Source organism: Onychomys torridus, chromosome 3 (assembly GCF_903995425.1).
Source record: "Onychomys torridus chromosome 3, mOncTor1.1, whole genome shotgun sequence".
In the NCBI taxonomy this organism is placed as follows: domain Eukaryota; kingdom Metazoa; phylum Chordata; class Mammalia; order Rodentia; family Cricetidae; genus Onychomys; species Onychomys torridus.
The window spans coordinates 138122198-138194286 of NC_050445.1; the positions used below are offsets into that span (position 1 = coordinate 138122198).

At 41.1% G+C, this 72089-nt stretch overlaps 2 protein-coding genes across 2 annotated transcripts; both read left to right on the plus strand.

The window, feature by feature from the left end:
- The first annotated feature begins 8587 nt into the window (after positions 1–8587).
- On the plus strand, positions 8588–24681 carry LOC118580551 (C-type lectin domain family 4 member A-like). The gene is made up of 6 exons (XM_036182348.1): positions 8588–8669; positions 9902–10018; positions 13079–13180; positions 22137–22288; positions 23173–23285; positions 24430–24681. The coding sequence occupies exons 1-6, from the start codon at positions 8588–8590 to the stop codon at positions 24500–24502; spliced, it is 639 nt and encodes a 212-aa protein (XP_036038241.1). The 3' UTR covers positions 24503–24681.
- Positions 24682–42145: 17464 nt separating this feature from the next.
- Positions 42146–56052, plus strand: LOC118580665 (C-type lectin domain family 4 member A-like). The gene is made up of 6 exons (XM_036182571.1): positions 42146–42227; positions 43366–43482; positions 46563–46664; positions 53124–53275; positions 54636–54748; positions 55911–56052. Exons 1-6 carry the CDS (start codon positions 42146–42148, stop codon positions 56050–56052), a joined length of 708 nt encoding a protein of 235 aa, XP_036038464.1.
- Positions 56053–72089: the final 16037 nt, after the last annotated feature.

A 72089-nucleotide genomic window follows, 5' to 3' on the forward strand; every position in this document is an offset into this window, starting at 1 on the left:
CCATTCCCTTTTTGTCTCATTAGAAAAAAACTGGTATCTAAGAGAGAAACCAAATATGACAAAATAAACTATGATAAGATAACACAAAAATCATCACACTGGAGTTGGGCAATTTAGCAGGAGGAAAAGAGCCCCAAGAGCAGGCAGAAGAGTCAAAGACCCACCCATTCTCGCATTCAGGAGTGCCATACTAACTCACACTAAGCTGAAACCTGTAATAGCCATGCAGAGGACCCAGTGCAGAACTTTGTTGGCCCTATGCTTTTTGCTTCAGTCTCTGCCTTCTTTGTGCCGGACTCAGTTGATTCAGAGGGCCTCGATCTCCTGCTGTTCCCAACCCCTCAGGTGCTTACACTCTTTCTGCCTCTTCCTCTATGGGGTTCCCTGAGGAAATGAGTATTCTTAATATCAGGAATGAGGGGTTTTATATATATTGTAATGTTTCTCTAACTAGCATGATTATTTGCTATTATTTCCAACATCATGTTATTAGTGGTTATCATGCACAGAAGGAGAAAAATTAGGAGAAAGAAGAGGAAATAGAAACAGAGCTCAAGACATGAATTTGGTTTGTCTTTCAGCTCTTCTAAAGAATATTATGAGTCATGAAAGTTGTCATAGATTCTCCAAGGTCCACCTCACCTCATTCACAATATATTTCCTGCTGTTGACAAACTTATTCTCCATTGTTCTGATCCGTAAGTATGACAGTGGGACAAGTAAACACAGAGAAGGAAAGAGACCCATTAGACAGACGGCAACCCAGGAATCTGAGACAGAACTCTGGAGAAATAGATTGTGGTGATATATTGTGTACCCCAATAAAGCTTGCCTAGGGATCAGATGACAAAGCCAGCCACTATATTAAACATAGAGGTCAGGCAGTGGTAGCACTTGGCCTTTAACCCGAGCGTTCTGGAGGCAGATCCATGGAGATCTCTGAGTTCAAGACCACACTGGGAACAGAGCCAGGCATAATGACACATGCCTTGATCCCAGCACTAGGAAGGAAGGAAGATGGCAGAGCACAGAAAGGTGTATAAGGCGTGAGTAAACGGGAAGTCTCTCTTATGAGGCTGAGGATATCATAGAGGGAAGAACATGCTTGACTTGTTCTGTTTCTCTGATCTTTCAATTTTTCACCCAAATATTTGGCTCTGGGTGGTTTTAATAAGATATTTTAAGATTCATGTTTTATTAGATGACATTGGGGATTTTTCTCTGTTTCAGAATAACTCTTTTGTAAAAGTCCTTCATTCTCAGTAGAGAAGTAAGTATGAGTTTGTTGGCATCACAGAGTAAAATCCTGGGGCTTCTGTGTTAGGCTCCAGTAATGAGGACAAACCTGTATTTCCTCATCAGCAGGATTTGGATGCATAGACATCTATATTTTGGCATGAGAAGACATGGCCAGAGATATTCTAGGGACAGTGCTCTGCTGGAGCTCCTTCTAATCATTTATTTCTGTTCCTGATCATGTGAAATCTGAAAGCTAATTTAGAAAACAATAGATTTCTCTACAAATTTGGCTTCAAATTTATCAAAAATTGAAAAGTATAAACAGTATATTTTATGTAGTTATTCTATTCATTCATTCAATATGTAGTAATAACCATTTACTATACATTGAGCTGCATGTAAGAGAGTCCAGAAAGATCTACAGTACCTGTCTCAGGAAATTAGAGAATAGTTAAGTGAACCAGTGCTTTAAAAAATTGCATGGGAAATGCTCTGCAGGTGAGAAGTAAGGAATAAGCACAAGGGGCTAAGAAAAGCTTGGAACCAATGACGTCTAGACCTTTGTGTGCCAGCAATGTCATAGGCATGTCGGTGAATGGAAAATATGGGAAAATATTGGTGCACATAAAAAACTGTCATGTATAGTGATACATGGAGAACTAAGTATGAAACTGTAGGGGCAGACAAAACTGGACTCAGATCACAAAATAATCCATATTACATATGCATCCCTCTAAATGTTATTTATCTTGGTAGTTTTGGCTGAACCATTAACCAACTTAAAACTTAGTAGGTTAATTGAACTAAGTAAATCTTTCTTTGTGGCTTCACAAAGACTGGGTTCAACTGGGAGATTCCCATGGTCCTAAGTGAACTTACTCATTCTCATTGAGTCATACATCAATAACAGACAACCAAGCTTCCCATGGCAACTTCAATCTTGCAAGACAGATGGAGGCAGTAAGCCAAGCCCCACGTGGAGTGAATACAACTTTGCCTTTGTGTATTTTAGTGGCCAAAGCACTCTTAAAGACAGGCAGATGAGGTGAAGTAGACATAGACTAGTCTCTTGAGTAGGGAATTGCAAAGGCATAGTCTAAGTGGATATTTCACATAGGGAAGGATAAGAAGTGTGTCCAGTTTTTCAGTGTGCCACACCATTTGGAGATCCCCTATGAATTTGAAGCAGGACATGATAAAATTAAACTTAGACAAGTGTGCTTTTACAGAGGTGTGAAAATGAAGGGAAGTAGAGATTAGGAAGCTTCAGAATCCATATGAGCACTACTAGGGGTTTGATGCAAGGATCATGCTAGTGATGCACAGGAGAGGAGATAACTTGGACAAAAGGAGGTGACGTTTTGATCAAAATTGATAGCTGAGAATAGGAGACACAGAGGAGTGAGGTATGACTTTAATATTCTGGTTTCATAAAGTTATCAGTTATGGATATATTTGAAGAGGAAGAAGATGAGTAGCAGGTTTGGGTTGGAATATGAAGATTTAAGTTTTGTTTATGTTCACCTAAATCTCAGATGCACAAATTTGGTTGGATGCATACTCACATGTTTTAGGATAGAGTTGAACATTTTGGAAGACCTTTGCAGCAGATAACAAAACCAGACTAAAACACAAACCAAATACCTCCAACCCCAACAACCCAGGACAATGAATATCCCCAAGGAAGAGGAACTGGAGGAGAAAGAGGAGTCCAGACGGAAGTGGGTGCAGTGTTCCATTTTGAGAGAGGTGAGTGTGGAAGGAAACATGAAGGAGGGAGCACAGGAAACACAGGAAGCAGGACCAGGCAACAGGGAGGAGCCACTGTCTCCCAACAGTCAGGAGGAGGAGAAGCAGCAGGCTTTGTAATGTGCCAAGTCTCATGGAAGAGGACTGCTCAGTGGACGGGAGGAGCTGCTGTTGGTCCATTTCTAACAGTTTGGTAAATGAGCAGAAGGAAAGCCGGATCTAGTGACTAAGGACAGTGGGAGATGAGGAAGAGAAGAAAGAAATTCAATTTCTAGAGGAATGGTGAGTTAGATTTAAGTTAGGAACTCTGTGAAAGTGTGGGGACACTGAGAAGTCAGAGCCAGCGGGGGAGGAGGGAGATACTGGAAAGAAGAGGACGGAAACAAAGTCCTTTTGATCAGTGTTGGGCTTTTATAACTTCCCTGCTCAGGTAAGCTGGAACTGCTCTGGGTTAGCTCATTTCTCCCTCACCTTTCCTGGGGTGTGTACATACTTAGTAGACCTTACCACATAAGATGTAGTCTTCAGTGTGTCCTCCATGAAATGTTGAAGAGTCCCCAGGGTCATGGTTCTGTCCTGTCTTTCCAGCTCTTCCTGAAGATAGCTGTGGTCATAAACCACTAGGGGCAGGGAAATACTGACTGAAGGTGATTTTTTTTGTGTGTGTGTTAGGTTCTCATGTAGCTCAGGCTAGCCATGAGCTAACCAACAAACCAGCTACACTAACTTTTATAGTTAAAAACGACCGGAAATTTCATTCTTCCTCATTCTAATTCCCATGTTCTAGGGCCACAGCCACCACAACCAATATATGGTAATAAGGAGTCTTTTTAAGGCAGGCTCTAACTGTTCAGGTAATTGGACATTTATAGGTTTGGTTTCTACAAAGGATAGAAGATAAAAATTTTAAAAAATGAGTTTTATTACCAACACGAAACTGAATGGTTTTTTTTTCTGTTTTACAACTTTGTTTAAAATATATTTTCAGTTTCTTGAAGAAAAAGCAATTATAAAAGAACTGAATTACACCAAGTTAGAGTGTACAAAACATCATTCATTCTTGGAATGTAGTACTCCATGTGCCTAGAATCAGCATTTCCAACAAGATTCTCAGGTAGATCGATCAGCAATGGGCACTATGGGGACATGACTGATACCACACACTCAGATCCAGCTGCCTGTGGAGTCCTTTTGAGATGTCTCCAATCAGGCATAATTGAGATGTGTGGCAGCATAGTGTCAATAAAGCAGAGTTTCTGGGAGGGAGAGGCAATACTGGGCTGAACAGAATTTTATTAGAAACAGAACGGAGCTTCAGAAAGAATAAAGTAAATCTAATGATGTGAATGTGAGCATCTCCAGGGAGTCATGCTAAAGGGTGTGTGTTTAAGATTTTATTTTTCCTTCTGAGTCTGGGTTACCTCACTCAGGATGATTTTTTCTAGATCCATCCATTTGCCTGAAAACCTCATGATGTCATTGTTTTTCTCTGCAGAGTAGTACTCCATTGTGTAAATGTACCATATTTTCTTTATTTTTAATAAAAATACATATATATGCAAGTGCCTGTGTGTGGGCTTGGTGTACGTGAATGCAGTGCCTGCAGAGGCAAAGAGGGTGTCAGATCTCTGAAGCTGGAGTTAGATGTGGCTGTGAGCCACAGGCCAAGTGTGTTGGGAACTGAACTCCAGTCCTATGGGAAAGCAGTACTCATTTTTTAACCACTGAGGCATTTCTATAGTTCCTTAAGTGTTGTCATGTGTGTGTGTGTGTGTGTGTGTGTGTGTGTGTGTGTGTGTGTGCGCGCGCACGAATATATTCTTGCTCATGCACCTGTGTGTGTGTGTGATCTTTCTCAGTTACAATGTTCACAAAATGTAGTTTACTCAAGATTTTTGTTTGTTTTTAAAGACAGGGTTTCACTGTGTAACAGCCATGGTTGTCCTGGAACTAGTGCTGTAGACCAGGCTGTTCTAGAACTCACAGAGATCTGCCTGCCTCTGCCTCCCTGGTGCTGGGATTAAAGCCTGCACCACCACTGTTCAGCAATACATAAAGTATGTTTGAACCACAATTAGCAGATTTGTTAAGGTGATTTTCATTGGCCAAAACATGAAAATGAATGTGATTTGCTAAATACAGGAGTGAACTAAATGTTCAGCTTACAATGAACCATTGTTCTCTATGATCTGTCTCCTAAATGATAAATGTGGAAAGAAGCTGAACAGAATTTCTGTGAACCAGAACCAGACCCTAAGAACATACATAAATGACAAATATTTGTTATTGTAAGCCACCTGAATATTTGTATTGTCTATGTCTTATTCTAGTATATGTAAGATATGATAACTTAGAAATATATTTTTGCCTACAGGGTAAAATCCCTGAGCATCTGTGTCTGGAGTGAAGTGGTGTATAGGCATATTGATTACCAGGTAAATAATCAACAGTTTTAATAAGCACACAGGACTTTATATTTATCATATCTGGTTTCTTTCCTTGCAGCACATCAGTTACTTAGCAACTTACTAAATAAAGAATGGTGTATGAAGGACAAGGCAGAGGTCTGTGGAAGGGTAAGGTTGGGGCAGCAATGGTCTGGTCCAGGGTCTGGGTGACCGTGCTGAGTGAGGGTTGGCTTGACAGCAGAACTGGAGCCCAAGCATTGAGGGGATGTCAGCATGCTGGTGAGAAAGTGTCTGGATTCAGGAGAGAGTCTCCAAGCAGCAGTCTGGTGTGAGACATCAGAACCTGAGAGGTGAGGAGGGCGGCTATGCTATGGAATCCTCACTTGTAGGGAGTCTGTGCTCCAGCATGGTGAGGAGAGTGTCAACTAATTAGGTCACTTCCTGTGGGGAGTCAGAACTGCAAAAGGAGAGGAGAGGGTACTGGTGGAGGAACTGGGAATTTGGAGAGGTGAGAAGTGCACCTGTGTATAGTGAGGAGTGCACCTGTGTATAGTGAGGAGTGCACCTGTGTATAGTGAGGAGTGCACCTGTGTATGGTGAGGAGTGCACCTGTGTATAGTGAGGAGTGCAGCTGTGTATAGTGAGGAGTGCACCTGTGTATAGTGAGGAGTGCATCTGTGTATAGTGATGAGTGCACCTGTGTATAGTGAGGAGTGCACCTGTGTATAGTGAGGAAGTCACCTGTGTATAGTGAGGAGTGCACCTGTGTATAGTGAGGAGTGTACATGTGTATAGTGAGGAGTGCACCTGTGTATAGTGAGGAGTGCACCTGTGTATAGTGAGGAGTGCAGCTGTGTATAGTGAAGAGTGCACCTGTGTATAGTGAAGAGTGCACCTGTGTATAGTGAGGAGTGCACCTGTGTATAGTGAGGAGTGCAGCTGTGTATAGTGAGGAGTGCACCTGTGTATAGTGAGGAGTGCAGCTGTGTATGGTGAGGAGTGCACCTGTGTGTAGTGAGGAGTGCACCTGTGTATAGTGAGGAGTGCACCTGTGTATAGTGAGGAGTGCACCTGTGTATAGTGAGGAGTGCAGCTGTGTATAGTGAGGAGTGTACATGTGTATAGTGAGGAGTGCAGCTGTGTATAGTGAGGAGTGCAGCTGTGTATAGTGAGGAGTGCAGCTGTGTATAGTGAGGAGTGCAGCTGTGTATAGTGAGGAGTGCACCTGTGTATAGTGAGGAGTGCAGCTGTGTATAGTGAGGAGTGCACCTGTGTATAGTGAGGAGTGCAGCTGTGTATAGTGAGGAGTGCACCTGTGTATAGTAAGGAAGTCACCTGTGCAGAGTGAGGAGGAAACCCTTGCAGTGTTGGCTCCATACTGGGTTGGAATTCAGAGACAAGGTAGGTTGTTTGGATCTTCCTTGCAGAGACTAGACCAGGCATGGCTAAAGAATGTCTCTGTTATGGAGATCAGTGTGGCACCTTAGTGTCTAGTATGGTAAGGAGAGCATCCTTGTCTGGTCGTGGATGTCCTGGCATTGTTTGTAGTGGTCCAGTAGGCCAAAGAGATTGTCTGTGCAGTAAGCAGAGCTGGTACGGGTTTCAGAGACTGCCAAGCTAAGGATGCTGCCTACCTGCTGGGATAGTTCTGTGTGACCACTAAATGCATTCCAGGGTGATGAGGGCTTCTGCACATGGAGTTGACCTTGGTTCGGTTTGGAGTGCCAAAGCCTCAGGGGTAAGTGGAGACTCCTCAAAGATAGCACCAGGAGTCAGTGCACAAGCTTGGTGAAGGAGGCTTCCTCAGTCTTGATGTGAGAACTTCAGCACAGAGTCTGACCCTGAGATGGAACATCCTGCTAAAGGGAGGAGGGCATCAGTGCAGGAGACACAAGCTAGACTTGAGGGCTGCAGTCCATCCTGGAGAGATAAGCAGCTAAGTAGAGAATGTGGGAAGGTGATGGGCAGCATCCAAGAGATTATCACTTGAGATCCTACAATAGATATAATGAACATAGTTGTTTTTTTTTTTTTCCAGTCACATATGTAGGTTAGAAATGCTGAAATTTGGGAAATAAAAGGAAACCTGCTCAAACATTACTCTAAAATGGGACTAATAGTGTGCACCCATGGATTTTAGTATGTTTGGATACAAACTGGAGAGAAAACCTAGAAACACAAACTAAGTGTGCGTGTGTGTGTGTGTGTGTGTGTGTGTGTGTGTGTATGGGCTTGTGTTCGTGTGTGTTTGTGTGTGTGTTCCTGCATGTGCTTTTGTTTGTTATTTGTTGGCACAAGAGGAGATTTCAAGAAGGGAAATATTTGGAAGAGCTGAAGGCCACGCATGGGGATATGAGCTGGAAGATGTCTGTGGGAGGAACTCAAATGATCCCATTTTTAGAAACTAGTTTAAGTTCCCCTGTGGTATATTGTGATCCATTAATTGCCCCACCTGTTCCCAACAGTGCTGTGAACTCGAGAGGCTGGTGCTGAGCAGTGCAGGGATCAAGGGAAGACAGGCAGGAGGAGAGAGACAGCCTCCTCCCACAGCTGCTAACCAGAGCTGTGTCAGGATGTGACCAGTGGCTCAGTGAGTGGAGAGTGCCCAAGAGTGAGTGATGAAGACAGTGGGAAGCAGAGAGCTCAGAGGAGCAGCTTCAGAAGGACCAGGATGTGAGCTTTGCCTTCCCCCTGCAGGAGGCAGCTGAGTGGGAAGTGGGAGCCCACACAATATTGAGGGGCCAATGGTCCTCTAGAATGTGGTCTCAGAACTTGCCTGTTCAGTCTGGTTTTCCTGAAACCTTGTTGCATACAGAAGCACATGAATTTATGTTTGCTGCAGGGTATCTTAGGACAGAGTTTTCTCACAGCATGGTTCCTCTTTCCCCTCCTTCCTATTTCTTTCCTTCCCCCTTTGAGTGCCCACTTTAGAGTATTTGCATATCGTGCTGAGTAGGTTCAGATGCTACAATTCTTATCTTCTGTTTGAAGATGTTGCATCTCTGTATGTGGCCTGAGTGATTCCGTGTTGTGGTTTCTCATTCTCATGTGCTATTTCCCATCTGGAAATCCCTCTTCTCATATATAATTGTGTGATAAGACAGTTTATCGCCGTGTTTGATTCTCACATACTATGAGTTTTAGGCAGGAGACAGGGTGTGCTTTCTGAGGGAGGCAGGTCTCTTCTTGAGATGGCTTCAGAGATCATCTATGAAGAAGTGAAGTTCAAGAATGAATCCAACTCCTCATGCACCTACTCAGATTCTGCTACAGGTAAAAAAAAATCTGGGCTTAATCTTGGGGGAAGGAAAAAGGAAGAGTCATTAATAAACTTTGGGTGATGTTGGTTACTAATTATCTCAGCATTCATGTCTAGGATTTTACTGGAGTCACAGGGGATTGAATTGTTTGTGGTGTGACTTTAAGGGCTGTAGAGTTTTCTAGTGGGAAATAAAAGCTTGCTTGGCATGGTTATTGCTCTTGCCATTTACAGAAACAATACCTTTTATCTTGTATTCTTATATATATATATATATATATATATATATATATCTTTCATATAGCATTTCCCGGTGTAGAAAAATGAACATAAAATGAAATCATACTTTTCAGTATTGAGCCTTTTCCCTCTATGTTTGACAGTCTATTGCAACTTTATGAAAACTGTTTCTGTGTGGAGCTCTTATCTTGAAGTAACTTTTTCTTTTATACTATAGATCAAAGCAGAGCCTCTCCCTCGGTAGGCAGTTGCTCTCCACTACATTGTACCTTCATCTAGCAAACGGTTTCTGACCATGATACAGTGACTATCAGACTGATCATATGCTAAAGAAGTGGAATATGACTAGAAACATTTACTTTTGTTGTATATGTGTCTCTAATGTTTGGACAGTCTAGACGGTATTAGAATATATCCTGCTGCAACCACAGTAAAGAACACCAAGAAAACATGGTGATATGAAAATGTACCTACTGTACAGTGTAAAAGGAAAGTCATAGGCAGATGGCAGTACTTACATTTTGTCACTGTGTGGGAAAACATACTATATATATATCCTTTAAAATTTGCTGAAAGGGCCAATGTGGTGCAATTCCAGCACTTGGAGGCAGATGCAGGAGGATCACTGAGGATTAAGGCCAGCCTGCTCTACATAACAAGTTGCAGAACAGCCTGGTCTACATAGTGAGTCCCTAGTTCATTACACCTCCCACCACCAAAAGAAGAACTTCCTGAAAGGATATGATTGAAGTTTTTTTGTGAAATATATATATATATTTCCAAATCATTTTTCAGATCTCAAAATAATATTACCAGTTATTTCAATAGTGTGTGAACTTCTAAGCGTTTTGTAATGGTTTTTACACGGACATCATTTTTTTATTATTTCCAATGAACACACTATTGGTAATTATGTGACATGGAAAAGAAGGGAGTTGGGGCAGGAGGAAAAGCAGAAACAAGGGTGAAACTTATCACTCATGAGATGAATGTGTACTCCTTCCAGCTCCCAAAGTGAAGCCCACCCCTCGTCTAAGTAAGCTTGGTTGCCCCTCGCTGCTCTTTACATCACTGATGGCACTTTTCCTGTTGTTGACCATCTCATTCTTGGTTGCTTTTATCTGTAAGTATCCCCGATGAATCATTAGACTATGTATGCATTAGGTGAAGAGAGGTTCCGCTGTAGTACCTGGCATTTAATAGAATATGGAGAAGAAATATTGTTTTGGGGAAAAACAATTCAAGGGGTTACATTGTGGCTCTTACTCTGTCCTTGGATTTAGCTATTGTCTTGGGAAAAACGGAATTCATTCTCATTAGAGAAACTTAAGTTTATTTACGAATGTATGTGGGTGTGTGGATGAACTCTCTGGAGTGTTGTCTTTGTCAGACTAGAAGATCAAACAGTTTTCTCATTGGTGTTTAGAAGTTGAGCTGTATGTGTATACAAGCTGTATGTATATAGGACTCCCTCATCTTGGGATAAGCTTGTGGACAAGAAGGAGTTAGGAAGAAATTCTCCAAGAGTTTTCTTCAGCTAATTTATAATTGCTCTGTCCTGCCCAGGATTATGTGAAATCTAGAAGCCAACTGAGCAAGTGGGTGGATTTGTGTTCATCAAAGTTTCAAGAATTTCTCAATAATTTAAAATGCATGCAAACTAGTATATTTACGTTGTTTTACTCATTCACATGAACCAAGTAGCAGCAATGTACAGTATGTCACACATTGTGTCAGACAGAGTCCATGAAGAACATGGACTCTGTTCTCCAGAATCTTAGAGGAGAGTGAACAAATCAGTGCCGGCCAGTACAGTGGCTACTCAGGACATTGAGACAGGAGGACAGCAAGTGTGGAGCTGGCCTGGACTATGTAAAAAAGTCTGTGTCTAAAGAAACAATGAAGAAAAATGGACAAGTTTTCCAACATTGTTCAGGAAGTCTTGTGCTGACAGAGATTTCCTAGAAGAGGCTGTGTCTACAACTGTGTGTGCCAAGAATGTCACAGAGGTGTGAGACAGAAGTGTGAATGACTGAAGTACATAGTTCTAAGTGAAGAAGAAATGACATTTCCCTAGGTAAACAAAGCAGCATGCAGAGCTTGTGTTGTGCCCCATTATGAAAAACTTAGTTTTTCTCCTAAATTTATATTTTTATCAAGTATGGTTTTCTGCTTAACAAATCAGCATTAACTTAATGAGGTAAGACAATGATTTATTTATCTTTTGCTTCTGTGGTTTGTCAGTTTTAGGCTGATCTCCACTGAGTGGCTTCTCTGGTCCTAGCATGTGTAGGTTCCTTAGGATGTTTTGGCTTTTATACATAGTGGCTTGCAGACTTCTGAGACTGAGGGTGACCATGAGCCAGGTCTCTGGAAAAAATTAACAAGAGGGTTGGAGAGATGACTCAAAGGTTAAGAGCACTGGCTACTCTTCCAGAGGCCCTGAGTTCAATTCCTATAAACCACATAGTGACTCACAACCATCTGCAATGAGATCTGGTGCCCTCCTCTGTCATGCAGGCATACTCACAGACAGAACACTGTATATATAATAAAGAAACAAATCTTTTAAAACATTTAACTTAATAGTACATCAGAGTTGATTTTGCACATTCTCTTGGCCAAAGAAAGTCTAGAAGGCAGTTCAAACATAAGACTTCATGTTTTCCTTTCCTCTTTTTTCCTTCCTTCCTTCCTTCCTTCCTTCCTTCCTTCCTTCCTTCCTTCCTTCCTTCTTTCCTATCTTTCTTTTTTTTTTCTTAACAGGGAACATTTAAAAATCACATTGCAATAGTGCATGGATACAGAAGTTAAAAGTTGTGGTCATTTTTTGCAAAGCATCACAGCCATGGAAAACCAATGCAACATTTCGAATAGAGAATTGATGTAGCTTACTTAGGTTATAGATGGTGCTTTTGTATGAATCTGAAAACAGAGTCATTAGGGCAAAAAGAGAAATGAAAAGGCCTGTGTCAAACCTGATAATGAGATAAGTGTCTGAAGAACATAAGAAGAGGCGACTTTGAATGGTAAAGAGCACAACACCAAGGAAGTAGATGTTGATGAATATCAAGATCCAGGGATTAAGGGGTCCAAGAAGTACTATGTGATTTAATCTTCTGATGATGTAAAGTCAGCAACCATGAAGTTATTCAAAGCGGTAGACAATCTAGGATAAGTTATAGGTTTAACTTGGTAGGTATTGATTTCAGTTTTAGGCGTACTGAGCTGAAGCTAATTGGTTTATGTTTAGTGAACACAAAATCCCACACATATGGGCAGCAGGCAAGACCACAGCAGTACATGGCATCACTCGGGAAGATTTTGTATGAGGAGGAAGAATCATGACAAGACTGTAGCAAGTGTTACATTTGAATGGGTGGATGGAGGGAGAAGAGATTATAAAAAACAACAAGAAGTGATGGCAATAAAGAGTGGTGCAAACCCAGGTCAGAGCAATGTGTTAAGAGCTGAGGAGGAGGAAAAATGGGTTGAATCCAATAGCAAGACGGCTATGTAATTACCCTGGGGTATTACTGATGACCCATTTCAAACCTGGTGTGAGTGAAATTGAGGAAGACAAAGTGGTGGGGTAAGGAGGAAATGACCCTGGGAGGAAGATGAAGAACTTCACTTCTGGAGAGAAGCCAGTCAGCTGTAAGAGAGTGAGAGAGAGAGAGCATGTGTGTGGAGGAGTAACCTGTTGAAATGAGGAGAGTTGAAGGAAGAAAACAGTGCTCCATAGACATGTATTGAGTTCTTTTTATTTCCTATTCTAAAATAACCTAGAGCTACTGAGAGTTAGCTAACCCCCTTTCCTCCCAAAGCCAAGGCTGTTTACGTTCTCGAATACTAATATCTATGTTTGCTTCATCTCCCCCAAGAGCCTGTGTTTTCATCTTATGTAACATGGAAGGGTATGGTTCACTCCCTTTAGTGTCATCACTGGGCCTGTCCTGCCTCTCAAATCACTGGTCTTCCTATGAGTCCTGGAAGTACCCATGGTTTCAAAATAGGAGCTTTGACTGTGGGGTTATGGGAATTGTAGTCAGGCTTTGTCCACTTAAGTATCAGGACTTAGTAGATCTGTGTACCAGTAAGCAGAAAGTAGAAAGCCACAATTCCTTCATGAAAATGAGTGGTTGGGGTTCTGTTTTTCATTTGTTTCTTGTTTGTTTTACAGTGTATTATCAAAAGTACTCTCAACTTCTTGAAGAAAAACAAGTTATAAAAGATCTAACTCACAAAGAATTGAACTGCAAAAAAGACTATCCACCCACGGCTGGTAAGAATTCAAGTTTGCTTGATGTAGAGCGTAGTGGTTTCACATGAATCTTTCCTTCCTTCCTTCCTTCCTTCCTTCCTTCCTTCATTTTATATTTATTCTTCTCTCATACATTGCATCCCAGCCACAGTCCCTCCCTCTACTCCTTCCAGTTCTCTTCCCCATCTCCTCTCTCCCCTGGATCCACTCCTCCTCTGTTTCCCTTCCTAAGAGAGCAGGTCTCCAAAGGGATGTCAACCAAACACAGCATAACAAGTTATGACAAGAGTAGGCACAAACCCTCATATCAAGGCTGACCAAGGCAACCCAGTGGGAGGAAAACATCCCAAGAGCAGGTAAGAGTCAGAGACACCCCCACTCCCACTCTAAGGAATCCCACAAGAATACCACGCTAACAGCCATAACAGATATGCAGCCTGGTATCCTCAACCTCTTTGGCTCCTAAAATCCTTTCCCCCTTCTTCTGCAGGGTTCCGCAAGCTCTGTGTAATGTTTGATTGTAGGTCTCTGCCTTTGCTCCCATCAGCTTCTGGATAAAGCCTCTCTGATGAGAAATTGGCTAGCCACTAGTCTATGAGTATAGTGGAATGTTGATAGAAATCAGTTCATTGACATTTGTTTGTTTGTTTTTTTCTTTATTATTATGTGTTTTAAATTTTATTCGTCAGCCACGGGTTCCCCTGTCCTCCCCACTCCTGCCCCCAGCCCCACCCTCCCCCCAGCTCCTCCCCTCCATTCCCATGTCCTCCAGGATCAAGGCACCCCTGGGGATTCATTTAAACCTGGTGGATTCAGTACAGGCAGGTCCTGTCACCTCCTTCCAGACTGAGCAAAGTGTCCCTGTGTAAGCCCAAGGTTTCAAACTGCCAGCTCATGCACTCAGGACAGATCCTGGTCCCGCAGACTGGTTCCTCCCAAGCAGATCTAGCTATTCAATTGTCTCACTGATCCAGAGGGCTGATCCAGCTGGGAGCTCCACAGCCTTTGGTTCATAATTCATGTGCTTCCATTCATTTGGCTATTTGTCCCTGTGCTTTTTGGAATCTTAGATTCAACAATTCATGCTCTTGCAGACCTTCCTCTTTCTTGACAGTTGGACACCTGGAGCTCCCCTTGGGGCCTAGCTGAGGATCTCTGCATCCACTTCCATCAGTTATTGGATGAGAGTTCCAGCAGGACAGTTAGGGTGTTTAGCCATCTGATCACCGGACTAGGTCAGATCAGGCTTTCCCTCCACCATTGCCAGCTGTCTACAGAAGATGTATCATTTGGATTTTTGGGGACCTCTCCAGCACTCTGCCTATTCCTGTTCTCATGTGGTCTTCATTTATCATGATCTGTTATTCCTCCTTCTCCCTTTCTGTTCTTGATCCAGCTGCAATCTCCTGCTCCCCTAAGCTTTCTTTCCTTCAAAGCTTGCACTTCATTACTCCCACTCTCGTCCAGGTTTTTCATGTAGATCTCATCCATTTCTCCGCCATTGGGTGATCCCTGTGTCTTTCCTAGGGTCTTGTTTTCTAGGTAGCCTCCCTGGAGTTGTGTAGCAGTCTAGTCATCTTTGTTTTACATCTAGTATCCTCCTATGAGTGAGTACACACCATGTTTGTCCTTCTGAGTCTGGGTTACCTTACTCAGGATGATTTTTCTAGATCCATCCATTTGCCTGCAATCCTCATGATGGCATTGTTTTTCTCTGCTGAGTAGTACTCCATTGTGTATATGTACCATATTTTCTTTATCCATTCTTCAGTTGAAGGGCATCTAGGTTGTTTCCAGGTTCTGGCTATTACAAACAAAGCTGATATGATCATAGCTGAGCAAATGCCCCTGTGGTATGATTGAGCATTCCTTGGGTATATGCCCAAGACTGCTATAGCTGGGTCTTGGGGGAAATGGAATCCCAATTTTCTAAGGAAGCACCATATTGATTTCCAAAGTGGCTGTACAAGCTTGCATTCCCACCAGCAGTGGAGGAGAGTTCCCATTGCTCCACATCCTCTCCTTCATAAACTGTCTTCTGTGCTTTTGATTTTAGCCAATCTGACAGGTGTAAAGTGGTATCTCAGAATCATTTTGATTTGCATTCCCTGGATAATTAGGGATGTCGAGCAATTCCTTAAATGACTTTCAGCCATTTGAACTTCCTCTGTGGAGAATTCTCTGTTTAGTTCTATAGCCCATTTCTTAATTGGACTGTTGGGCATTTTGATGTCTAATTTCTTAAGTTCTTTATATATTCTGGATATCAGCCCTCTGTCAGATGTGGAATTGGTGAAGACCTTTTCCCATTCAGTAGGCTGTCGCTTTGTCTTGTTGACCATGTTCTTTGCTCTACAAAAGCTTCTCAGTTTCAGCAGGTCCCATTGATTGATTTTCTCTCAGTGTCTGTGCTACTGGTGTTATATTTAGAAAGTGATCTCTGGTGCCAATGCGTTCAAGAGTACTTCCTACTTCTCTTCTATCAGGTTCAGAGTAGCTGGATTTATGTTGAGGTCTTTGATCCACTTGGATTTAAGTTTTGTGCAGGGTGACAGATATGAATCTATTTGCAGCCTTCTACACATTGACATCCAGTTATGCCAGCACCATTTGTTGAAGATGCTTTCCTTATTCCAGTGTACATTTTTGGCTTCTGTGTAAAAATTATGTGTTCATAGGTGTGCGGGTTAATGTCAGGGTCTTCAATTCGATTCCATTGGTCCACATGTCGGTTTTTATACCAGTACCAAGCTGTTGTTATTACAGTAGCTCTATAGTAGAGCTTGAGGTCGGGGATTGTGATGACTCCAGAGGTTGTTTTATTGTACAGGATTCTTTTGGCTATCCTGGGTTTTTTGTTTTTCATATGAAGTTGAGTATTATTCTTTCCAGATCTGTGAAGAATTGTGTTGGTAATTTGATGGGAATTGTGTTGAATCTGTAGATTGCTTTTGGTAAGATCACCATTTTTACTATGTTAATCCTGCCTATCCATGAGCATGGGAGATCTTTCCATTTTCTGACATCTTCTTCAATTTCTTTTTTCAGGGACTTAAAGTTCTTGTCATATAGGTCCTTCAGATGCTTAGTTAGAGTAACCCCAAGGTATTTTATATCATTTGTGGCTATTGTAAAAGGTGATGTATCTCTGATTTCCTTCTTAGCCTGTTTGTCTACTGTGTATAGGAGGGCTACTGATTTTTTTGAGTTGATCTTGTATCCTGCTATGTTGCTGAAGGCTTTTATTAGCTGTATCACTTCCTTGGTTGAATTTTTGTGGTCACTCATGTGTACTAACATGTCATCTGCAAATAGGGAGAGCTTGACTTCTTCCTTTCCAATTTGTATCCCCTTAATCTCTTTATGTTTTCTTATAGCTCTGGCTAGAACTTCAAGTACTATATTGAATAAGTAGGGGGAGAGGGGAGAGCCTTGCCTTGTTCCTGATTTTAGTGGTATTGCTTTGAGTTTCTCTCCATTTAATTTGATGTTGGCTGTTGGCTTGCTGTAGATTGCCTTTATTATGTTTAGGTATGTTCCCTGTATTCCTGATCGCTCCAAGACCTTTATCATGAAGGGGTGTTGGATTTTGTCCAATGCCTTTTCTGCATGTAGTGAGATGAACATGTGGTTTTTTTTTTTTTTAGTTTGTTTATATGGTGTATTACATTGATAGACTTTTGTACGTCTGATGGTCTGATAGAACACAGGAGGTTATTCTAATTGTTTTGTATCTGTTGAGATTTGCTTTGTGGCCAAGTATGTGGTCAATTTTAGAGAAGGTTCCATGGGGTGCTGAGAAGAAGGTATATTCTTTTTTGTATGGGTGGAATGTTCTGTAGATATTGATTAAGTCCATTTGATCCATAACATCAGTTAAGCCCATTATAGGTCTGTTAAGTTTCAATTTGGCCGATCTGTCCAGAGGTGAAAGTGGGGTGTTGATGTCTCCCATTATTAATGTGTGGGGTTTTATATGTGATTTAAGCCTTAGTAATGTTTGTTTTACATATGTGGGTGCCCTTGTGTTTGGGGCATAAATGTTCAGAATTGAGACTTCATATTGGTGGATCTTTCCTGAGATGTGTATGCAATGTCCTTCATCATCTGTTTTGATTGATTTTAGTTTGAAGTCTATTTTGCTAGATATTAGGATGGCTACACCAGCTTGCTTCTTAAGACCATTTGATTGGAAAGTCTTTTCCCAGCCTTTGATTCTTAGGAGGTCTCTGTCTTTGAATTTGAGGTGTGTTTCTTGTATGCAGCAGAAAGATGGGTCCTGTTTTTGTATCCATTCTGTGAGTCTGTGTATTTTTATAGGTGAATTAAGTCCATTGATATTAAGGGATATTAATCACCAGTGATTAGTTCCTGTTTTTATTTTTATTTTTTGGTGGTAGTGTGTGTGTACTTCTCTTCTTTGGGGTTTACAGCTGTGGTGTTATCTATTGCCTGTGTTTTCATGGGTGTATCTGTCTTCCTTAGGTTGGAATTTTCCTTATAGTGCTTTCTGTAGGGCTGAGTTTGTGGATAAGTATTGTTCAAATCTGGTTTTGTCTTGGAAGGTCTTGTTCACTCCATCTATGATGATAGAAAGTTTTTCTGGGTATATTAGTCTAGGCTGGCATCCATGGACTCTTAGTGTCTGCATTATATCTGTTCAGGTCCTTCTGACTTTCAAAGTCTCCATGGAGAAATTGGGTGTTATTCTGATGTGTTTGCCTTTATAATACACTTGGCCTTTTTCCTTTGCTGCCCTTAAAATTCTTTCTTTATTCTGTACGTTTAGTTGTTTAATTATTATGTGTCGAGGGGACTTATTTTGGGGGTCTAGTGTGTTTGGTGTTCTATAGGCTTCTTGTATCTTCATATGCATTTCCTTCTTTAAGTTGGGAAAGTTTTCTTCTATGATCTTGTGAAATATATTTTTTGTGCCTTTGAGTTGGTATTCTTCTCCTTCCTCTATCCCTATTATTCGTAGGTTTGGTCTTTTCATGGTGTCCCAAATTTCTTGGACATTTTGGGTCATGACTTTGTTGGATTTAAGTGTTTTCTTTGACTGATGAATCTATTTCTTCTACCGTATTTTCAACACCAGAGATCGTCTCTTCCATCTCTTGCATTCTGTTGGTTATACTTGCCTCTGAAATTCCTGTTTGTTTATTCAGATGTTCTATTTCTCACATTCCCTCTGCTAGTGTCTTCTTCATTTTTTCTATTTACCTCTGCAGATCTTGGATTGTCTCCCTTGCTTTTTCATGATTTTCATTCAAGGATTTATTGTTTTCTTCTGCTTTAATTGTCCTTTCCTCCAGTTTTTTATAGTGTTCTTCCCTTTTTTTCTTTGTCTGCTCCTCTACTTTATTTTTGATTTCTTCTATATAAGGCTCTAGCCTCTTCATGATGTCACTTATAAGGTTGTTTTCTTCTTCTTCTTCCATTCTGTGATGTTGAGGTCTAGCTCTGGTCCAGATGGGAGTTCTAGGTCGGACAGAAGCTGGGGGCTGTTCTCTCTTTGTTTAATTTTTATGTTTAGCTCTGCCCTAGGTCTCTGAGTCATCCCATTTCAGATCCCTGGCCTTCCAGGCAGTGTTCAGCATGGGCTCCCTCTTGTGGTTTGTGCCTCAAGTTGGAGCAGTCATCGGTTGGCCACTCCCACAAGTTCTGTGCCACCTCTACCCTTGCACATCTTGCTGGCAGAAGAAAGTGTAGGCTGAAGTTTTGTGCCTGGGTTGGAATCTCAGTCCCACCACTGAGCGCCTTGCCTGGTTACAGAAGATGGCCAGTTCAGGCTCCATATCACCCATTGCTAGGAGTCTTTGATAGGGTCAACCTTGTAGATTACAGGAAGTTTCCACTGCAGTAGGTTTCCACATTCCCTCTTACACCCCCCACAGCAATTCCACTCATTTTTTTTGGTATTCACTCTTTCCACACCTTGATTCCTCCTGTTCCTTTTTCCCTCTGCCTCCAGTGCACCCACAAAATCTATTCTATTTCTTTATCCCACAAGGGTCATATGACTCTCCTTTCCCATGGTACCTATCCTCTCTTGGTCTGTGGATTGTAGTATGATTATCCTTTAATCAACAGTCAATATCCACTTATAAGTTAATACATACCATGTTTGTTTTTCTGGGTCTGGGTTATATTACAGGATGACTTTTTTTTTCTAGTTCTATTCATTTGCCTGCAAATTTCATGATGTCTTTTTTATTTTTTTTTTTTTGGTTTTTCAAGACTGGGTTTCTCTGTGCAGTCAGGGCTGTCCTGGAACTTGCTCTGTTGACCAGGCTGGCCTTGAACTCAGAGATCCACCTGCCTCTGCCTCCTGAGTGCTGGGATTAAAGGCTTGTGCCCACACTGGGCTGATGTCATTTTTTTTGACAGTGAAGTAATACTTCATAGTGTAAATGTACCACATTTTCATTATCCATTCTTCTGCTGAGAAACATCTAGGTTGTTTCAAGTTTCTGGCTTTTGTGAATAAGCCTTTAAGAACATAGGTAAGCAAGTGTCTTTGTGGTAGGATGGAGCATGCTTTGGGTATATGCCTAAGAGTGTATGTAGCTGGGTCTTGAGGTAAATTGATTCCCCACTTTCTGAGAAACCATCATATTGATTTCCTTAGTGGCTGTATAAGTTTGCATCCCCACCAGCATTGGAGGAGTGTTCTCCTTCCTCCACATCCTTGCTAGCATGAACTCTCACTTGAGTTTTTGATCTTGCCAATTCTGATTGGTGTAAGATAGAATCTCAGACTAGTTTTGATTTGCATTTCCCTCATGGCTAAGGATGTTGAACATTTCTATAAGTGCTTCTCAACCATTTGAGATTGCTTCATTGAGAATTTTTGGTTTTTAAATTTATTTATTTTTATTTTATGGGCACTGGTGTTTTACCTAAATGTATGTCTGTGTCAAGATGTTGGGTTCTCAGGCACTGGAGTAACAGACAGTTGTGAGTTGCCATGTGGAAGCTGGGAATTGAACCTGGGTCCTCTGGAAGAGCAGTCAGTGTTTTTAACCATTAACCCATCTCTCCAGGCCCTGAGAATTCTATTTAGCTCACTTTTCAATTGGATTATTTGGTTTGTTGATGTCTAGTTTCTTGAGTTCTTTATATATTTTGAGATTAGCCCTGTGTTGGACAGGTAGTTGATAAAAATCCTTTCCCATTCTGTAGGCTGCCATTTTGTCCTATTGATGGTGTCTTTTACCTTATGGAAGCTTTTCAGTTTCACGAGGTCCCAGTTATTGATTGATTGTTGATCTCAGTGCCTGCACTGTTGGTATTCTGTTCAAGAAGTTGGCTCCTGTGCCAATGCATTTGAGGCTATTTCCTACTTTCTGTTCTACCATGCTCAGTGTGTTCATTTAGTGTTGAGGTCTTTGATCCACTTGGACTTTAGTTTTGTTCAGGGTGATAGATATGGATCTATTTGCATTCTTCTACATGAAGACATGCAGTTAGACCAGCACCATTTGTTGAAGATGCTTTAGTTTTTCCATTGTATATTTCTGGCTTCTTTAAAAAAACAACAACAGCCCTGGTGTGCATACGTGAATTTATGTCTGGGTCTTCCATTCTATTCCATTGATCGATGTTTTTTTTTTTTTATGACAATACCATGCAGTTTTTATTAGTATAGCTCTGTAGTACACTTTGAAATCAGGGATGATGCTTCTAGAAGTTCTTTCATTATGTAGGATTGTTTTAGCTATCCTGGGTTTTTTTTTCCTACATGAAGTTGAGAATTGTCCTTTCAAGGTGTGTAAAGAATTGTGTTGGGATAATGATGGGGAGTGTGTTCAATCTGTAGATTGCTTTTGGAAAGCTGCCGATTTTTACTATGTTAATCCTACTGATCTATGAGCATAGGAGATCTTTTCATTTTCTGATATCAACTTCCATCACTTAATGGATGAGAGTTCCAGCTCTACAGGGTGCTTGCCCATCTGATCATCAGACTAGATCAAATCAGTCTTTCTCTCGACCATTGCCAGCAGTCTACAGAGGATGTATCATTGTGGATTACTGGGGACCTCTCCAGCACTCTGCCTATTCCTGATCTCATGTGTGAATCATTTATCATGGTCTGTTATTCCTTGTTCTCCCTTTCTGTTCTTGATCCAGCTGGGATCTCCTGTACCCCTAAGCTTTCTTTCCCTCAAACCTTGACCTTCATAAACCCCACTGTCATCCAGATTGTTCATGTAGATCTCATCCATGTCTCTTGGGAATCCATTTCCCCCAAGACCCAGCTGTAGCACTCTTGGGCATATACCTAAGGAATGCTCAATCATACGACAAGGGCATTTGCTCAGCTATGTTCATACAAGCATGGTTTGTAACAGCCAGAACCTAGAAACAACCTAGATGCCCTTCAACTGAAGAATGGATAAAGAAAACATGGTACATATACACAATGGAGTCCTACTCAGCAGAGAAAAACAATGCCATCATGAGGTTTGCAGGCAAATGTATGGATCTAGAAAAAATCATCCTGAGTGAGGTAACCCAGACTCAGAAGAATGAACATGGTATGTACTCACTCATAGTCGGATACTAGATATAAAACAAAGATGAGTAGACTGCTACACAACTCCAGGGAGGCTACCTAGAAAACAGGACCCTAGGAAAGACACAAGGATCACCCAATGACAGAGAAATGGATGAGATCTACATGAACAACAAAGAACTAAACTATTATTTAGAGACCCAGACAGTTTGGATTATGTCCTCAGTGTCTGGGTGTCCATGACACTCTGATTTCCTGACAATACTCCAGTAGGAACAAGGAGCCCTGATGTTAGTGTAGATAGAGGTAGACTGGGGTTGCTTGGCATCTGAGGGACGAGGGACTCCTTGTTGTATCTGGATAAGTGTGAAGTCTCAGCTTTCATGTGGTTTCCACATCAAGCAGTTTTTAAAATGACTTAATGACATTGAACTTACATTTCCTTCTTCCCCAAAGACAAAGTCTGGAGCTGCTGCCCAAAGGACTGGAAGCCATTTAGTTCCCACTGCTACATCCCTACGGTTGACTCTGCATCTTACAGCGAGAGTGAGGAGAAGTGCTCCAGCATGGGTGCTCATCTGATGGTGATCCACAGCCAGGAAGAGCAGGTGCATCCTGGGACAGTGTGGCCTGGGCCTGGCCTGCTGTCTGCCTCTTTTTACTAAGAGGTTGTTTTGTTGACATTGGTGTTGTCGATGTGGCAGAAGCCGGGAATCTTGCTTCAGCCTTGGCATTGTACACCTTGCCCCTGCTTCAGTGAAGCTAAACAACCCACAAGGAGACATTGCAACAGAAATGCAAAGCCTGAAGTTGGAGGGAAGCATGAAATGTTTCTGCTTGAAAGGCCAGTTTGTGATTCCAACACTCTAAGGCTTCCTGTAGTACCCACCGGCTAACAGAAGAGGGCGCAGAGCTGACTAGGGAAAGGGGATCAAATCAGGAGTGTTCCAGCCAACCATCAGAAATGAAATATCTGAGGTTATGAATGGAGAATGATTTAATCTTCTAAATTCTCTCATGCACAACTTTCAAGAATGGTGCTGGGGAAGAAAGAAGGGAGTGCATCTGAGATGAGAATTCCTTATGATCACAGACTGAGATTGTTTCCAATGTGATGGAAATCAGGCCCCTGAGTGATGACCTTGTGTCCTGGTCATCCAGGGAAGCTGGCACTCCTGGGGGTGGGGTGGATCTTGTATTCCTTGATCCTTTCTTTGTCTTCTCATCTCTGTGTGACCAGAGGAAATCAATCAAAGTATCACTGTGTACCTCTAAAATGTATAATAATCTGTATTAATCTAAAATTTGAAAACTATTTAATGGACAAGAGAGATGAACTCAAATTTGATTGTTACATAATTGCATATGTGCATCATATTGGTCCTATAATTTTGTATAGTTGAAATAACTTTTAAAAGATCTTATAAAAATTCAATAACAGAAAAAGGATCACTCCATCCAGGCTGAATGCTGTATCTCTCTTTCCTCTTAGGATTTCATCACCAATATCCTGGATCCTAAAGCTGCTTATTATATTGGGCTTTCAGATCCAGGTCATCGACAGTGGCGATGGGTTGATCAGACACCATACAATAAAAGTGCCACGTGAGTCCAGAGTTACCTAGAGGAGTCCTGGGTCCTGTAGCATGAGAAGACTTTGGGGTGTTCCAGCTGTTGGTTATGAAACTAAAACAGCTCACTCCTGGTGTGACTGCTGGGGATGGAGTTACTTTATCCCCATTTCCTCATCAAGGAGTCCTGTGAGACACATGTCACTGATACTCCAGGAGAGATGAGGAAACTGAGTTTGAAGAGTGTAGGATGATAAGTACCCAGGGCACCCAACCAAGGTGCTACACCATGATCAGTTTTATTACATTTTCAGTCTCTCATCTCTATATTTAACAATAGTATTTATTATTTTTTGTTAGTGTGTATATCTATGTTTCTCTGTGAGCCATGTGTATGTGGGTGCCTATGGAGCCCATTAGTGGGTGTGGGATTATCAGGAGCTGAGCTCACAGGTGGTATGACTGTGCCAATATGGGTGCTGGAATCAGAAATGTCATGTTTTCTGGAAAAGCAACAAGTGCTCTTAATGTATGAGCCATCTTTCCAGATTTTATTTATATCTGTAATAAAAACTAATGTCAAGATCATAACTGATTAATTCTCTTAAATTAAAAGCCCTCAATCAAAAATTTTTAAGTGTCATATTTAGGCAATTATTTAAAAACTCTAATACCTTACTATGTTCCCATAGTCTATCCTGATTACTGTTGTGAGAAATAGGTAGTGATGTTATTCTCATTCTTAGTTTTCAGAGAAGAAAAGTAAGAATCAAGGGTAGTGAATTACTTGTTCTAGATGACAGAAATAAGTAGATTATCTAACAACTTTAAGTATTTCTCCATTCTCTAAAAAAAGACTATTGTAAAATGAAAAAAAAATTATTAGAGCATGAGATTGAGAGACCTTTTCAACATATAAATAAGCACATGGAATGACAGTCCCCAGGTACCAAGACCTAGGCATGAGGTAGCCCCTAGTATGTGTTCTGGGAGAACAAGTAAAAAACAACCAAAGAGAATATTGACTGTGATGGCCATGTATTCAGGGACATGTCAGACCTGGGTGGTGGAGAACAGTTGATTTGTACACACCTGAACCAGAATTCCACAAATTCCAACTGCATCCTTCTCTTGCTTACTCTTGTGGAAACACCCTGACATTCTTTCCTCCCTTCCAGGTTCTGGCACCCAGGTGAGCCCAGCAGTGACCACGAACGATGTGTTATAGTGAATGTTCCATATTCTGTTTAGGGCTGGAATGACATTCCTTGCAGTGAAAAACAGAAGTCAGTTTGTCAGGTGAAGAAAATATACTTATGAATCAAACATTCTTCATGGACATGGGATTGCCTTTTTATCCACCATTACACAGACACTTGGAAAGATCTTCTTGTGGAAGAGATGTCCATAGAAATTTAGGTAGGCAGCCAAAAGTTTTACATATGATAATACTTATTCACATATATACTTATTTATTCATCCTTTACTCTTTATTTAATGAGAATTTCCCATATATCAGACCGACAGGATCCCTTTGTGTATATGTAGAAGTACACCAGCTTTTCTGTCCATTCTTAGATTCCTAAAGTCTCATGTGATGATAGAGTTGTATGGTGTGGTCCCTCTAGCCATTTCCCTGTCTCTTTGTTCCTCTGTCTTTGGATTTATTGATGTATAATTGACAAATAAATCATGAATATTTACATTACAGTATCTTGACTTGATATTAGGAATGTATTGGGCAATGGCTACCACAATCAGGTGAACAGTACCCTCTATTACCTAACATAGTTGTCTGTTTTGTGTGTGTGGTGTAGAACATTTAAGATCTTCTAAGAAAATTCAGAAAGGGTGACATTGTCACCTACTGACACTTTGGTCCTAAGTGCTCACTCACACTTTCTCTGGCAGTTTGTGCCCTTCCCTCAGCATTTTCTCATGTCCCCCAATACCTGCACTACCCGGAGCCTTTCAGGATCTTGGTCCCCATGGCTAGTGTGTCAGGTGCTGTGGGTGCTGTGAGGCTGATGTGTGCCTCTAATGGTGCTGATCCTGGGCTGGGTGACCTTCCTCAAGAGCAAGTTTAAGAAGATGATAGCCAACCTTCTACTGGCATCACCTGTTATTTTTGGTGTCTCACCTTCTGTCTGTTGCATTAAGGAGAGCCTCAGCCTTGTGGATGGACACTGAGCAGACTCCCATGTCCCATGAAAGCCTGCATGCTGCTTAACACTTTGGAAACCTTTTCAACTTCTTATCATGAATATTTTGAAACAGAAGTTGCCTGGATGGTATCATCAATACTCACATAATTAACATTTATAGTAATGATTGTTGATATTTTGATAATTTGATATATATATATATATATATATATATATATATATATATATATATATATATATATGCACATGTTATTTGATAGGGCACATGAGAGCTCATTTGATACATAACACTTCAGGCAATATTTCAGTATTAATCATCTGAAATTTTCATTGCACTATAAAACAATACCATTATCACTCTAAGAAAATTTAACAATTCTTTTCTCAAATGATATGTGATCTTGCTTGTATTTCCTCAGTCATCCTCAAAATGTTTCTTATGGCTGTTCTAGTAAGCCATAGCCAAAAACATTCATTTGCTAATTAAATTATTCTACAAGTTCAGGCCATGCCTCCACAAGACTGTCCTCATTTCAGAGTCAATCTTCAAGTTCAGGAGTCCCCAAGGAGGCCATTACTTCAAGTCAACTGTCTGCAGAGTCCCAGGATCCCATGATACCTGAGGATTTATGAGCTTCTAGGATGACCCACTGAACTAATGATTCTGTTCTACTAGGATTATAGTATTGTTATGTAGAAAGCTACAAAGCAGAACTAAATGGAGAGACATACCAGGTGAAGTTAGGGAGCATCCTATGAAGAAAATTTCCATTGAACCGACGTATGCATCTCCTTCTCAGAATGTTAATGTGTCACAGTATACAGAATAAGCCAACCAGGGGGCACTCATCTGAGCTCTGATGTTCAGAGTTTTACCAGGGTTCATTATATAGGTGTGAGTACTTGGTTGATAAAGAGTGAACTCAGCCTTCAGCATCACTTCCCTGCCAGGGTGAGCATCTCATGGCTCAAAACCTCAACTCTTTAACCACAATGTCAGTGTTTCTGAAACAGTGAGCTCCCTACATGAATTGTTTTGTTAACATGAACTATGAAAGAATTGAGCAGCATAAAGCTTCATGGCCTACCATGATAAAACAGACTTCCAAATAGCTCCAGGAATTTTAAACAATTAGAGTGGTAATTTCTCATGAAATGGGTAAAAGTCTAGACAAAGTCTTTCTTTGACAGGTCAGATATAAAATAATATGAATGCAGATGTTGGTGAACAGGAGAATGTGCACCATCGCTGTCCCAGGCCCTCCCACACTGCTTCATACAGGACCCCATGGTGTACATGACAGACACCCAACACTAACCCTGTATTACACTAGTTTACTTCAATATCATATATCAGTAAAGCACAAGTTTAAGTATTGTATTTATTTCATGTACATGAGTGCTCTATCTGCATATATGACTTTATGATAGAAGATTGCATCAGATGCCACTATAGATGGTCTTGAGTCACCATGTGGTTGCTGGGAATTGAAATCAGGACTTTTGGAGAGCAGCCTGTGTTCTTAACCACTGAGCCATCTCTCCAACAAGATTTAATATTTCATGCTTGTTTTGCAATGGTACCTCTTTTCTGCCGACAGGACTAATTTCCCTTTTTGAAACCCAAAAACGTATCTGCTGAGTAAACATAAAGGGATTAGGTGTAGAGGCTATGGTGCTTCCCAGTGCTTTCACATTCCTCTGTAGAAGGACTGTTCCAATGCCTTTGACCTGTCTTCCTTTATATAGAGTATGCTTTCAACCCCAATTGGCTGGTTTGTCCAGGTGACTTTCACTGGCCCATAGAATGAGAATGAATCTGATTCTCTAAATACAAGAGGCTAATACTCATTCTACTTATAAGTAGGTGCTCCCAAATGATAAATGTGGTAAGAAACTGAACAGAATTACAATGACCCATAGGTGACTTAGAACTTAGAACACACTTAGTACATACGCAGAAGAAAAATATTTGTTATTGTAAGCCACTTGAGTATTGTGCATGACTTATTGAAGTGTATGTGAGACATGATAACTTTAAAACTATATTTTGCTGAGAGGGTAAAACCCCTGAGCATCTGTGACTGGAGTGAAGTGGTGTGTAGGCATGTTTATCACTACGGAAATATCCAATAGGTTCAATAATCATACGGAACTTCATATTCTGTCATATTTGTTTCCTTCTTGCAGCACCTCAGGGATGACAAGGCAGGTGTCTGTGGAAGGGTCAGGTGTGGGGAAGCAATGGTCTGGTCCAGGGTCTGGGTGACCAAGCTGAGGGCTGGCCTGACAGCAGAACTGAAGCCCAAGCAGTGAGGGGATGTCAGCATGCTGTTGAGAAAGTGTCTGGATTCAGGAGAGAGTTTCCAAGCAGCAGTCTGTTGTTAGACATCAGAGCCTGAGAGGTGAGGAGGACAGCTATGCTACTGAATGGTCACTTGTAGGGAGTCTGTGCTCCAGCATGGTGAGGAGAGTGTCAACTCATTAGGTCACTTCCTGTGGGGAGTCAGAACTGCAAATAGGAGAGGGGAGGGTCCTGTTGGAGGAACTGGTATTCAGAAGGGTAAGGGGGCCACCAGTGTAGAGTGAGGAAGCAACTGTGCACAGTGTTGGCTCCATAATGGGTTGGCATTCAGAGGCTCATAATTTTGAAAGGGACTTCCTTGCATAGGGTAGACCAGGCATGGGTGTGGTGTGTGGTGTGTGTGTGTGTGTGTGTGTGTGTGTGTGTGTGTGTGTGTGTGTTCTTGCATGTGCTGTTTGCTTGTTATGTGTATGCACATGGAGCAGCTAGAGGAGATTTCAAGAAGGGAAGTGTTTGGAAGAGCTGAAGGTTGAGCATGTAGGCATGAGCTAGATGTCTGCGGGAGGAACTCAAATGATCCCATTTTTAGGACCTAGTTTAAGTTTCCCTCTGGTATATTGGGATCCATTAATTGTCCCTGCTGTTCCTAATTGTGTTGTAAACCCACTGGTGCTGAGCAGTTCAGGGATCAAGGGAAGACAGGCATGAGGAGAGAGACAGCCTCCTCCCACAGCTGCTAACCAGAGCTGTGTCAGGATGTGACCAGTGGCACAGTGAGTGGAGAGTGTCCATGAGTGAGTTATGAAGACAGTGGGAAGCAGAGAGCTCAGAGGAGCAGCTTCAGAAGGACCAGGATGTGAGCTTTGCCTTCCCCATGCTGGAGGCAGCTGAGTGGGAAGTGGGAGCCCACACAATGGTGACGGGCCAACGGTCCTCTAGAATGTGGTCTCAGGACTTGCCTGTGAATTCAGTTAAAAATGATGTGGCCCTACAGTGACCCAGTGTTTACTCCTGTGGTCTGGTTTGCCTGAAACCATCTTTGCATGTGGAACTTTTAGGCCTGCACAGAGAGCAGAGAGCTCGGGTCTCAGGGCAGACTTCTCTAATGGCCTAGTTCCCCTTTCCCACTCCTTCCAGTAAATCTGTTGATTCTGCATCAAAACATGCAATTTTTAAAAAAGATTTATGTATGTATGTATGTATGTATGTATGTATGTATGTATGTATGTATGTGTACAGTGTTCTGCCTGCAGGCCAGAAGAGGGCACCAGATGACATTACAGATGGATGTGAGCCACCATGTGTTTGCTGAGACTTGAACTCAGGACCTCTGGAAGAACAGTAGGTGCTCTTAATCTCTGAGACATCTCTCTAAACCCAAAGCATGCTATTTTATTTCCTAAAAGCACTAGGCTTCAGACTATACCCTTTACACAAGTAGTATTAGCAGATACACAAGAGATGGTAGGGTGCCCTGGTTTCTAGAGATGTCTTACTCGTTTTCACTCACCCAGGTGCTTCTGTACTTCAGAGGGAATTCCCCATGATTTACATCTTTACAATGTTACCCTCTACCTCTAAACTTATATTCTGATTCACAGTACACAGACTGGGTGGTATAGCATCTAGAAATCACTTCATCAGGACCTCCTTTCATGATTTATTACAATTGGTTCAACAGAATTGCAGTCAAGGAAAAAAAAACTTCTGTTTATTTAGTACATATTATGTCACAGTCCAATTTTCCAGGCCCTTTGTCTGAAGGTAATGTGTGGCAGGAAACTGGACCTCATGCTGAACACTCAGGACTCTCTGTGAAGTGCTTCTCATCACCTAGCTGATAGCATGACAATTTGCTGTTTCTTGTTTAGAGAATATTTTTCATATTGTATATTTCTGTTCTTTTTTAAAATTTATTCTCTTCTCATACAATATATCCTCACCATACCTCCCCTTTCTTCCACTCCTCCCGGGTTTCCTGCTGCCTCCCTTTTCCCCCAGATCCATTGCTTCTCTGTTTCCTCTCAGAAAAAAACAAGCCTATCAAGGATATTAATTGAAGTCAGCATAACAGATACAATAAGACTAGGTACAAATCCTCATGTCAGGGCTCGATGAGGCGACCTACTAGGAGGAGAAGTGTCCTAAGAGCAGGCAAAAGAGACAGAGACACCCGATGCCCTCTGTTAGGAGTCCTACAACAACCCTGAGCTGAACAACCCCAGCTTGTATGTTGAGGGCCTAGTGCAGAATCATGATGGTTCTGTGATAGCAGCTTGAGTCTCTGGGAGCCCTGTGAGTCCTGCTAGCTGGTTCTGTGGTCCGTGTTCTTAGGATCTATTTTAAAGAAGGGATGGCACACATCTTCTGAGGGCAGGGGAAGATTCCTTCTCAATATGTTTTCAGAAAACATTTATATTAACAAGAACCTTATGAATAAATTTGATTCCTCAGACATGAAGGCAGACTCTCCTCCAGGTAAGAAAGCATTTTCTGTGGCTCCTGGTGAGTGATGATGTAAAGGACAAAGATGATCTTAGTTGCTGGCCATTCCTCTGGGTCACTGGGTCTTATTCAAGTGTGTTGCCTGTAGACAGATGTGATAGTACAATAGAGAAGAGAAGGTTGTACAATAGAGAAGAGAAGGTGTTATCTTTTACCATCTATAGAAAATACTATAACCCATGTTATTGTATCTTTTCTACCTATAAGTATACTTATAAATGTGTAATAAATTGTTCAAGGTTAAATCACAGCATACTGATTCCCCCTCTCTATTTGTGACATGTCAACAGTCTGCTGGCATCTAAGGGTTAAGTAGTTTCTTTCACTCTCTCACTTCCATGATGGGGACAGAATCCTGGACCTCACCCATGGTTGGGAAGTATTGTAACTCTTTTAAAAGTGGTGACTAAAAGCTTGGTGACTTTATCACAAAATGTGACTTCTTGACTATTACATATTTGAAGTTGGAATTGAGCTGGAAGACTTTAAGGGTATATAATAAAATACTATGCAATCATAATAAAAATGATAAAGAAGACATGATGATATAGAATAATGTTCATCCAGATGTTTTGGCACAAGCCTATAGACACAAAACTCAGGAGGCTGAGAGAGGGGTTTCTGTGAGATTTGAGGCCAGCTTGTACTACATAATGCATTCAAGGTCTGCCTGGGGTACATACAAAGACCATCTCTAAAAAACAAAATAAAAAAATCAGTAAAGAAGAATTCATGAGGAAAAATTAAAATAAAATGATAGGCAGAAATCAGTATTATGATGGAAAATATAAAAGCTATAACTTGTTGGACAGATTCATATCAAAATACTGACAACTATTATTCTTTTTTATATTTAACATAATTTCTTTATTGAATCTTCAGGAATCTCACATCATGTACCCCAGGTCTGCTCACCTCGCCATCTCTCCATATCCTCTGCTCCCCTGTATAGAGGCCCCCCAAATGAAAATTTTAAAAAATCTAATCAAACCAACCAAGCAAACAAATAAAAAGAAACCAAAGAATCAAACAAAAACAAAACAAAATGCTCTTCTCTTCTTCATCTTTCCTGCCTCCCCAACACCTCTTCATCCGTCCTGGAGGCACTGGGAGTCTCAATGTGTCACACAGTACACCCTTTTGTCCAATCAGCTTTACTTCCAAATGTTCATCGCAATGAATCACTGGTCTGGTCAAGGCCTCTGGTTTCAGGTATGCTATCATCACTAGATCCTCACCCAAACTCCTCTTGGATATCCCGAGGGTGTCCTGTGTCATTGAGATCCTGCAGTTATTGTTCCACAGGACCAGTACCTTCACAAACTCCAGCAGGTCCTAGATGGAGAAGATGTTAGGGTGAGCCAACCCCAGACCCAGCTGTGGGCCCAAGAGGTAGGCAAACTGGGGCCACTCCAGGCCACTGGGGCCTCCTGCCTCAGGTGAGGGGTGTGGCCTGTTCCCCTATACCCATGCCACCAGGCTCAGCTCTTCCTAACCCATGGTGAGGTGCTGTGTGATGTCCTGTATGCTATGAAAATGTGTTGATCTCATTGGTTGAAAATAAAAGCTGGTTTGGCCTATAGTCAGGAAGAATAAGTCTGGGTGGGAAAGCCAAACAGAGATACAGGGAGAAGGAGGGCAGAGTCCAGGAAGACACTAACCAGCTACCAAGGAAGCAAGATTTTTAGAAAATGAGGTAACAAGCCATGAACCATGTGGCAAAGTATAGATAAGAAATATGGGTTAATTTAAATTTGAGAGCCACCTAGTAACAAACGTGAGACCTTGGCCTAATTAATATAAGCCTCTGAGTGGTAATTTGGAAAGTTATTGCCTGGTATAATCAATCCTACAGGACAGAAAGCTCCTCTTCCATTTACAGTGAGGGGTGAGACTGTATCTCCCAAGTGTATGGGAGACAGCTCTCCCATGAGGGCTGGGGCCACTTCTCTTCCTGCAACACCCAGTGCAGAGCTGGGCCAGCTATCTATGGCCAGGAAAAAGCAGGGCTGGCTCAGCATGGCCTTCTGATTCCATCACACATGGTTCCCATGGCTCCCTGGGCCACAGACATCAACACAGACCTTAGCTGCAGCAGGACCAGGGACCCAGACATGGTCCTTGGCAGCAGCTTGGGCTTTTGGATGACATCCTGACTGGATGGAAGCACAGGCCACTCAAATCAGGATGGCTCTGGTGGCGACATGGCCCCCAGACATCAACAAGACCACAGATTATTATGAACCTACACCAGGCTTCTGTGTAACCTTTGGTGGGAACAGACTTTGGCTGCAGTGGGACCATGGACCCCGACATGGTCCTTGGTAGGAGCCCAGGTCTGGATGTCACCATTGCCCCACCTGGCAATGCAGGCTACCAGGCAGGAATGGCCCTGGTGGCAGCATGGACCTCAGACACTAACAATGCTTCAGCTAGTAGCCCAGACCCCAGGAATCTGCATGGCCCTTGTGGGAACAGGAGCTAGAGACGTCAACACAGACTGTGGCTGTAGTAGTGTCACAGACCCAGACATGGCCCAAGTTCATGGATATCACAATGGCACCAGATAGCAGTTTTTGCCACTTAGAATTGTATGGCCCTGGATGCAGCATGGCCTCCAGACTCGAACAAGGTCACAGGTTGATGAACCATTAGCCAACTTAAAACTTAGTTAATTTGAACTACTTATTTAAGTCTTGCTTGGTAGCTTAACAGAGACTGGTCTCTCTTGGGAGATTCCCACAGTCCTAGGTGAACTTACTCATTCTCATGGAGTCATGCATCAGTTCAACTCAGCTTCCCATGGCAACTTCAGAGTTCCAGGACAGATCGCGGCAGTAAGCCAAGCCCAACATGGAGCAAACACACATTTGCCTTCATGTATTTTAGTGGCCAAAGAACTCTCAACGGCAGCTCAGAGGAACTGCAAAGGCATAGTCTAAATGGATATTCACATAGGGAAGGTTGAGAAGTGTGTCCAGTTTTGCAGCGTGCCCCAGTCATGGAGATCCCCTGAAGAATCTGCAGCAGGACATGATAAAACTAAAACTGACTTAGAGGAGTTTGCTCTTACAGAGATGTGAAGATGAAGGGAAAGAGAAATTAGGACACTGATTCAGAATCTGTTGGAGCAGCACTAGGGCTTTGATCCAAGGATTATGCTAGTGATGCACATAAACGAAGGGAGCTTTGAGTGAAAGGGGGGCAAAGTTTTCATGAATAGTAACAGCTGGAAAATAGAGGACACAGAGGAGTGAGGTGTCAGGGCCATATGAGAGGAACAGCAGGCAGCTTTGGAACCCATGGAAAACTGCCCACTGGTCAGCATAAATAAGATAGGTGAGCCTTGGGGAGGCAGAGCCCCAAGCACTGTGTTTCCTGGGGACCTCATGCTATAACTGAGTGTAGCTCTGCTCATTGCCCCCGAGGTTCTCTCGTAATCTATGAGTTGTTTGAAAACTCTCAGGGGTTTCTCGCCCCACACTGGGCAGTGTTGCTGGTACTTACATAGTAGTGATTGACTTTTTCCAAGCATTGCTGCTGGAGCAGATTAATGATTCAACTACCACCCTTAAAAAGAAAGTAGAAATGTAGATTGTTAGTAAAGTTAGGTTAAGATGTTTTTGATAATGGCTTTGGTGTAGGAAATCTTGGGGAAGAATTTAAAATTTAGAAAGGCACACTTTTGCTAGTTGTTGATCAAGGGACGTATTGAGGTCAGGAAACAAGAACTATGGCAGCCTGGCTATTGCTGGCTGATGTCTCTTTCGTGCTAAAGATGGGATGGTGATCAAAGGTGATGATTAATTCTTTGTACCCATTTTCACCCTCAGCTTCCTAGCATGACTTAATAAAAAATTGTTGAAGAGTAGGAGTACACTCTGAGGACTTAAAGTACAAACGACTGATTTTTTTTTTTTTTACAAAGAATTTTAGAGTTGTGACAATTTTAAGATTTTTTAAATAAGATTACCTTTTGAGATAAACAATAAGATGATTGATCCTTTCTTTGTAACTCGAAATGCAGTCTGCCAGTAATGTGTTAATCTCTGACAAGTTGCTTAGACAGGAATGTATGTGGGTCCTTGGGAATAATTTGCTTTCACCTTTAATAAGAAAAATGTTTAATCATGTAAAGGTAATAAGAAACACATTACTTTTTAATTGTATTCAGTGTAATCATTCCCTTGAAGAAAAATAGAATGTTACTATATTGTAATTTTTATATTGCTTAAAAGATTTTGCTGGGATACAAAAGCTGTAAGAGAAAAAAGGAGTTAGAAGGAAAACACCAGGGAAGAAGTTGAAGGAAAAAAGACAGGATAGAAGAAGAGAACAGAAAACAAACATCATAGGAACAGCAGAAAGAGAAAAATTTAAAACAGAGTTAAGTTTTGACCTCTCAGAAGGTCTCCTGTGTATGTGGGGCAGTTTCGCAGACTCCACACCTCCTCCTCAGTACCTGACCCGCTGAAGTTCTCTGGGCAGTGAGGTATGATGTTAATATTCTGATTTCACAAAGTCAGTTGTCATGAAGTTATTTGAAGTGGAAGAAATTAAGTAGCAGGCTTGAGTTGGAATATGAAGATTTAAGTTTGTTTATATTTACCTAAATCTCAGATGCACAGATTCAGTTGGATGCACACTCACACGTTTAAGGGAAAGTGAAGACATTTGTAGCAGATAACAATACCAGACTAAACCAAAAACCAAATACTCCCACCTCATCCCCCCCAACCCAGGACAATGAATATCCCTAAGGAAGAGGAACTGGAGGAGAAAGAGGAGTCCAGACGGAAGTGGGTGCAGTGTTCCATTTTGAGAGAGGTGAGTGTGGAAGGAAACGTGAAGGAGGGAGCACAGGAAACACAGGAAGCAGGACCAGGCAACAGGGAGGAGCCACTGTCTCCCAACAGTCAGGAGGAGGAGAAGCAGCAGGCTTTGTAATGTGCCAAGTCTCATGGTGGAGGACTGCTCAGTGGATGGGAGGAGCTGCTGATGGCCCATTTCTAACAGTTTGGTAAATGAGCAGAAGGAAAGCCAGAACCTAGAGACTAAGGACAAGGGGGAGATGAGGAAGCGAAGAAATAAAATTCAATTACTTGAGGAAAGGTGAGTTAGATTTTCTTGTATATTATTAGAGGGACCAGCCTTAATATTATACACCCCAAGGGCTCAGGAAAGAGAACTACTAATGGCGAGGACTATTTTTGGGAAATAGAATCTCAGCACACCAAGTTCCATAGTCCACTTGCTTTAATTCCTCTGGCATAACATCCTATATATATATACTTTCAGTTCTGTTCTCATGCCTAGCTCCTTTCTTGCCTGATTTCTCTCTATACTTATCTACTGCTCCCTCTAAGTTCTATCTTAATTCTCTCGTCTTAATTCTGCCTCACCTAGGGCCTTTTCAGCTTGTTCTTACCAACCTAGTACTTCCCCATCTAGCTCTTCCTCATCTTCCATCTCATTCCTCTAGTACTCTCTTGTAGCCCTTCAGCCTAGTTCTTCCCCATCTCAGTTTGTTCCTCTCAAGTTCTTACCCATCTAGTTCTTCATTCTTTTTTCTCCTCTCCACTCCGTGCCCTGGGAATCCCAGTATATATATACACGCTTACAAGTTAAGAAAGTTAATAGTGGATGTTTAGGATAATGGCAATCTATGTGTCCTGGATAGGTACAACGCAGAATTGCCCAATCATCTATGGCAGCACTTAATACCTTGACTTGAGTAGAATCATAAGGAACAACTAGCGTTTGTGGTGATGTCCCAAAATATTGTAAACATTGTTGAATACCCTGTTGCGCAAGTAATGCCACAGCAACAGGATAATACTCAATTGATTTTGCAGGTGAGATTTTAGTATAAATCCATAACAAGGGTCCTTTTTGCCATAAAATTCCCGTAGGTTGTAATTGGGTAGGCAGAATGCACAGGGTAATATCCTCATTATTTTGTACTCTTTGAAGAAAAGCTCTTTGTAGTCTATCTTCTAATTTTGTTAAGGCTTCTCGGGCTGCACTGGTTAATTGCCTCGGTGAATCCAAGGCTGCATCTCCAATTAAAATATCATATAATGGTTTTAACTCATAATTGGCCATTCCTAAACTTCCTCTTATCCAATTTATATCTCCTAATAATTTTTGAAAATCATTCAATGTGCAAAGATGATCCTTCCTTAACTCTACCTTTTGTGGCATGATATGATGTTTAGTTATTTTAGAGCCAAGATAATTGACAACTTTGCTCTGTTGCACCTTCTCAGGGGCAATACAGAGTCCCTTTTGCTTTAGCAGTTCTACAAGTGAGCTATATGCTTCTTGAAGAATGCTCTCTTCTTTAGCTGCTAACAGTATATCATCCATATAATGGAGGCATTTCAAGCCTGGAAAACGTACTCTCAAAGGTTCTAAAGCAGTTGCTACAAATAATTGACACATTGTAGGACTGTTGGCCATGCCTTGTGGCAATACAACCCACTGATATCTTTTATCAGGTTCCTCATGATTAGTGGACGGTAAAGTGAAAGCGAATCTCTCACTGTCTTTGCTATTCAGCGGAATGGAAAAGAAGCAGTCCTTAATATCTACCACAATAATAGGCCAATTTTCAGGCAAGGCTGACAGCAATGAAAGACCACACTGTACAGGTCCCATAATTCTCATTTGTTCATTTATAGCTCTAAGATCATGTAACAATCTCCATTTTCCTGATTTCTTCTTGATGACAAATATGGGGTGTATTCCAGGGAGAAAGAGAGGGTTTAATGTGCCCTTTCTCCAATTGCTCTTTCACTAATTGATATGCAGCATGTAATTTCTCAGAGGAGAGTGGCCACTGAGGAACCCAAACTGGCTCCTCTGTTACCCAGGTTATGGGAATGCCCTCCTCAGCGGCCCCTAGGAAAAACCCAACCCTTGTTTGGGTTTCCTAGGTACTGTTTGTATTGGCTCCTTTTTGCCTTGCAAAAATTTTCCCAGGCCAAAATCAGGATGACACCCCATGTTTTTCATAATATTTTTAGATTCTTTGGAGTATTCATTACTTAACTGAAAGCCCATGGATTTCATAAGATCCCTCCCCCAGAGGGACACTGGAAGCTCAAGGACATAGGGTTGCATAACGCCAGAATGACGTTCGGAATCTTGCCAATTTAACAAATTTGCACTAACATTTGGAACACTGGCATAACCCAGTCCCTGCAATGTTTGTGAGGAAGCCTGTATAGGCCAACCTCAAGGCCAATCTTTGCTAGCTATGATACTGTGATCTTCACCTGCAATCCAAATCTAGGTCTCTTCCCAATTTCTCCCAGGAAGGCACTGTGAGGCTTCCTGAAATTGCAAGCCAAGGAACAATTACATCACATCGTTCTAAGGTGCGTTTTTTTATTTTCAGTTTCTTAGAGAGAAGCAGCTCGTTAAGAGCCAAAAAAATTGGGTGCGAGGAGGAGGCGCCCATGTTAGTATACTTTTTTTTTTTCTTTCCTCAATTTGAGAAGTTTCTCGGAGGTTTCTCAGAGCCTCTGCAGAATTGCTCCAGCCCTCCGGTTTCCCTGTTTGTTTTGTTTAATTACCGCTTTTATCACGGCTCTAGAATTACCCGTCTGCTTTTATCTCAGAACAGGTTCCACCTGTTGACTTTGTTATTTTAATTACCCGTTCGCTCTAGTCGCGGCCCAATTGAATTATCTGTCCAATCTAGTCGCGGCTCTGCTCTCCCGCTCTCCCTTCTACAGGTGAGCGTTACCCGCTTTTGTCGCGGATCCCCAGTTTTTTCTGAGGACTTACCAGTACTGCCTGACTGTAAATGAGTTCTGAATCCGGAGAGAGCCGTGGTAATTGTCCCCGTAGGAGGCCACCACTTGTTGTGCCCGCCGCGACCAGCAAGGAAGACGCGACACCGGGATCCTTCTCATCACAGTTTATTCAGACCTTTGATTAGTTGCATTGTGTCTCTCTCTCTGGGGCAAGCCTCTCCCAGCACCTAAGTAGGGCTGGGCTGCCAACCCCAAGCAGCCACGTGGGCACTGTCCACAGGTTCACGCATATGCCAGCAACACACGAATCCAGCCACAGCCAAATAAGGAGCTGTTTACCATAAAGAGTGTTTGCCATCGGGAAGGCAGAGGGTAGAAGCCAGAGCCATCTTTAGGGTGCGGCTACACGCGGCTCTCTACAGTCCTGGAACTAGTGCTGTAGACCAGGCTGTTCTAGAACTAACAGAGATATGGCTGCCTCTGCCTCCCTGGTGCTGGGATTAAAGCCTGCACCACCACTGTTCAGCAATACATAAAGTATGTTTGAACCACAATTAGCAGATTTGTTAAGGTGATTTTCATGGCCAAAAGATGAAAATGAATGTGATTTGCTAAATACAGGAGTGAACTAAATGTTCAGCTTACAATGAACCATTGTTCTCTATGATCTGTCTCCTAAATGATATATGTGGAAAGAAGCTGAACAGAATTTCTGTGAACCAGAACCAGACCCTAAGAACATACATAAATGACAAATATTTGTTATTGTAAGCCACCTGAATATTTGTATTGTCTATGACTTATTCTAGTATATGTAAGATATGATAACTTAGAAGTATTTTCTTGTCTAGAGGGTAAAATCCCTGAGCATCTGTGTCTGGAGTGAAGTGGTGTATAGGCATATAGATTACCATGTAAATAATCAACAGGTTTAATGAGCACACAGGACTTTATATTTATCATATCTGGTTTCTTTCCTTGCAGCACCTCAGTTACTTAGCAACTTGCTAAATAAAGAATGGTGTATGAAGGACAAGGCAGAGTTCTGAGGAAGGGTCAGGTTGGGACAGCAATGGTCTGGTCCAGGGTCAGGGTGACCGTGGTGAGGGCTGGCCTGACAGCAGAACTGGATCCCAAGCAGTGAGGGGATGTCAGCATGCTGGTGAGAAAGTATCTGGATTCAGGAGAGAGTCTCCAAGCAGCAGTCTGGTGTGAGAGACATCAGAACCTGAGAGGTGAGGAGGGCGGCTATGCTACTGAATTGTCACTTGTAGGGAGTCAGTGCTCCAGCATGGTGAGGAGAGTGTCAACTCATTAGGTCACTTCCTGTGGGGAGTGAGAACTGCAAATAGGAGAGGAGAGGGTCCTGTTGGAGGAACTGGGAATTCGGAAGGGTGAGGAGTGCACCTGTGTATAGTGAGGAGTGCAGCTGTGTATAGTGAGGAGTGCAGCTGTGTATAGTGAGGAGTGCAGCTGTGTATAGTGAGGAGTGCAGCTGTGTATAGTGAGGAGTGCACCTGTGTATAGTGAGGAGTGCACCTGTGTATAGTGAGGAGTGCACCTGTGTATAGTGAGGAGTGCACCTGTGTAGAGTGAGGAGTGCACCTGTGTAGAGTGAGGAGTGCACCTGTGTAGAGTGAGGAGTGCACCTGTGTGTAGTGAGGAGTGCACCTGTGTGTAGTGAGGAGTGCACCTGTGTATAGTGAGGAGTGCACCTGTGTATAGTGAGGAGTGCACCTGTGTGTAGTGAGGAGTGCACCTGTGTATAGTGAGGAGTGCACCTGTGTGTAGTGAGGAGTGCAGCTGTGTATAGTGAGGAGTGCACCTGTGTATAGTGAGGAGTGCAGCTGTGTATAGTGAGGAGTGCAGCTGTGTATAGTGAGGAGTGCACCTGTGTAGAGTGAGGAGTGCACCTGTGTAGAGTGAGGAGTGCACCTGTGTAGAGTGAGGAGTGCACCTGTGTATAGTGAGGAGTGCAGCTGTGTATAGTGAGGAGTGCACCTGTGTAGAGTGAGGAGTGCATCCATGCATGTTGTGGTGAGGAGGTCACCCATACAGGATGAGGAAGGCACACATGCATAGTGAGGAAAGTGTCTGTGGTGAAGAGAGCACCCGGGCAGAGTGTTGGCTCCATACTGGGTGGGAATTCAGAGCCACAGAATATTGAAGGATCTTCCTTGCAGAAGGTAGACCAGACATGTGTAAAGAGTGTCTCTATGGGTGACAGGACCTGCCTGTACTGAATCCACCAGGTTTCAATGAATGCCCAGGGGTCACTTGATCCTGGAGGACATGGTAATGAAGGGGAGGGGCGGGGGGGTATGTGGGGTTGGGTGCAGGAGTGGGGAGGACAGGGGAACCCATGGCTGATGTATAAAATTTAAAACACATAATAATAAAGAAAAAAAAATTTTTTAAGGTGTCTCTATGGTGGGCGTCAACATGGGACCTTAGTGTCTGGCAGAGTAAGGAGAGCATCCTTACCTGGTTGTGGATGTCCTGGCATTGGGTGTAGTGGTCAAATAGGCCGTGGAGAGTGTCTGTGTAGAAGGCAGAGCTGGTACGGGTTTCAGAGACTGGCAAGGTAAGGACGTTGTCTACCTGGTGGGATAGCTCTGTGTGATGAGGGTGTCTGTTCTTGAAGGTGACCTTGGTTTGACCTTGGAGTGCCAAAGCCTCAGAGGTAATTTGAGACTCCTCAAGGATTAGTGCCAGGAGTCAGTGCACCAGCCTGGTGAAGAGGCTTCCTCTGTTGTGATGTGAGAACTTCAGTGATGTGTCTGGTCCCGAGAGGGATCATCCAGCTACAGGGAGGAAGGTGTCAGTTCAGAGGACGGAAGCTTAACCTGAGGGCTGGAGCACATCCTGGAGAGACAGGCAGCTTAGTGGAGGACATGGGAGAGTTATGGGCAGCATCCAAGAGATTGTCACATGAGAGCCTACAATAGAGATAATAAACATAGTATTTTTTCCCAGTCTCATATGTAGGTTAGAAATGCTGAAATTTGGGAAATTAAAGGAAACCTGCTGTAACATTACACTAAAATGGGGCAAATAGTGTGCACCCATGGATTTTAATATGTTTGGATACAAACTGGAGAGAGAAATCTAGAAACACAAAATCTGTGTGTGTGTGTGTGTGTGTGTGTGTGTGTGTGTGTGTGTGTGTGTGTGTGTGTGTGTGTGTTCCTGCATGTGCTGTTTGTTTGTTATTTGTAGGTGCAAGAGCAGATTTCAAGAAGGTAAGTGTTTGGAAGAGCTGGCGGCTGAGTGTGTGTGTGAGCTGGAAGACATCTGTGGGAGGAGCTCAAATGATCCCATTTTTAGGAACTAGTTAAAGTTCCCCTGTGGTATATTGTGATCCATTAATTCTCCCAACTGTTCCCAATAATGCTGTGAACCCGAGAGGCTGGTGCTGAGCAGTTCAGGGATCAAGGGAAGACAGGCATGAGGAGACAGCCTCCTCCCACAGCTGCTAACCAGAGCTGTGTCAGGATGTGACCAGTGGCCCCGTGAGTGGAGAGTGCCCAAGAGTGAGTGATGAAGACAGTGGGAAGCAGAGAGCTCAGAGGAGCAGCTTCAGAAGGACCAGGATGTGAGCTTTCCCTTCTTCCAGCAGGAGGCAGCTGAGTGGGAAGTGGGAGCCCACACAATGGTGACGGGTCAACGGACCTCTAGAATGTAGTGTCAGAACTTGCCTGTTCAGTCAAAATGGATGTTCTTGTGGCTTAAGTGTTTGCTCACATTGTCTGGTTCATCCGAAACCATGTTTGCATACAGAAGCGCATGAATTTATGTTTGCTGCAGAGTGTCTTAAGACAGTTTTTTCACAGCGTGGTTCCTCTTCTCTTCTCCTTCTTATTTCTTTCCTTCCCCCTTTGAGTTCCCACTTTATAGTGTTTGCATATCATGCTGAGTAGGTTCAGATGCTACAATTCTTAATCTTCTGTTTGAAGATGTTGCATCTCTGTATGTGGCCTGAGTGATTCCGTGTTGTGGTTTCTCATTCTCATGTGGTATTTCCCATCTGGAAATCCCTCTTCTCATATATAATTGTGTGATAAGACAGTTTATCGCCGTGTTTGATTCTCACATACCGCGAGTTTTAGGCAGGAGAGGAGGTGCTCTTTCTGAGGGAGGCAGGTCTCTTCTTGATATGGCTTCAGAGATCATCTATGAAGAAGTGAAGTTCAAGAATGAATCCAGCTCCTCAGGCACCTACTCAGAATCTGCTGCAGGTAAAAAATTCTGGACTTAATCTTGGGGGAAGGATAAAGGAAGAGTCATTAATAAACTTTGGGTGATGTTGGTTACTAATTCTCTCAGTGTTCATGTCTGGGATTTTACTGGAGTCACAGGGGATTGAATTGTTTGTGGAGTGACTTTAAGGGCTGTAGAATTTTCTAGTGGAAAAGAAAAGCTTGCTTGACATGGTTTTTGCTCTTGCCATTTACAGAAATTATACCTTGTATCTTGCATTCTTGTATATATATCTTGTATATAGCATTTCCTGTTACATAAAATGAATATAAAATGAAATCATACTTTTCTATATTGAGCTTTCCCCCCTCTATTTTGACAGTATATTGTAACTTTATGAAATCTGTTTATGTGTGGAGCTTTTATCTTGAAGGAACTTTTTTTTATAGGCAGTTGCTCTCCACTAAATTGTACCTTAATCTAGCAAACGGTTTCTGACCATGATACAGTGACTATCAGACTGACCATATGCTAAAGAAGTGGAATTTGACTAGAAATATTTACCTTTTTATTTTATATTCATCTTTAATGTTTTGACAGTCTGAAAGCTATTAGATTATATAGTGCTGCAACCACAGTAAAGAACACCAAGAAAACATGGTGACATAAAAATGTACCTACATACAGTGTAAAAGAAAAGTCATAGATGGCACTACCTACATTGTGTTGCCATGTGGGGAAAACAAACTATATGTACATCCTTTAAAATTTGCTGAAAGGGCCAGTGTGGTATAATTCCAGCACTCCGGAGGCAGAGGCAGGATGATCACTGAGGTTTGAGACCAGCCTTGTCTACATAATGAGATCTTAGTCCAAAAAAGATCCTCCCACCACCAAAAAAGAACTTGCTGAAAGGATATGATCAAAGTGTTTTTGTGAATATATATTCAAATTATTTTTCAGATCTCTAAATATTAATACCAGTTATTTCAATAGTGTGTGTATTTTTATGTATTTTGTACAAATTTTACAATGGACATTATTTTTCCATTATTTTAAATGTTCATACTATTTGTAATTATGTGACATGGGGGAGAAAAGGGAGACAGGGAGGGAGGAAAAGCAGAAACAGGGATGAAACTTATCACTCACGAGATGAATGTGTACTCCTTCCAGCTCCCAAAGGGAAGCCCATCCCTCATCTAAGTAAGTCTGGTCGCCCCTCACTGCTCTTTACATCAATGATGGCACTTTTCCTGCTGTTGACCATCTCATTCTTGGTTGCTTTTATCTGTAAGTATCCCAGATGAATCAATAGACCATCTGCCTTAGGTGAAGAGAGGTTCCATTGTAGCACCAGCATTTAACAGAGTATGGGAAAGCAATATTGTTTGGGGAAAAACAATTCAAGAGGTTACATTGTGGCTTTTACTCGCTCCTTGGATTTAGCTATTGTCTTGGAAAAAAACAGAATTCATTCTCATTAGAGAAACTGAAGTGCATTTATGAGTGTATGTGGCTTGTGGAGTGAACTCTGTGGAGTGTTGTCTTTGTTAGACTGGGAGTTCATATCTATGTTTTCTCATTGGCATTGAGAAATCAAGCTGTGTATGTATAGGGCTCCTTTATCTTGGGATGAGCTTGTGGACAAGAAGGAGTTGGGAAGAAATTATCCAAGAAGTGTTCTTCAGCTAATTTATAATTGCTCTGTCCTGCCCAGGATTATGTGAAATCTAGAAGCCAACTGAGCAAATGGGTGGATTTCTGCTCATCAAAGATTCAAGAATTTCTCAAAAATCTAAAAGGCATGCAAATTAGTGTATTTAGAGTCTTTTATTCATTCATTTGAATCAAGTATTAGCCATGTAGTGTATGTCATACATTGTGTCAGACAGAGTCCATGAATCACATGGACTCTGTTCTCCAGAATCTTAGAGGAGAGTGAACAAATCAGTGTCAGCCAGGTACAATGGCACACTCCTACTATCCCAGCCACTCACTATGTTAAGACAAGAGGACAGCAAATGTGGAGCTAGCCTGAGTTATGCAAAAAAATCTATGTCTAAAAAATGAAGGAAAAAAATTGACTAGTGTCTACAATATTGTCCAGGAAGTCTTGTGCTGACAGAGATTTCCTAGAAGAGGCCGTGTCTAGAACTGTGTATACCAAGAATGTCACAGAGGTGAGAGACAGAAGCATGAATGGCTGAAGTACACAGTTCTAAGTGAAGAAGAAATGACATTTCCCTAGGTAGACATAACGGCATGCAGAACATGTGTTGTACCTCATTATGGAAAACTCAGTTATTATTCTAAATATTATTTTTTAATCAAGTATGGTTTTCTGATAAGTAAGTCAGCATAAACTTAAGAAGCTAAGACAATTTCTTACTTATCTTATGCTTCTGTAGTTTGTCAGCTTAGGCTGATCTCCACTGAGTGGCTTCTCTGGTCCTAGCTGAACTTAGACGTGTGTATGTGTTCAGTTACCAGTCCAGGCACCTCAGCTTCCAAGAGGCAGCCAGCTAGAATGAATAACAGTATGGACCTCCTTTATATGATTCCTTAGGATGCCCTGGCTTGTTTACATGACAACTTACAGACTTCCAAGGTTGACGGTGACCATGAGCAAGGTCTCTTGAAAAAATTAACACGAGGGCTGGAGAGATGACTCAGGGGTTAAGACACAGACTGCTCTTCCAGAGGGCCTGAGTTCCATGCCCATAAACTACATGGTGACTCACAAACATCTGTAGTGAGATCTGGTGCCCTCCGCTGGACTGCAGGCATACATGTAGCCAGAACACTGTATATATAATAAATATATGTTTTTTAAAACATTTAACTTAATAGTAGATCAGAGTTGATTTTGCACATTCTCTTGGACAAAGGATGTCTAGAAGGCGGTTCACACAGAAGACTTCACTGTTTTTCTTTTTCCTTTTGTCAGCCAGGAAAGTTTCAAAATCACATTGCAATGGTCTGTGGATACAGAAGTTAAAAGTTGTGGTCATTTTTTGCAAGGCATCACAGCCATGGAGAACCATTGCAACATTTCAAATAGAGAATTAATGTAGGTGAATTTAGGTTATAGATGGTGCTTTTGTAGGACTCTGAGAACAGAGTCACTAGGACAAAAAGAGAAATGAGAAGGCCTATTTTTAACCTTATAATGAGATAAGTGTCTGAAGAACACGAGACAAGGCAGCTTTGATTGGTAAAGAGCACAGCACCAAGGAAGTAGATGTTGATGAACATCAAGATCCAGGGATTAAGGGGTGCAAAAAGTACTGTGTGAGTTTAATAGCCTGATGATGTAAACTCAGCAACCATGAAGCTATTCAAAGAGGTAGACAATCTAGGATAAATTATAGGTTTAAGTTGGTAAATATTGATTTAAGTTTTTGGGCGTATTGAGTCAAACATAATATGTTTGTGTTTAGTGAGCACAAAATCCCACACATACGGGCAGCAGGCAAGACCACAGCAATACATGGCATCACTCGGGAAGATTTTGTATGAGGAGGAAGAATCATGACAAGACTGTAGCTAGTGTTACATTTTAATGGGTGGATGGAGGGAGAAGAGATTATAAAAAACAACAAGAAGTGATGGCAAAAAAAGGGTGGTGCAAACCCAGGATGGAGCAATGTGTTAAGGGCTGAGGAGGAGGAGAAACGGGTCCAATAGCAAGACGGCTAGCTAATTACCCTAGGGTATTATTGATGATCCATTTCAAACCTGGTGTGAGTAAAATGGAGGAAGACAAAGTGGTGGGGTAAGAAACGACTCTGGGAGGAAGGTGAAGAACTTCAGTTCTAGAGAGAAGCCAGTCAGCTGTAAACCGGGAGAGAGTGAGCATGTGTGTGGAGGAGTAACCTGTCAAAATGAGGAGAGTTTAAGGAAGAAAACAGTGCTCCAGAGATACATGTGGAGTTCTTTTTATTTCCTATTCTAAAATAACCTAGAACTACTGAGAGTTAACTAACCCCCTTTCCTCCCAAAGCCAAGGCAGTTTACATTCTCGAATATGAATATCTATGTCTGCTTCATCTCCCCCAAGAGCTAGCGTTTTCATCTTATGTAACATGGAAGGGTATGGTTCACTCCCTTTAGAGTCATCACTGGGCCGGTCCTGCCTTTCAAATCACTCGTCTTTGTATGAGTCCTGGAAGTACCCATGGTTTCAAAATAGGAGACTAAGGACTGCTTTGATTGTGGGGTTATGGGAATTGTAGTCAGGCTTTGTCCACTTAGGTATCAGGACTTAGTAGATCTGTGTACCAGTAAGAAGAAAGTAGAAAGCCACAATTCTTTCATGAAAATGAGTGATTTGGGTTCTGTTTTTTTATTGTTTCTTGCTTGTTTTACAGTTTATTATCAAAAGTATTCTCAACTTCTTGAAGAAAAAAAAGCTATAAAACATCTAACTTACACAGAATTGAACTGCACAAAAGATGATTCACTCATAGAAGGTAAGAATTAATGTGCCTAATAGTTTGTTTGCTTGCTATAGAGTGTAATGTTTCCACATGGATCTTCCTGCCTCCTCCCCTCCCTCCCTCTCTCCTTCCCTTCCACCTTCCTTCCTTTTCATTTTTCTTCTCTCATACATTACATCACAACAGCAGTTGTCCCTCTCTCCATTCCTCCAGGTCTCTTCACCACCTCCCCTCTTCCCCAGATTCACTCCTCCTCCATTTCCTTCCAAAAAAGATCATATCTCTCAGGCATATCAACTGAACATAGCATGACAAGTTATAGTAAGACTAGGCATATACCCCCATATCAAGGCTGACCAAGGCAATCCAGTAGGAGGAAAAGGTCCCAAGAGCAGGTGAAAGAGTCAGAGACACCCCCACTCCCATTGTTAGGAGTCCCACAAGAGCATCAAGCTACACAACCATAACACGTATACAGTCTGGTATCTTCAACCTCTCTGGCTCCTATGATCCTTCCTTCCCCTCTTCTGTGGGGTTCCAAAAGCTCTGTTTAATGTTTGACTGTTTCATTGACTCTTTAATTATTCTCTTTGTTTCTATTTTATTGATTTCAGCCCCCAGTTTGATTATTTTCTGTTGTCTCCTCCTCTTGGGTATGTTTGCTTCCTTTTGTTTTAGAGCTGTTAAGTCCCTAGCATGACATCTCTCCACTTTTTAATGTAGGCACTTAGTACCATGAACTTTCCTCTTAGCACTACTTTCATTGTGTTCCATAGGTTTGGGTATGTTGTGCATTCATTATCATTGAATTCTACAAAGTCTTTCATTTCTTTCTTTCTGCCTTGATCTAGCAGTCATTTAGTAGAGAGTTGTTCAGTTTCTATGAGTTTGTAAGCCTTCTTTTATTTCTGTTGTTGAAATCCAATTTTAATCTGTGGTGGTCTGATAGGATGCAGGGGGTTATTCCAATTTTTTTTTTTGTATCTGTTGAAACTTACTTTATGACCCAGTATGTGGTCGACTTTGGAGAAGGTTCTCTGATGCTCTGAGAAGAAGGTATATTCTTTTGTGTTTGGGTGAAAATGTTCTGTAGATACCTGTCATCTCCACCTGGTTTATAATGTCTGTTAGCTCTAGTATTTCTCTGTTTTGTTTTTGTCTAGATGACCTGTCCATTGGCGAGAGTGGGGTATTGCAGTCTCTCACTATCGATGTGTGAGGGTAGGTGTGTGATTTATGCTTTAGTAGTGTTTCCTTTACATTTGGAGCATAGATGTTAAGAACTAAAATATCATCCTGGTGGATTTTTCCTTTGATGAGTATGAAGTGCCCTTCCCGGTCTCTTTTGACTAATTTTGGTTTGATGTATATTTTGTTAGATATTAGAATGCCTACTCCAGGTTGCTTCTTATGTTCATTTGCTTGGAATATCTTTTTCCAACCCTTTATTCTGAGGTAATGTCTATCTTTGATATTGAGGTGTGTTTTTTGTATACAGCAGAAGGATGGATCCTGGTTTTGCCTCCATTCTGTTAGTCTGTGTGTTTTTTCTTAGGAAATAGAGTCTATTGATATTGAGAGATATCAATGACCAATGACTTAATTCTTGTTATTTTGTTGTTGTTATTATTGGTGGTGTTATAGTGGTGGTGGTGTGCTTCCCTTCTTTTGGTTTTGCTGGAGTGAGATTATTTATTTCCTGTGTTTTCATAGGTGTTGTCAACATCCTTGGGTTGGAGTTTCCTTTTTAGTACCTTCTGTAGGGCTGGATTTGTGGATAGATATTGTTTGAATTAGAATTTATCATGAAATATCATATCTCCATCTATGTTGATTGAAAGTTTTGCTATCTCTTACAGTCTAGAGTGCATCTGTCCATGTCCTTCTGGCTTTTATAGTCTCCACTGAGAAGTCAGGTGTAATTCTAATAGGTATGCCTTTATATGTTACTTGATCTTTTCCCCTTGCAGTTTTTTAATATTTTTTATTTGTTCTATATGCTTAGTGTTCTCATTATTATGTGGTAAGGGGACTTTCTTTTCTGGTTCAATTTATTTGGTGTTCTGTATGCTTCTTGTCAGTTTGTAGGCATCTCCTTCTTTAGATTAGGACAATTTTCTTGTATGAATTTGTTGAAAATATTTTCTGGGCCTTTGAGCTGAGATTCTTCTCCTTGTTCTATTCCTATTATATTTAGGTCTTATAGAGTCTAAGATTTCCTGACTGTTTTGTGTCAGAAATTTTTTAGATTTAATATTTTTTGACTTAAATTCTTCCGTTGTATCCTGAATGCCTGAGATTCTCTCTTCCCTCTCTTGTATTCTCTTGGTGATGCTTGTGTCTGTACTTCCCATTCACTTACCTAGATTTTCCATTTCCAGAATTCCTTCATTTTGTGTTTTCTTTATTGCTTCTATTTCCATTTTCAGGTCTTGATCAGTTTTATTCATTTCCTTCAACTGTTTATTTTTTCCTGGCTTTTTTTATGGGATTTATTCATTTTCACCAATTTCTTTTGTTTGTGTTTTCCTTGATTTCTTTAAGGGATTTATTCATTTTCCTCTTTAAGGACCTCTATTATTTCCATAAAGTTGGTTCTAAGTTATTTTTCTTGTGCTTTGACAGTGTTGGAAAATTCGGGGCTTGCTGTAGTAGGACAGCTGGGCTCTGCTGGTGACATATCACCATGGCTGTTGTTGATTGTATTCTTGCTCTGGCATCCAGGCATCTGGGTTTGGGGTGATTTTACATCTAGATGTCAATTTCTAAGTTTGTCTTTTTATGGGTGTTTTATTTCTTGGTTTCTCTTTCCTTTTTAGTCTTTCATTCTGTATGGCCTATGGTTGAACAGAGGTTCTTCTCCGAGCTGAGGACTGGACTTCTGGCAGCTGGCCTGCCTTCTTGTTGAGGGGGGGGTCTCTATTGGGGACTGAGACATTGTGAGGAGGGGAGGGGTGATTGGGAGTGGTGTCTGGGTTGCACTAGAGAGTGGACAAATCCTGGGAGGTCTATCTGGAGTTCTGGTGGCCAAGTGGCCTCTGGTCCAGCAATTGAGTCTGTGCCTGAGTTTGCCTACTATTTCTTCTGGCTGGTGTGGTCTGCACTTGAGAAGGGGATGTCTGCCTGAGTTGTGTGATGTCTTTAATGGTTTCCCAGGTGGCATGTACTGAGACGTGGAGTCCACATGTACCTCTATATCAGACCAGAAAGTCTGATATGTATGCCTCCATTTGTCTACACAAGTCTTGTTTGTAAAAGGATTCTATTGTTCTTAGATTTTTCCAGCTTCTGCTTCTTTCTGAACCATCTCTGCACACTTGATGTTTCTCACCTCAGTGTGTGTGTGTGTGTGTGTGTGTGTGTGTGTGTGTGTGTGTGTGTGTATGGATATGTATACATATGTAGCACGAATCTTAAAAGGTCTTATTAATAAAAACAAACCTGGGAACCAGGTATTGGGGTGAATTCTGAAAGATCAGAGAAGCAGAACAAGCCACAGATAACCTCACCTCACCAAATTCTCAGCTGATCCTGTTTCCTCACACTGGAAGCCTCTGAATCCTCATCCAAATTGATCTCGGCTGAATTGCTGCTAAAAGCCTAAAAGCTTAAAAGCCTCTAGTTCCTAGTTCTCACGCCTTATATACCTTTCTGCTTCCTGCCATCATTTCCTGGGATTAAAGGTGGGTGTCATCATGCCTGGCTATTTGCAGTGTGGCCTTGAACTCACAGAGTTGCAGATGGATCTCTGCCTCCAGAATGCTAGGAGTAAAGTTGTGTGCGACCACTGCCTATGTTTAATATAATGGTTATTCTGTTCTCTGACCCCCAGAAAAGTTTATCGGGGTGCTCAATATATCAACAACATATATGTGTTGTGTATATGTATATGTATATAAGGGGCTGGAGAGATGGCTCAGAGGTTAAGAGCACTGGCTGCTCTTCTATAGGTCCTGAGTTCAATTCCCAGCACCCACATGGTGGCTCACAAGCATCTGTAATGAGATCTGGTGCCCTCTTCTGGCATACAGACATACATGCAGGCAGAGCACTGTATACATAATAAATAAAGAAATCTTAAAACACTTACACACATATAATTTGAGGAAAATGATGAAGCCTTGTATCATGAATACAAATTACTTAAAGCTTTAATAGACTCCTTGAGAACATTTTTAAATTATAGACGATTTCATGTGACATAAAGATATCATTCTAACCCCACGTATACATACACTGTCCCCAATATGAACATCTTTATAAGCAAAAGTTGTTGCTACAACTAGGGAGTGAATACTGACGTCATCACTGATTGAAGTTCACCATTACGAGACTCATCTTGGATAGCACACTGTATTTAGCTGTCACATCTCTTTAGTTTTCTCTAGGTTGGGAAGAGTTTTCAGCAGATACTTGTTTTAAATGATCTAAATATTAGTTCTGAAGATGACTGACCTGGTATATTATAGGATATTCCTATATTAAAATTTGAGTAATTTTTTAGAGGAAATGGCAGGTGTGAAATGCTAGTTTAATTATATAGTACACAGGATCTAAACTATATAAATTATTACAGACCATTATTGTCACCATCATATATTATTATGGTAACTTAAGGTAGGCTATTTAAAAGTGTACCTTTTTTTCATCATCTGAATCTTTTATTTCTTTTTTAAAAAATTGTTCTTCTTTCATACAATACATCCCAGCTGCAGCCTCCTGTCCTCCCCTCCTCCCAGTCCCCTCCACCTCCCCTACCCCCCAGACCCACTGCTCCTCCATTTCCCTTCAGAAAAGAGCAGCCCTCCCCTGCTCGTGGGACCTTTTTTCTCCTACTGGGTTGCCTCGTCCAGGCTTGATATGAGGGATTATGCCTAGTCTGACTGCATCTTGCTATGCTGTGTTCCAGCTGATGAATGTGTACCTTTTTAAGGCTAACCCTTGATATTGGATAACCAATTAGGAGATTCATTCCTGGAAAAGATTAATTCTCCCTCTCTCAGCAGGTATTAATTGTCCATAGCTCTTAGAACAATAAAAATAGGCCATGACTTTGAGAGAGAGGAGGGAACATGGCAGGGGTTAGAGGGGAAATGATATAATTGTATTTTAATTAAATGTAAAAAATTGATCTTTATTTATCCATTTTCCACATTATAATTTTGAAAGGATGTTGCTAAATATACCCCACACTATGGTGAAATATTGTGTTAGGTTTCTCCAGAGACAGAATAATGTATCTGTCTATATCTATCCAAGTTTTTCATAATGGTGCACAATACTCTTTGTTGTCTGAGCCTTGTTTACATTTACCACTAAAAATGCAATTTCTAAGTTCTTCACTTAACACTGCATGGTCTGGCCATTCGTTTTTCTATCTCCTCCTGTTCTGTGACTGAGTTCTCATCTCTGACATTCTTTGTATCCATACATGCATGCACATAGGGATATATATGAGTGTATGAATATAATTCCATGTAACTGCCACAATGTGCTTCTCAATTCTTTGCTTTATTTTTGATATATTTTATGTGTCTCTTATTTGGTATAGCAGTTAAGGACCATGATGGTAGACTGTATTTTATTTATTTATTTATTCATTCATTCATTCATTCATTCATTCATTTCTGTTTTGTCTGTTATTTAATTAAATTTCTATGGATTTTTCTGTCCCCTCCATTCTACTATAACCGCTGCATTTAAAAAAGATTATTCCATCAGATTATTCAATTATAAAATGGAAAAACACATCATTACAGATATAAAAAGTTATATTTACAACATATTTGATCCTTTGACCCACTAATTTATTTTCTAAAATTCTTCCCCAGGACACAATTAACTAGTGTAGACAAAGCTGATCTGATGCTATTATTCCTAATAGGAGTGTAAAGAAAAGCTATGTCCTTAGTAATTGGCAGTAAGGGGATCTGTTAAAAATATATTCAGATATCATAATGGAACACTATCCAATGATTAAAATGAAGTTTTTAAAAAGAAAAAGTCATATTTACACACGTTGGATTTTTATATTTTTGCTTTCATGAGGCATTCAATTTTACACTTATTTATAGAATGTTTGTAATATTTTTGTGAAGTATTTTTATCATCACTAATTTAAAAATATCTATCAGAATTTTGCTGCCATGTTTATTGACATGTATTATTTAAGTACAACATATAATATTACAAAATTTTCTGGTTCTTGGTATGATGAGTTCTATTATTTAAAGACCTACACAGTTTGGCATTGCGTCCTCAGTGCCTGGATGTCCATGACACTCTGTTTTCCTGGCTTTTCCTTACAGCACCACAGTCGGACAAAGGGGTCCTGATGTTAGTGTAGATGGAGGTAGACTGGGGTTTCTTGCCATCTGAGGGCCGAGGGGTTCCTTGTTGTATCTGAAGCAGGGAGTCCATGTGGTCTCCACATCAAGCAGGTTTTAAAATGACTTTATGACATTGCACTTACATTTCCTTCTTCCCCCAAAGACAAAGTTTGGAGCTGCTGCCCAAAGGACTGGAAACCATTTAGTTCCCACTGCTACTTCATTTCTACTGACCCTGCATCTTACAACAAGAGTGAGGAGAAGTGCTCCAGCATGGGTGCTCATCTGATGGTGATCCACAGCCAGGAAGAGCAGGTGCATCCTGGAAGAGTGGAGTGTGGTGATATTTTAATTGTGCTGAAATGTGATTTTATTTCTACATTAATAAATAAAGTTTGCCTGAAGATCAGAGGTCATTAGCGAGCCAGGAACAGAATTCAGGTGATGGTAGCCCATGTCCTTAATCCAATCACATGGCAGACAGAGTCTCTGTGTGGTCACAGACATAGCCAAGAGTGGTGACGTAAATCTCAGTACCAACCATAGAGACCTGGAGTTCTGTATAGACAGGCAGTGATGAAAAAATCATGTGGTTAGGTTTAAGAGCCAATGAGAAGGCAGAACAGAAAGGCAATAAAAAGACAAGTCACATAGGAAGAAGGTCTCTCTCTCTCCCTGGGGAAGCAATGGCGGCCAGGTGGTAAGATAAGGTGGTCTTGACTCTTTGATAGTGCTCTGATCTCTTGGGCTTTTAACTCTGTATTTGACTCTGTGTTTCTTATTTAATAAGACCATTTAGAATTTTGTCTACAGTGGGGCCTGGCCTGGTGTCTGCCTCTTTTTACTAAGAGGGAGTTTTGTTGACATTGGTGTTGTCGATGTGGCAGAAGCCGGGAATCGTGCTTCAGCCTTGGCATTGTACACCTTGCCCCTGCTTCAGTGAAGCTAAACAACCCACAAGGAACCATGGCAACAGAAATGCAAAGCCTGAAGTTGGAGGGAAGCATGAAATGTTTCTGCTTGAAAGGCCAGTTTGTGATTCCAACACTCTAAGGCTTCCTGTAGTACCCACCGGCTAACAGAAGAGAGCGCAGAGCTGACTAGGGAAAGGGGATCAAATCAGGAGAGTCCCAGCCAACCATCAGAAATGAAATATCTGAGGTTATGAATGGAGAATGATTTAATCTTCTAAATTCTCTCATGCACAACTTTCAAGAATGGTGCTGGGGAAGAAAAGAAGGGAATGCGTCTGAGATGAGAATTCCTTATGATCATGGACAGAGAGTGTTTCCAATGTGATGGAAATCAGGCCCCTGAGTGATGACCTTGTGTCCTGGTCATCCAGGGAAGATGGCACTCCTGGGGGTGGGGTGGCTCTTCTATTCCTTGATCCTTCCTTTTTCTTATCATCTCCATGTGACCAGAAAAAAAGTCGGTCAAAGTATCACAGTGTACCTCTAAAATGTGTAATTAAGGTGTATTAATCTATAATTTGAAAACTATTTAAGGGGCTAGAGAGATGAACTAGGATTTATTACCTATTTCCATATGTACATCATATTGAACCTATAATTTTGTACAGTTAAAATAATTTTTAAAAGATCTTATAAAAATTCTATAACAGGAAGAGAAGCACTCCATCCAGGCTGAATGCTGTATCTTTCTTTCCTCTTAGGATTTCATCACCAAGATCCTGGATCATAAAGCTGCTTATTATATTGGGCTTTCAGATCCAGGTCGTCGACAGTGGCGATGGGTTGATCAGACACCATACAATGAAAGTGCCACGTGAGTCCAGAGTTACCTAGAGGAGTCCTGGGTCCTGTAGCATGAGAAGACTTTGGGGTGTTCCAGCTGTTGGTTATGAAACTAAAACAGCTCCTGGTGTGACTGCTGGGGATGGAGTTACTTTATCCCTATTTCCTCATCAAGGAGTCCTGTGACACAAGTCACTGATACTCCAGGAGAGATGAGGAAGTGGGTTTGAAGAGCGTAGCATGATAAGTACCCAGGGCACCCAACCAAGGTGCTACACCATTGTGAGTTTTATTACATTTTCAGTCTCTCATCTCTATATATTTAACAATAGGATTTAATTTATTTTTATTTGTATGTATATCTGTGTCTCTCTGTGAGTATGTGCCATGTGTATGTGGATGCCTGTGGAGCCCAGAAGAGGGTGTTGGATCTCCTGGAGCTGGCATTACAGGTGATATGACCATGCCAATATGGATGCTGGGAACAGAACTCTCACGTTTTCTGGAAAATCAGCAAACACTCTTAATGTCTGAGCCATCTCTCCAGCTTTCATTTATAGCATTGTAATAAAAATTAACAACAAGATCATAACTGATTATTTCTCTTAAATCAAAAGCCTACATTCTAACATTGTTGTTTATTATATTTATAAACTCTAATATCTTAGAATGTTCCATATTCTATCCTGATTTCTGTTGTGAGAAATAGGTTGTAATTTTATTCTCATTCTCAGTCTCAGAGAAGAATAGTAGGAATCCAGGATATTAAATTACTTGTCCTAGATGACAGAAATAAGTAGACTATCTTACTATTTTAAGTAGTTCTCCAAGTCTCTAAAATAAGACTATTTTAAAATGGAAAAAAACTTTATTAAACCACAAGAATAGGAGAGACCTTTTCATCATATAAATAAGCACATGTAATGACAGTCCCTGGGTACCAAGACCTAGGGTTGAGGTAGCCCCTGGGATGTGTTCTGGGAGAACAGTTAAGTGACAAGCTAAGAGAATATTGAGTGCGGTGGTCATGTCTTCAGGGACATGTCAGACATGGGTGGTGGAGGATGGTTGATTTTTACACACCTGTACCTGATTTCCACAAATTCCCACTGCATCCTCTTCTTGGTTACTCTTGTTTTCTCTTTCCCAGCATCATTCTGGGAAATGCCATGATGCTCTTTCCTCCCTTCCAGGTTCTGGCACCCAGGTGAGCCCAACTATAATGAAGAACAATGTGTCGCAATAAATTATCGGCGTAACGGTTGGGGCTGGAATGACGTCCTTTGCAGTGGTGAACAGAAGTCAGTTTGTCAAATGAAGAAAATATACTTATGAATCAAGATTTCTCTATTGACATGGGATGGCATTTTTATCCAGCTTTACACAGACACCTGGAAAGATCTTCTTGTGGAAGAGATGTCCATAGAATTTAGATAAGCAGCAAGTAGCTATACATATGAGACTACTGGCCTACATATACTTATTTATTCATCCACTTATTCCTTCATAAAATGATCTTTTATTTAGAATTTTCCATGTACCAGGGACTAAACAGTGACCCTCTTGTGCACACATGGATTTTCATTTACCCCTCAAGGTTTCATTTACTCACACAATTGTGTGATATGTTCTATCTATCTGTTCTCTCTCTCTCTCTCTCTCTCTCTCTCTCTCTCTCTCTCTCTCTCAGTTTGGCTTTATTAACAAGTACTTGAGAAATAAAATTCTATATATTTATGTTATAGTGTCTGCTTTGATATATGTATATTTACTGTGAAATAATTATCCAAAGGAAGTTAACACCATCCATTACTTAATATAGTTGCCTCTGTGTGTGTGTGTGTGTGTGTGTGTGTGTGTGTGTGTGTGTGTGAAGAGCACTTAAGAGCTTTTGAAGAAAATTTAGATACACAGCATGGTGTTAACCATTGTTACTCTATTGTAACTTGGACTGTCAGTGTTTACCTTTATTTTATCTTGCACTTTGTACTCCTTTGTCAACATACCATAGATCCCAACATCCAGCTCCTTACAGCTGTGGATTCTTCTCTCTCATTTCTGAGATTTATATTTTCATGCATCATTTATAAGTGAGATCATATATACTGATCCTTCTTTTATTGCTTCCCACAGACAAACACCCTCTACATTCATCCACTGTTGCACATCAGAGGATGTTCATTTATGATGGACTGATGTTTTAGTGTATCTAATACACATGGTGATAGGTGTTAAGAAATTTGTGATCCATTCATCCACTGACACACAGGTTGTTTCCAAGCTTTCGCTTTTGCAAGTGATACTGCAAAGAACGTGAGTATTGTCTTTAGGTGATGGTATTTTTATGTTTCAGCCTATATATCCCAAAGTGAGATTGTGATATCAAGTGTAATTCTGTAACCAGTGTTTGGAGGAGCTTCTGTACTGGTTTATGTAAAGGTTGTGCCAATTCAGTTTCCTGGTAACAGTGCATCAGAATCTTACCCTTAAATATTTTGTGTTTTAACGTTCTTAGACATGGATTTGTTTCTATTTGTATGGAACTGCAAAGGACCTTTCTATGATTTATTCTGCCACTGTACAAAACTCATTTATTTTGTCTAATGTGTATGTATGTGAGTTATATGTGTACTAGGTAGAGTTTTCAGGGATTTCTCTGTAGATGATCATATTATCATTGAAGAGAGACAATTACATTTCCATTCTGTGTGTGGAATATGAGAGTATGGACAGAAAATGTCCACTGTTGCTTTCTCCCACTGGATGATCACAGCCTGAAGACTGCTCTGCTGCAGACACTGCTCCTACTGAGGGTAGCTAAACCTGCCTCTGTGTTGAGCTGTAAGTAACAAACACTCTGAGATTCTGGGGTATTGCAGCTTCTCCATCAGCGAGCCCAACCCACCTGATGCCAGCTTTTCTGCATCCGTCTTTGACCTGCCTTTGTGTCTGTCCTTTCTTCACTCCCTCACCTCCCCTAGTCATGGCTCTAGAATCCAAGCCACACATGATGAAGCACATTCCAAATTGGAGACCTTCGAATTCGTTTCCTTACCTACTTTTTCCTATTAGGTCTTTCAACACCACGGTGAAGAGGAGTGGTGGGAAGGGGCATCTTTGTGGGGGTTGAATGTGGTGCTAGCTGTGAAGTTTGTCATTATATATAGTTTACTTTTTGTGATTTGTGTTTCTCATTATTTGCATCATTGTCCAATATCTTATAGATCATCTCCCTAATTAATCGTCCTATCTAATGAGTTGCAAAAAGCACACAGTAGTTTCTGTTTTGTGTGTTGCTTAATTGATGTCTGAGGACAATCCTGAAATGTAACTTAGTCTTAGATAAATAAACAATGAGAAAATAAGGCCCAACTTGCTAATGTAGCGCCTTTTGACACAAGAAATTCTGATTAAACTGGCATAGAAAAGAATAATATAGACAATTGTTTTACTCTTTCAAAAATTTCCTGCAGCAGAATAATGACGACAGATAGAAACACAGGCAAATCTTGCTCAGCCCTGAGCCAGTGTCCAGACATGTTCACACAGCTAGTACCTAAGTCTGCGTGTAAAGCAAAACTGCAGTAGCTTCTGAGGGGGTCTTCCAAACTTTGTGGGAAGTTGAACATTACTAATCAAGCCAAATCTTCTCTTTCGTTTTGTTTTTTGTTTTTTTCAAGACAAGGTTTCTCTGTGTAGCTTTGCACGTTTTTCCTGGAACTCACTTGGTAGCCCAGGCTGGCCTCGAACTCACAGAGATCCGCCTGGCTCTGCCTCCCAAGTGCTGGGATTAAAGGCGTGTGCCACCACCACCAAATCTTCTCTTTAGAAAGGAAAAGCAGGGGTAGTATTCAGTAAGCTGGACCTGCTACTTTTAAAAAGATCATATTCACTTTACCACAGACAAATTTTACTTAAACCCAACAAAAAATGTTCTGCTAGCCCTTCATGATCATGTATAAATGAAATCATGAGACAAGTTAAAAGCCATGAGGCAATTGGTTTGCAGTAAGTAGGCAGTGGGTATTAGTCATTACTAGCCTTTTTAGTGTAAGTCATCAAATCTGCCCCTTCTCCTACCTTCTTAATCCCAGTAAAGATCAGCTTTGTTCCGGGGTGTCGGGATCCCCCATCAGTGTACCCTCTCCCAGAAGTGTCTTTGCTCTTGTTGACATTTGTGGAAGAGATCCCAGTGGCCTGACCTGGCCTGATGAGTCAATCCAGCCTTGTGCTACCTCTCTTTCCCACAGGGTGACATACTTCTAAACAAAAATCTTATCTTTCTCTACGAAACCCATATTTATTATTTTACTTTTGGTTTTTGAGATACAGTCTTACCGTGTAGGTAGCCTTGGCTGACCTCATACTCACAGAGATCCACCTGCCTCTGCCTCCCAGGTGCTAGGATTAAAGGTGTGCACCTTCATGCCTGGCCAAATCCCATTTTTAATCTGCTGTTCTATAACACCGTGAACACTACCCATTGGAAGCTGAGCTGTCTCTGTAGTTCATTGGATGTTGATGTACACTCCCATTGTACCCATTTTGTTGAGAGCCTTTGTAATTATGAATTGTGCTAAATTTTTCAGATACATTTGATGATTGATTGAATTTGTCAAGATTTTTGTCTTTCATCCTGTTAATGTGGTTCATTGTATTAACTTGTTTTCATATGCAACTCAATTGTGCCTGTTATTGATAAATCCCATCTGATCATGGAATAATCCTTCAATTTCTGCTAAAATCAGTTTGCTGGCTTTGTTTGTTTGTTTGTTTTGTTTTTGGATTATTGCATCTATATCCAGCAAGGAGACCTGCCAGTCTGAATTACGTCTTCTTATAATATATTCTTGTCTCACTTTGGTATTTATGCCATATAATGTTTATCAAATGACTTTGCAAATGTATCCTTCCTTTGAAGTGTTTGCTTTAATATATATCATATATTTATTTGGAGATTATAGGGCTTCTTTCCCAAGCATGTGACAGGAAAGGATGCCTCATGAGAGTACAGAGAAGCAAAGGTTGGAATCGCACTGTGAGAAGGGCTCCGCCATCAACGCAGCCCCTCTATTTGGAAAACAGCTTCAATGTTGAGTATTGCTTCTGCTTTCTAGAAGACGTGATTTCCACCTCAAGAGTCCTAGAGTTTGAAGAAGGACTTTCCTTAAAGTTTTTGAAAAACTGAAAAGGAATGACACTCTTGAAAACATGTGTCTAATTTGTCTGTGAGATCACATGTTTTAAGGTTTCTCTTTTTAGTAGTTATTTGTTAACAGATTCAAACTTCTTACTCATTGATTTGTTCAGAGTTTCTACTTATTCATGACTCAGTCTTGGGAGTTATAATTTCTGTCTGTCTCTCTCTCTCTCTCTCTCTCTCTCTCTCTCTCTCTCTCTCTCTCTCTCTCTCTCTCACACACACACACACACACATACACACACTTTCTTTCTTACATAGCATCCTTGCATACCTTCCACATGCTATGTCCCCATAGCATCCAGCATTAGGCTATAGATATACATGACTTGTTAATTTTTCATGGATTACCCATTTCATTGATATATAATTGTTCATAGTATTTCCTTATGATTTTGTATTCTATTATATCTATTATAACATGACTTTTGTTTCTAGTTTTAAAAGTGAACCCCTCTCTTTTCTCAATCATTTCGGTTGTTTGGCTCGAACTGTTTGGTGGGCACCCAGGCAGGGGGATCGTGATCTGTCCCTGGTCTATGGGCAGGCTTCTGGAATCCGGTGCCTGTGTTGTAACACCTTGTGCAGCCTTGGTGTAGTGGGAAGGGGCTTGGACCTGCCTAGGTTCAGTGTGCTGGGCTCTGCTGACTCCCCATGGGAGACCCTGATTTGGGGGATGTGGGGATGTGGGGTGGCTTGGGAAAGAGGGCTGGGGGTGGGAGGAGTCTGTGGATAGCATGTGGAGTGAGTAGAAAATTTCTTAATAAAGAAAAATGAAAAAATAATAGTTAATAAATTAAGGAAAATAGGAAAAAACAAACAAACAAAAAACCTAAAAAACAACTTTCAGCCCTTTTTGCCACGCTGCCAGGTAAGCTGACTCCTTGCTGTCCCATGGGCTGGCCTGGCTCCTCTGGGACTTCCCTCCCCTGCATTGCCTGGAGAAACAATAGACAGCAAGAGATAATCAAAATCAGGGCTGAAATTCATGAAATAGAAATGAAAAAAATTCAAAGAATCAGTGATATGAAGAGTTGGCTCTTTGCAAAGATTAACAAGATTGACATATCTTTAGCCAAACTGAGTGTGTGTGTGTGTGTGTGTGTGTGTGTGTGTGTGTGTGTGTGTGTCAGGGAAGGGGGGGATCCAAATTTTTCAAAATTGGAGATGAAAACGGAGACATTAGAACAGACACTTTCAGAGAGTCAGTAAACTGTTAAATCTAAGAGAAATAGATAAATTTCTAGATGCCTATGACCTACCAAAGTTAAACAAAAATCAAGCAAACCATTTAAACAGGCTTATAACAACTGATGAGACAGAAACAGTAATTAAAAGTATCCCAACTAAACACACACACACACCATTAACCAACTGCCCAGGGCTAGTAAAGTTATGGCTCTTGAAGGAGAACCTACAGCCACCGCTCTGCTAAGCCAGTACAGTCACTGACTACATTCTAAACATTTGTCCTTGCATCCACAGATAAGTGCAGTCCCTGAGCCTCATCAGGGAAACTTCTCTTTGTAACCAATAAAAACATAGAGTTATGGACCCCAGTTCAAAAAGATACATCTACAACTCTGGCAACTAAGACCCAGGGAGTTATATCCACAAAGTATCACCAACACGACTGCATAAACATGAGCTGAACAAGGACAGTAATAGTCATGCTAATGTGGATACGGGAAAGCCCACAAAGCTTCAACTCTACATAAAGAACTACAGGCAACTAAGGATGCTGAGAGAAGGGAAAATAGTCTTTCCCGGGGAAGATCAATTTGTTATCGCACACCAAATGGTCAGCCCTGAAAACATATAAACATATATACAAGTAGCATACAGAGTGAGCAGATTGCAGATTGTACTTATATATTTAGGGGGCAGAGAGAGAGAGAGAGAGAGAGAGAGAGAGAGAGAGAGAGAGAGCGAGAGCTATAAGCCTTGAGAAGCATTCTTTTTTATGAACACAGATTCAAAAATTCTGTTATTTTGTCCTTTTTTTCCAGAGCTGAGGACCGAACCCAGGGCCTTGTGCTTGCTAGGCAAGCACTCTACCACTGAACTAAATCCCCAACCCCAGATTCAAAAATTCTGGATAAGGTAATTCCATTTTTAACTCCATCCATCCACCCACCCACCCATCTATCCATCCATCCATCCATCCAAAGTTTTCATACAACTCTTTGACAGGTTTTCATTATTATTTATCCCTCCCTGTATTTCCTTCTCTCTCCTCCTTCCCATCCCTTACTCCAATTTAACATTTCCTGTTCCATTATTCCTTTTTGAACCTTATACCACTGCATTCTATCTCTCTTTTGTTAAGAGACTGTTTACTGTTCTAGAAGCAGTGGAACTTGGGAGAATGGAGCCGATAAATGAGGCAGACTAGTCTCCTGCAACAGCCAACTTTATTCAGAGCACTGGACAATTAATGCTGTAAAGGTGAGGAGGAGTCACTTGAGTAATCATAGGGACAAGCTGCGTGTGGCAGACAAGCCACACACCGCAAAAACATGTTTTTCCATAGAGGCATATAAACAAATAAAATTGGCAGTTGTAATGAATAATCTGATGTGAACTCGCTCCAATCCACTACACCCAGAAGGGGCATGAAAATATAATCCAAGAACAATTCTGTGTTTTTGAAGAAACTGAGGTCACAAGACTCTGGTCTTGGTTTCTTGAACTTTTCTCACAAGCACTTAGAAATCTTGTCACATGACTTCATTCTTGGATGGTGTTCTGATAAGAGCCCCACACTTTGATCCTTTACTAATTTCATGACCTCTATGTGTATTACAAATGAACACATACCTGAAGATTCAAAACTAACATCCACAAATGAACAAAAAGATGCAACATTTGTCTTCCTAGGTTTGAGCAAATATGCCACACTTTCATTATCCATTCATTATTTGATGGACAGCTAGGCTGTTTTCCATCTCCTGGATATTGTGACTAGAGCAGCAATGAACATGATCAGAGTTAAAATGGAGTTATCTTACAACAGGGTGAAAATGCCCTACTGGATACTGCAGGCTAACAATTAAAAGTCCAGTGCCTGGAAAGGGTTACCTCCTTTAGGGTTGTTGGCCAATGAAGCCCCATAGCCCCCCCAAACATGAGAGGTTATTGCAATTATCTTGGCTGCCCTCCAGAACTTGACCATAAGACCATATTGCTTAAGGTGCCACACGCTTGAGTCATAGATCACGGGGAAATCAAGCTGGTACTCATTTAGAAACTTCATCCTTACTGGATAGCTATCATAGCACTGGAAGATGTTTTGCAGAGTACCAAGAAAGAAAAATAATCATCCATTTTATCCAGCTGAGAACCCTGCAGGCAACAGTAATAACTAATCTGGAAAGACATGCTCATTGGTACAATGGTGGCATAAATATCGTGGGAGTAATCAATCATTTTCTTATTGGATTTAAGGCCCAATCCACAAGTTGAAATCTATATCTGGACTATTAACAGGGCTAAGAACATATGACTAGCTAGGTCATAGGCTTTAGAGGGAGAACCTACTACTATTATTTTGCTAAATGAAACTAACTCCTAATGACACATAGATTAATGAGTCTCCCAACCCTCATCAGAGAAGGCTTTATTTATAGAAAATGTTGATTAACACTGAGACCCACAACTGGCCATGGTACAGAAAACAAGAGACTGTGAAATGCTAAGTCCTAAATGGGACATGAATATCACATCCCCTCTTTCCAAAGCTCATTGTGGAAGAGGGGATGGGAAGAATGTAAGAGCCAGAAGATGTGGATAACTATAAGGAAGAAGTGTCTTCTGGACACAGCAGGGCAGCTGCACATATGAACTCAGTAGTTGTCACACCATGTATAATATCTTTACAATCCCCAAACAGACTAATTCCAACACGGATAGGGGAGTTGGGCGTGAAACACCACTCTTAGCCACAGAGCTATTGACAGTTATTAGTTGCTGAGAGAGGCAAGACAGTCAGTTGTTTGTAAGAGTGTAGCTCTTGGTAATGTGACCATCCTCTGATAGACGGCCACATATCAAAGAGTCTGTGGGCAGTGCAAATTGGGTTTGGACTTAAACAAAGAAGACACAAAGTTGGGTAGGTAGGGAAGTGAGAGTAGATATGGGATAAGTTACAGAGGCAAAAGAATACAATCAAAATATGAAATTCTCAAAGAACTAAGAAAAAATTTCTCAAGAAAATACTTTCAAACTGAATTCAACATATAATAAAAGGATCATCCACCATGATCAAGTCAGTTTCATTTAGAAATGCATGGATAGTTCACCATGTAAGTGAATAAATATATTTTACCATATAAATAGGCAAAAGAATGAAAGAAACAATATGATCACCTTAAGTTGGTGAGATCCTGTCTCCAAATAAAAAGTGAAAAGAGGGAGACTGGAGAGAAGACCCAGAAGTTGAGAACACTTGCTGTACTGGTGGGAAAAAAAAAGCAGACAGAGACCCACAGTCAAACACTAGGCCAAGCTTGGGAAATCCTACTGAAGAGAGGGAGGAAGGATTATAGGAGCCAGAGGGGTCAAGGACATCACAAGAAAACCCACAGAATCAACTAATCTGGGCTCATAGGCGCTCACAGAAACTGAACCAGCCACCAGGGAGCCTGCATGGGACTGACCGAGGCACTCTGCACATATGTTACAGTTGTGTAGGGTATTCTTGTGGGATTCCTAGCAGTGGGAGTAGGGGCTGTCTCTGACTCTTTGCTCACTTTTGGGACCCTATTCCTCATACTGGATTGCCTTGCCCAGACTTAATATGAGGGGGAGGTGATTAGTCTTATTGCGACATGATATGCTATGTTTTGTCAATATCCATGGAGGACCTAGCCTTTTCTGGAGAGAAATAAAAGAATAGGGAGGGGCAGAAGAGAGGGGGAGGGACTGAGAGAATGAGGAAGGTGAAACTGATATCAGGATATATAATAAACTATAATAAAATGTATAATAAAATAAATTAATATTAAAAAAGAATACCTGCTGTTTTCTAGAGTACCTGGATTTGGTTCCCAGCACCTACACAGTGGCTAACAACCATCTATAACTCTAGTTCTAGTGGGTCAGATCCCTTTTCTGACCTCCAAGGACACTAGGCATGCACATGGTACACAGATAGACATGTGGCTGTGTCAGAGGAGCAGCAGGTGGCAACTGAAATCCAAGGTGTTAGCCTATCAGGAGGAAACTCTCTGATGGGTCAGTCTCATTTAGGAAAGGCCCCAAGACCCCAGACCCCAGAATGTCTGTTTGTTTTGCTGTGCTTTTACATCTTTGCTGCTGCCATCTTTCTCTGGTATCTGGCATGGTGTGAATGGTGTGTGAAGATCCCCAGTGCCTGTAATGTAGTGTATTTATCTCATGGAAACATCCCATTCTACTAGGCATGTTTACTTGTGGATTACTATGATGATGATTCCTTCCTAAGCTATACTGTCTAATTGATAATAGTAGTAATGATAGCTTATACAGAGTTTTGATGAATAAAAATGAATACAAAGAAATGTTACACAGCTAGAGCCTATGGGTTTCATTTAAGGACCTGCATAGATCATAGCTCAACTTAATGATTAAAAGAAACAGTTGAGTCCCAGGACCCAGACTGGCTCAAATTCCTTTGCTGAAAGACAAAGTCACAGGTTTAGTCACAGGTTTTGGTGTGCACCATGAGCCGACACAAAGCTTCAAAATAACTTCAAGTTAAATCAGATGTTTTGATAATAGCCTTAAGATGAAAACAATCTAATATTCATAAGGACACACAGCTGAGTTATAGATTCATTCGGTTAGGGTCAAAAATATAAAGCAGCTCAAGTATTACTAGCTGATGTACTTTCCTTGCTAGGTTTGGTTGGTGACCAAAGATGATGATTAATTCCTTGTGACCATTTTTGCCCTCAATCTCCTGATATAAGAAACTATTGATGAGTGGGTATGCACCCCAAAGATTTAAAGTAGAGCTGACTGATTCTTTTTCATATATAAATGTAGTTGGAGAGCTTCTCTCCACCCCGCCATCCCCCCACCCCCCGCCAAGCCCTGTTAGTCCAACAACCCACTTATAAAATAAACACACAGACATTCATATTATTTAAACTACTTGGCCATTAGCTCAGGCCTACCATTTCTATTAATCTATACTTTCCCACATGGCTCGTGGCTTTCCAGTACCTTACATCTCGCTTGTCATGGCAGCAGCTCGCAGTATCTCTCCTCCCAGCCTTTATTTCCCAGAATTCTCCTCCTCCTTGTCCCGCCTACCCTATCCTTCCTGCCTGGCTACTGGCCAATCAGCGCTTCGTTTATTTTAACCAATCAGAGTAACACATTTGACATACAGAGCATCCCACAGCATATAAAATTTAGGTTTGTGATTCCTTTAAGATTCCTTGTATGATTACCTTTCAAGGTAAGTAATAAAGTAATCAGACCTTTCTTTGTAACTGCAAAACTGCAGCCTACCAGTGAAAGACTTAACTGAGAAAAATACTTACTTGCTTACATGGTTAATCTATAACAAGTTGCTTGGGTATGAATGTGTGTGGGTTCTTGGGATAATTTGTTTTTCACCTGTAATGCGTAAAGTGTTTAATCATGTAAGGGATATGGAAAACATGGTATTTTTACTGTTTGTTTTGTATTCATTGTAATAATTCACTTGAAAAACAGAATGTAACCACATTGTAATTTTTATATTGCCTGAAAGATTTTCTGGGGTACATGAGCTGTAAGAAAAAGAACAATGACAGAGTTAAAATGGGGTAGAAGGAAAACATTAAGAATAGAGTTAGAGGAAAACATCAAGAACAAGAGAGTTAGAAGGAACTAGAAGAGAAATATCAAGAGTAAAGATAGAATTAGAAGAAAAACATCAAGAATGAGAGAAGTAAATCATCAGGAAAATAAAGAAATAGAGAATGCAAAAGAAGAATAAAGAAAAGGTCTGAAGGAAACCATCAAGAGAGTGTGTTAATGTCTTTTTCCCTAAACCCCCCAAATAGAAAAGTCTTAGTTTGTGTCAATGCCATGGATTCCTTTTGAGCCCTGGGCTTTCTGGAGTCTGATCCTCCAGGCACCAATACATCCCAAACACTCATACACAAAAAATATTTACAAAAGGCACGATGTGGTGGTATTGTGTTCCCCAAAATATTGTGTGCCCTAATAAACTTACCTGGGGTCAGAGAACAGAACAGCCACTAGATATAGAGGCCAGAAAATAGTGGCACACTCGCCTTTAATCCTGTCACTTGGGAGGCAGAGATCCATCCAGATCTCTGTGAGTTCAAAGCCACACTGTAAACAATCAGGAATGGTGACTCATGCCTTTAATCCCAGAAAGTGAGCCTTTAATCCCAGGAAGTGATGGCAGAAAGCAGAAAGGTATAAAAGGCGTGAGGACCAGGAACTAGAGCAGGTTAAGTTAGGCTTTTGAGAAGCAGTTCAGCTGAGACCCATTTGGATGAGGACATAGAGGCTTGCAGTCTGAGGAAACAGGATCAGCTGAGGAACTGGTGAAATGAGGAAGCTGTGGCTTGTTCTGCGTCTCTGATCTTCCAGCATTCACCCCAATACCTGGATTCAGGTTTGTTTTTATTAATAAGACGTTTTAAGACTCATGCTACAGCAGGAAGATAGTGAACACTGGTGTTCATGACCACTGCTTTCTGCCTTGTAGTTCTTGCCCCCAGGGCTCCTCTACGAACATGAACTATGCCCTTGAACTGTGAGCCAAACAAAACATTTCTTGTGTAATATTTGTCAGGATATTTTATCACAGTAACAGGAAAAGAAACCAAGCCAGTCTCCTCTTCTCTGTTTAATCTTGTGGAGAGATTTAGTTACCAGGGCATCTAACTAAACCAGAGAATATTAGATATTTGAATTAGAAAATTAGAATAAGATGTCAAAGGACTTCTTTGCATCCAATGAGATGCAGAAATCAAATGATTTCTATTTTTTAGTTTATTTATGTGATGAAAACATTTATAGACTCATATATGTTGAACCATCCCTGCATCTCTGTAATAAAACTGGCTTGGTCATGATGAAATATCTTTTGAAATGATCTTGAATTTAGTTTACCAAATTTTATTGACAATTTTGTATCTATGTTTATCAGAGAAATTATTTTGTAGTTTTCTTTTTTGTGTCTTTCTTCAGGATTAGGATAATATAAACTTCATGAAAAGAATTTGGAAATGTACTTTCCTTTTCTGTTTTATAGAGAAATTTGGAGAGTATCGGTATTGGTTCTTTGAAGTTCTCAGAATTCTGTGATGAATCCATTTGGTCCTGGGATTTTATTGTTGAGAGAGTTTTTATTATGATTCAGTCTCATTGCTGATTATGGGTCTGTTTAAACTATGTATTTAATCACCTCTCTGGGTCCACTACCTCTGCTGAAGTTTCTGTGGAGTGTAGAACTGCCCAAGCACTAATGGTTCTTACCCTGATTCAGGGGTGGTCCACACCCTGGATCTGCAGCTTCTGCTGAAGTCACTTGGAGATTTGGAACTTCTTGGGCATCTGTGGACCTAACCTGGAGTCAAATCCAGTCCCCACCTTGGATTTGCACTTCCTGTGGTACCTCTGCTAAACAGCCCACCACCTGGGGACCAAGTGTCCAAATACATAAGCCTGTGGGGGACATTTCTGACTTGAACCACCACAACCACTAATCTCAGTCATAGCCTCCATGGAGAGTGAGTTAGAAGAAATCCCAGGAAAAGAACTCAAGAAATGATCGCAAGGTATGTTCAGAGAAATCAAAGAACACAGTAAATGAATTCCCAACTGAATTCTAAAAGAATATAGACAAACAGCTGAATGAATTCCACATGAGAGGGGAATCCAGAAGAAAAACAAAGCTTAAATACTAGAAATGAAAACCACAATAAGCCAAACAAAAGGATCCATCAGTAGACTGAATCAGGGAACAGACAGAATTTCTGAGCTCTTGGGGGATGAATTGGAACATTCCAACCAGGTAAACATAAACTAGTAAGATCTGAGCAGGATTTTAAGAAAATGCAGGACACAACAAAAGCTAAGACTCATGGGCACAAAAGAAAGAAAATTTCATTCTAAAGTTACAGAAAATATTTTTATCAAAAAATATAGCAGAAAATTTCCCAAAATTCAGAGAAAGTTTGCCAATCTAGATACCAGAGGCAGTAGACAAAACTGAAAAACAATCATCCTTCATCGTAATATAATTAAACCACTGAATAAAAAGAACAAAGAAATAGTGGAAAGCAGCAAGAGAGAAGTACTAAGTCAGATATAAAGACAAGCCAATTAGAATAAGAGCAGATGTCTCAACAGACCTTCAAAGGCCAGGAGAGTTTGGAATTATATATTTCAAGCCCTGAAAGACAACTGCCAATATACTACAATACCTGTCAAAAGCTATCTGCCACAATAGAAAGAGAAAGGAAAACTCACCATGAAAAGAAAACAGACTAAAGGGATCTATGACACTAAGCTCTACAGAAGATGCTTTGAACCAAAGATAAAGACCAACACATCCACGAGGCCATGGGAAAGAATAAACCATGCTTAAATAGTTAAGCAAGAGATGAATAGGAAGTTACCACCCATTAAAAATTCAAAAAAAATGACAGGAATTAATATATAACCTTAAATAATAATTCTGAATATTAATGACCTCAACTCTCCCAGTCAAAAGACACAGAGTAATGTTCCAATTCCTCCACCTTGTCATTTAGCTCAAAAATTATGTCTGCTCCCTTGTTCAGTCTTTTTCATTTTTAGTATTTAAGTTTTGTTTTTCTTCTGGATTCCCCTCTCATGTGGAATTCATTCAGCTGTTTGTCTATATTCTTTTAGAATTCAGTTGGGAATTCATTTACTACTGTGTTCTTTGATTTCTCTGAACATACCTTGCGATCATTTCTTGAGTTCTTTTCCTGGGATTTCTTCTAACTCACTCTCCATGGAGGATATGACTGAGATTAGTGGTTGTGGTGGTTCAAGTCAGAAATGTCCCCCACAGGGTATTGGATACTCCGTCCCAGGTGGTGGTGCTGTTTGGTGGGGGTTGTGGAACCTTTAGGAGGTGCAGCCTTGCAAGAAGAATTACATCGCACACACATGCCCTTACGTGCACACACGTGTGTGCATGCTTTAAGAGATTACGAACTTGTTCCCGCTTCAATCTTCTCCCTCTGCCTCCTGGATGGAGATGAAATGTGATCTCTAAGCTTTCTGCTCTGCTTGCTGCCATGCTTTCCCGCCGCAGGGGTTCTCCCTCCAGAGCTGTAAGCCCAAACAAACTTCAGCTTCTCTATGTGGCCTTGGTTATGGTATTTCATCACAGCAACAAAAGTAACTAAAACAGTCATTTTGGGGAGAGTTATATAACCTCCATTTTTCCATGTTTCATACATTATATTATTGTATTGAGATTTATGCATCTGAAGTATTTTATTATTAATGTTTTTAACCCCATTTTATTATTTTAGTTTAAGTATTGACAATGTTCCAGTGGGGCTAGGTTGTGGCAGAATTGAAGTACATAGTTCAGAGTTTAGATCCTCAGTTCAGGTGCCCAGAGCACCTGGTGCATTGTCTGTACTACTCTCAGAGCAGAATATCCATAGGAACCACAGCTGCTGGATAGGACCATTACGGAAATGTCATAGTAGCAATGAATAACAGTGGTGCTTTAGTTTCAATACCTGTTGGAAGATAAATGACCAAGGATAGTCTGGCATATACTAAGATTTTAGTTACTAAGAACATGATTTGGAGGGATTTAGTTAGTTTAGGTGACTAGGAATTAGACAACTTTAGAGAAAAATCAAGACTGAAAAAGTGACTTGGAGGGTGTCCTAGTTAGAGTTACTAGTGTTATGATGAAACACCAGGACCAAAGCAAGTTGAGGAGGAAAGGGTTCATTTGGCTTACACTTCCATGTCACTGTTTATCACCCAAGAACGTCAGGACAGGAACTCAAACAGGACAGGAACCTGGAAGCAGGAGCTGATGCACAGGATATAGAAGAGTGATCCTTACTGGCTTGCTCCTCCAGCCTGCTTTCTTATGGAACCAGGACCATCAGCCCAGGGATGGTACCACGTACAATGGGCTGGACCCTTCCATACCAATCACTAATTAAGAAAATGTTCTAGAGGCTTGTCTACAGCCTGTCTTATGGAAGCATTTTCTCAATTGAGGTTCTCTCCTCTCAGATGGCTGTAGTTTGTGTCAAGTTGACATAGAATTAGCTACAGAACATTATAGTTGGGAAGCAATGAAAAGGAAGAGGGACAGAGGAAAAGAAGTAAGAATGAGGAAATGAATGTGATTTGTGCATGGGAAACATAGTAGAGAGAGTGTCCATTTGGTAGACTTTGTAGAGAGACATGCAGAATGCCTAAGTATAACCAAGCAATGAATATACTATGCTAAAGCAAGAGCATTTATATATGCATATATGTGTAGGCATGGAAATGAACAAATAGAAAAACATACTAAAAATGACAAAATGAACAAAAACAAGATTTACAAAAGCAAGAGGTGTGGGGCAGTGGTGGTGCCTGCCTTTAATCCCAGCACTCGAGAGGCAGAGCCAGGCACATCTCTGTGAGTTCGAGGCCAGCTTGGTCTCCAAAGTCAGTTCCAGGAAAGGCACAAAGCTACACAGAGAAACCCTGTCTCGAAAAAAAAAAAAAAAAGCAAGATGTAATAAAAGTAGAGTAGATTGCAACTTTTTACATCAGTCAGTATTTCTTCCTTCATGGGATGGGCTTTGAATCTTGCCATCCCTGTGATGAAACATGTAGCAAACTGCACTGATGCAGGAAGTACATTTCATAATCCAAGTTTAAGCCCACAGAGCTTGAATTGGGATATGTACCACCCTGGTGGAGTTTAGAAGTTACCCTTTGGAGTGACATTCTGGCACAGCCCCACTGAGTTGAGAGGTGCGCTGTAGGCAGACTTTTCTTTTTTATATAATTAAGAAATGTTCTATTCATTTTAAATACCAACCACAGATTCCCCTCTCCTCCCTCCTCATGCCCCGCAGCCCTCTCCCCAACCACCCTTCATTCCCACCTCCTCCAAGGCAAGGTCTCCCATGAGGAGTCAGCAGAGCCTGGTACATTC

Excerpts from the sequence above, each read along its gene's own strand:
- LOC118580551 (XM_036182348.1), top strand. The coding sequence starts at position 8,588 with ATGGCTTCAGAGATCATCTATGAAGAAGTGAAGTTCAAGAATGAATCC. Across the intron at positions 10,019-13,078 it reads ATTCTTGGTTGCTTTTATCT|TGTATTATCAAAAGTACTCT; the intron begins GTAAGTATCCCC and ends TTTGTTTTACAG. Across the intron at positions 13,181-22,136 it reads AGACTATCCACCCACGGCTG|ACAAAGTCTGGAGCTGCTGC; the intron begins GTAAGAATTCAA and ends TCTTCCCCAAAG.
- LOC118580665 (XM_036182571.1), top strand. The coding sequence starts at position 42,146 with ATGGCTTCAGAGATCATCTATGAAGAAGTGAAGTTCAAGAATGAATCC. Across the intron at positions 46,665-53,123 it reads AGATGATTCACTCATAGAAG|ACAAAGTTTGGAGCTGCTGC; the intron begins GTAAGAATTAAT and ends CTTCCCCCAAAG. Across the intron at positions 54,749-55,910 it reads CCATACAATGAAAGTGCCAC|GTTCTGGCACCCAGGTGAGC; the intron begins GTGAGTCCAGAG and ends CCTCCCTTCCAG.